The 60,682-nt window shown below is 32.2% G+C and overlaps 1 protein-coding gene across 1 annotated transcript; it reads right to left on the bottom strand.

Annotated features, from left to right (window-relative positions):
* Window positions 1-6,428: 6,428 nt before the first annotated feature.
* LOC134721551 (uncharacterized) lies at window positions 6,429-40,078 on the bottom strand. The gene is made up of 3 exons (XM_063584647.1): window positions 39,581-40,078; window positions 9,102-9,296; window positions 6,429-7,192 (listed from the first exon to the last, which is right to left on the bottom strand). The coding sequence occupies exons 1-3, from the start codon at window positions 40,023-40,025 to the stop codon at window positions 6,591-6,593; spliced, it is 1,242 nt and encodes a 413-aa protein (XP_063440717.1). The 5' UTR covers window positions 40,026-40,078; the 3' UTR covers window positions 6,429-6,590.
* Window positions 40,079-60,682: the final 20,604 nt, after the last annotated feature.

The raw sequence follows: 60,682 nt of genomic DNA, 5'->3' as shown, positions 1-60,682 counted from the left end.
AAATCTTTTCAACGATAACAATAATCGAATGACATCTACGAGAAAGGTTAAAACGGAAATTCCCTAAAACATATATATATATATATATACAACTCGTCTAAACATCAACCCAACAATGTTAGATCTGTAAATTTGCTTTCGCAAATTTTTGGTTCTTCCCTCGCCGGGATTCGAACCCATGCTACTGTGATATCGTGACACCAAATCGCCTGCACTGCAGCCGTCCCGCTAGACCACACGACCAGCTGGGCTCTCAAAAAAAGAGCTTTCGCTGGCCGTATGTTACCTTTCCACGTCAGTTTTAATCTAGCGGCGACAGTACATGATATATAAGGCATGAAGATGTTATATATATATATAACCTAATGGCAGAATTACAAGCTCAAACATGGATAACACATGTCATATTACAACCTTTTTCTTATGTAGAAAATGATGGATTAATACGGAAGCGTATTAGCACCACCTTTTGTTTTAATTTTCTTCCTATCTTTTTTAAAAATCTTTTTTAAAATTGGGAAATTTGGGAATAAGGAGGAGGGCCAGAAAAAAAAATTGTCATGTCCTAAAGTACCCATGATTTTTGATACCTTTCCTGAAATTCTCTCGTCATTGAATCTTAACAAAGAATTCTTCTTACAACACTTTACATACTTTCAACCACGCTCTGAAGGCCCGCGATTTTGCAGGTGTATTCTAGTATATTTGAAATTTAAATGACTTCAGTCTTTGAGTATCAGATATAAATTTAATGAGAATTATAGTACCAAAACGTTTGAAATAGTCTACCATTTTTACAAAAAAAATGTTTGACTGAATAGATACATTGTAAATAGTTTTTAGGTGCTGAGCTTCTGGTGATGATGAATATGTATACATATTTCCCTACCTCTGACTCCTTGTCAATGTTAAGTGCCATCTTTGTTACCAAAATGAGTAGCCTCAAGTATCAACAAGGAGACATGCCTATGTGCATATATTACAGTGAAATTGGTACCGTTAATGTTGATACTACTCATCAGCTTTGAAAAGGATCATATGTACATCTTGGATCAGAAATATTAAAATCAATGCATACATATTAAAGAAAATAATCCGAATTTACTTCAAAGTTTTATAATATCATTGTAAGATTTTTTTTGATTTTTTAGAATGCGGTCAGTTATGTCTTGCTTGTAGTGAAATGAATAATTTAAAAGACTGCCAACAATTTGTAACATGCGATAATGACCAGGTACAAAATTTGATATACAAGAATGCTTAACAATTGTTTGCACACATACACGAGAGCGCGAGAGTCATCAAACGAACACAATTTTAGAATATTAATAATTTCAAACCAGACTAATAGTAAGAAATGAAATCACAAAAATATGATTTTGTCAATCAACTTACCAATAAACACGTGTACATCCCTAATGTTTTTTTTTAATTTCGCCTATTTCACAAATTGAAAACAACACGTTTAATAATTTCTTGCGTCCGAAGTGCTTTTCTGGATTTACCTTTATCAGGAACGCTCAAAGGCAAACATTTGAAAACCTGTAGCATTTTGTGTTAAATCATTAGCATCAACAATCGGAGAGCATGCTATAAAAGGCCCATAATTGATTAGCTAAAACCTCAGGCCATAAGTATTGAGACAAGGTTGTAATTATGTTAATGTTGCAGACTTAGAACTCACACAATTACAAGATATTTGAAATGATCACTTTAAAACAAATAGATCTTTTCACTACATGGTTACTGGATGAAAATTCGAATTATTTTGTTCATTGTTGATTACTGTTCAGTGATTTGTAATTATAATTTTAATCTGTATAATCTTATTTGCAATTTAATCATAATTATTTCGTTTTGTTTATATGCGTTTTGCTTTGGTTTCAATATTTCATAAAATATTGGTTTGTTTTCATGCTGGTATATTTTGCATTCATTGTTTCTTCAAAAATAGATGTAGTGTGCCATTTACAATACAAATAGGATGTTTTATGCCCTTTGGTCGGGTGTTGTTTCTTTTGCACATTCCCGATTTCAATTATCCATTTAAAATAAACCTCCATCCTAAGCAATGATGTAGAGAGCAATTGCGACATATGACGTGTATATTGTGTATATTTAGACAAAAGCACAATTTGTGTCTGTCTGCAGATGTGGCCAATGTCTACATTTGCAGACCGTCTTTGTTTTTCAATTTAATAAACGTGGTTAGTATTGATAACATACAATTTTGTAAATGTTATATCATCGTTGAACTAACAGATCACATCTGACCCCAAAAAGCGCCTTATCCTATGTTATAACATTAACGGTACCAATTTTTCTGCACCAGATGCGAGTTTCGACAATACATGTCTCTTCAGTGATGCTCGTGGCCAAAATATGTAAAATCCAAAGCTTATGTAAAAGATGAAGAGCTATAATCCAAAAATTAAAAAAAGTATAGCCAAATTCGTGAAAGGAATCAGAGCTTTGTATGAGGGAGATAGGGACAAAAAATACCAGAGGGGCAGTCAAACTCATTGAGCGAAAACTAACAACGCTTTGGCTAAAATTAAAAAGAAAAACTGATAAACAATAGTACACATGGCACAACATCGAAAACTTAATAATAAGCAGCACGAACCCAACCAAAATCTAGGGGTGATCTCAGGTGCTTCTGCAGGTTAAGCATATCCTGCTCCACATGTGGCACCCGTCGTGTTTCTCATGTCATAACGAATCGGGTAAATAGTCTAATTATGTAGGTCACATTTATGAAAGTTATGATTGTTATTACGACGTAAGGAACAGTTTCGATATCTTTTGTGAAACGGTTATTCCATAACGGTAAAACAACTCGTGAATACGTCTGTAAAATTTACGAAGGGATGATTTCAAGACCACATTTTGGAACTCTTGAGTATAACTTTATTATAAAGTTTCCGGGCCATTTTTATTACTTTTGTACGAAATTCCGTAATTCCGTCATTCCGCAACAAAGCACTATACGGAGATTTTTCTAAACGCCTGCAGATATTGAGCTCATTTTTGGTATGTGAGTTAACCATGATATGATGAGTTACAGATCAAGTTTAAGTTTCATATCACTCCATCATTTTTTTTTTATGAAATTACGGGCTTTTGACTACGATAAATTGTTGTACAGCACAGTTATACAAAAAAAAATTCTTAACGACTTTAGATATTGGGCGGATTTTACGTATTTTAGTTAATCATAATGAAATACAGATCAAGTTTAAGTTTCGTTTTGTTTCTGCTACGGTTTTGGATTTTGATAAATTGTTGAAAGTTACAGTTATACAGACTTTTTTCCTATACGTCTCCAGATTTTGAGCTGATTTTTGATATGTGAGACTACCATCATGTTTGTGTCCACATGTGTTATTCAAATTGCAGATTTTGCAACTTTTTTGGTACGGGTCAACTTTGTTCTCTGTGCAGTTTATCGACATTGGGAATATTTTATCACAGGTTTGTCCAAAGGTTCAATGAAATTCGATACGAGTTCAAAGCAGGTAACATTTGTATATTTGATTCAAATTCGTCCATTGATTTTAGTGGAACTGCGTTAGATAGAAATCGACTTATGCACGTAACCGTATACATGAACGTAAATGATACTTGAGTGGGATTGATTTTAGAACATTCAAATACGAAATAAATGAGTTGGGTTTGTTTTGTATAATTCTTATATTAACTCAGTTTTTCAAACAGAAACAGACTTTCCGTAAGGAATTTTCAATTCGAAATAAATTAAATTATTTGTTGTTATTATACTTCAGTGTGTTTTTTCTATATAAAAAGTAATGAAATAGTTGTGCTATTTCATTCCACAGAACCATTTGCCAGTCAATAGTTTCAAAGACTATTGCCCCAGTGAATAGTTTAATAATCATCTTTCCCGTTCTTTTTCATGCTTATTTTTCAGTGGACGTTAATGATGTCATTGACTACTCTGCTTGGTTACGTATGCTTTACAACGTCAAACTCCCGCTAATATTGTAAACGGTGGAATCTGTTTGTGTTGATTGTAATTTCAATTATAAGAAGCAATTATAAAAAAGAAAAAAACAAATCTTCACGGGGAATTTTTTAAAGATCTAAAATATAGTTCCTTATTCTTAATATGGGTTCGCTCTCCGTATATTAAAAGTGATTTTGCGTTTGGTGTATTTTAGTTAGAATTTTTTATGAGCACATAAAGTTTAACATAAGTATTTCTAGTCTTAATTGAAATTAATGAAATATTTATTAATACAAAACGAATTATAAAAAAAGTATAGTTCATCATGTACATATAAAGTTATGTGACATTTTTGTTTTCTTCCAGATGATATATATACACTTTTAGAACATTAGTTATTTGGTATATATATATATAAAATACTTAATGGCTGTGTTGTTCAGTATAATAAAACACCTAATGACTGGGTGTGCAGGGAATAGCAAGTGTGTTGTCCCTTCGCATACCAACTATTGCTCTCGGGTTGCCTCGAGCAATAGTTGGTACCTCAGGGACAACAAACTTGCTATTACCCTCACACCCAGTCAGTAGGTGTATAATATTCATTTGCATAAGGTTGGTATATATTCGACACAGCTCCGATAATTATTTTTGCTTTTTCTTAGATTTGCTATCAACACAAATACCTAACTGAGCAAAACCAAACCAGATATGACACTGGCTGTACGTACCCTGAGGTAAATATGTCTACTCACATACCTGTTTAAATCTTTTAAATCTCATAAAGATTGGCTGTAATAGATAAACCTCGTCGTTGAATTTTTAATTGATAAGGGGGGCCGCTGGGGTTCTGTAACCCTCCCCCTTTTTTGCATAAAATTTAGATTTTAAAAATGTATACCTATTCATATTTTGCGTAGGTTAAAATGTTATATTTTGCCATTTTGATTGTGTTTTATGGTATGTAATGTAAAATGTGTATGCGTGGAATACCAAAGTGCCAAAGAGAGAAAATTGGTTGATAAAAACACAACCGGAAACACTAAGATGACAGACGAAGTAGTTATTAGAAATCTATTGATCTTATAAATATTTCCATTTATTTCCCCAACCTATTCACATATTTTCAAGCTTCAAATCCTCTTCCAGTTGTCAATGTTGCTTAAACATTCACTAAAACATACTTATTTATATAATTAAAATAAATCCAAAAAAAATACTAACTTTGCATCAGAAGTTTTAAAATTTTGTACGCCGACTGGTTACATTTACAAATCAATCGACTTGTAAATCAAAGATACTGAACTTGAACCATTAAAATGAGTCACCTGTGAGAAGACGCTTGTACAAAGGTACCAGGATTATATTTTTTTTAAATATAGTTACGGCCATAACCAGATAACTCCCATTCAGAAACTTTCTTTTGTGGTATGAAACCGTGTGGTAAAATTGAATATGAATAGTAACTTGCAATTTACTGATTTTTGCAAATGTTCTATTTTTATGTCAATGTTGGTTAAAAAAAATTGAAATATCTTGATCATCTGATGGTGTACCTATTAATGAAAGCACTATGAGTGCTGTCGGTCAGTTTATTGAAAAACAAGAATATAGTGAATGGAGTGTCCTGAATCTCTGACACAGATTGTTAACAATAAAATAATATTTAGATGAATAATATGAGAACATATATACTTTTTTTTTTACAATTCAAATTTCGGTTAATTTCATGAAAATTTAAGACACATCAAACTCAAGTCTTAAGAAGTCAAGACCCAAGGGACTCGCGCTATATTTCATTTGCCAAAGTTTTATTGTCCCAAACAAGAATATATATGGTTTAAATAGGGGTGGGGATCACAACCATTTACAAGATATTAAGAACATTCTCAAATTACAAGTGGTGGGGGGTTACCCAGGGGACTCACCCTCATTTAAATAGTTTAATGGTACTGTGATCATAACTGAAGACCAGGTGTGTTTATCACTTGCTGTTTTCAAGTTATACAGTAAGTGGACAAGAGTAAATTCCAACTCAAAATAATGCTCTATCATTTCAACTTAAATCAATATTTTCCCTAAAAAATATTGCCTAGATACAACATCACATATTTCAAATAAATATACCAATAAAGTTAATAAAAATCACTTCTTTGCTATATATATATATATATATATATGCAGTTTTTAGTTTAAGTTTTATAGAGTTTTAAAAATGTATAAAAAAATAACTTTCCTGTTTTTAGACCTGCCAATCAGGTTCTGGTTTTTACCCATTCAAATGGAATCTACCATTTACGATTTGTTAACAATGAAGTGTCAGGGTCTTTAAACACAAAGTGGCGACTTATGTCACATTTTTTTCACAGGAAAATGTGAGCAGTTGCATTAAAAATCATCTTGATTGAAGATATCCTCGTTTTGCAAGAGTGCCTTAAGTAGGAAAACATATGTTCATCAATCTTTTGACCTGAAACTTTTATTTACTACTGCAGACATAGACAACAACACTTGAAGAAGATCCAAAATAAAGTATTGTTCTTTGATTGGTAAAGAAGATGTTGATTAGGCAGGAAAAAGAAGATCAATGGTGTACATTAAGTTTTTGTCTAAATGAGAAATTTCACCAAGGTTCTAACTTATTGATATCTTTGACTTTTTCTGCAGGTTCATCTTCTATTGGCTTTCCTAACCATGTCCAGGTATTATCCTCCTTTGAATAGGGCTTACCACATGGCATATTAACATTCATATACAGATTTAATTTTTCATCAACTTGTTCAAAGAAGCCTGCTTTGTAACTGGAGTTATTCATGCCCTTGGTTATACCAGAACAAAAGTACTTGAAATTCAATGCTAACCACAAAGCAACTATGGTCGGAATACACAGTTTTTCATCTTGAATGTAAGGCATCTGAGAACTTTCAATAAGTACATCATTTTTACAATCATAGTAGTATATAACTAACATCTCTTTTGATATACCAATGCTTGGAATTAAATGGTTTACAAACTCAGGATGCAGTTTTTGTTGCAGAAATGAAAATACAATGGACTGTGCTATCATTTGCTCCTTATTAGATTTCAAATCTGTATTTTCAATTTTTACTTCTATTGAAGAACGGTTTCCTGACCCACCAGGTGAATCTGGTTCAATGGTTGCTATATTTATGCCAATCATGCCCATCATGAGATCAACAAAACCATGCCAAACTTCAGGACAACCTGTAAAACAAAACTTGAAAAGCAATCTACAGCAAACACCACCTATACTAACTTCCTTTAAGGTAGCACAATACAAAGATTTCATAACTCCAACAACTCCCAAGTTTTAAAATGCTGTAACTTTCTTAATATTGCTTGAAAATTTATAAATGTGGTAGTTATGGATAGCTAACAGATTACTCTCTCAAATTAATGCAATGTTAGTAGTATGCTACAATTATGTAATCAATTATAATGTTAACTGTGCCTTAAATATTTTTCATGAAATTTCCACTTTCAATTGAAATTAGCTTCTGCATAGGTATCCCTAGAGGGCTGATTTTGTTATATGTTGTTCCTATGGCCCTTATCTACAAAAGGTGTCTCAGATTTCAGATAGAATGTATAGAACAAATTTTACACATATTCAAACATTATCTTCTTTTATGTGGTTAGGATGTTTACACTAATTAGTGATTTATGAGAGAATGGCATACCATAGGGACATTTTGAGACACCCTTTTGAAGCCCATAATGTGTTGATTAAGATTACGTTACAATTTTCAGTATAGTTAAAGAGATGACAGAGCTAAATTCATTCAAGTGAACTGACCGATAATTTGCCACTAATTACATAATAATTGCATAATAAAAATATTGCATTCATTTAAAAGATTAATCTTTTATCTATCTATATATACCTCTTTTATTAATGTTTATGCATTCTAAAGAAAGTTACAGCATTTTAAAGGTTAGTGATTGTAGGGAAAAAATCTTTGTATTGTGACACTTTAAATTCTCCTATTTGTTTAACTAGTAGCATTTTTAAAAGCATTATGTTGTAATGCAAAACATTGCATATAAATAGTAAGCAAATCATATAAAAAGTTAACTTGCAGAAACATCATCAACTGCTTGAGGAATGTTTGTTGTCATTTGGTGAAGGTATAATTCTTTGGCTTGGAAATAAAACCATTTTTTTACAGTTTACATATACATATGTATCTATATATTTTGTGAAAAAAAAACAAGAACTTCAGTACACGTTTAAGAAGAATATATATATGTGCATGAATGCAGCAAAAAAATTGTGATGTAAATTTGACCAGGATATCAATGAGCATATGGGGGAATCATCATTAGTTTCATAAATGAAATGCAAAGGGGTTCGAAAGTTAAAGAGAAGAAATTCTTTTCTTCATAAGCACATGACAAGCCTCCAGGTAGCAGAAAATACAAAAATATTCTAAATATTTCAAAAGTAATAGCAATGCACAGGAACCATTTTGTCTCAAATAATTATACTACTTTCTGACTAATAGTTCTACACATGAAGCAAAAAGGTTGTCTACCTTCTGAAATTTCTTAGGTAATGAGCTAAAGCTGCTGCCTCATTATCCATATAGGCTCACTTTCTGCAACAGAAGTCACAGATGAAAAAAAAACAATGAAACATGTGTGCACTCTATATCAGGTAATCAACATCGGGTTAACAAAATGTTAGTTACACCATGACATAAATGCACTGCTTTAAAAATGTGCTCTGCCGAGTTAGCTGGATACGAAAAAAATATTGAACTTTGTGGTAAAATTTCAGAGCATTCAAAAAATTATTTCACAAGTTATTGTCCAAAAACTAGAAAAATGTTTGATTTGGGCCCCTTATTGCTATAAACAGTTGGAACCATCACCTCCAAAAGCAATCACAACCTTCCTTCTGTGGTATTGAACCTTTTGGTTAAATTTCATAGGGATCCATTCACTAAACTAAAGTTATTGTCAAGAAACCAATATGTCTTCCGACCACAATATGATAGCAATATACAAACGCATTTAAAAAAAAAAATATTATTGAGGTATTACATTGTACATGTAAATGTATCACTTAACTCTAAATAAAATATACGGTTACTAGAATAATCTCCAATACCTATGCTTGTGTCCCCATAGTCCCCGGTTAAAATTCCGTCACAACCACATGGACATCTTGCATATTTGCTGTACCCCTTGTCAATAAGATAATGTGATGAAACAGACAGTTTTGAAAACAGGTGATGAGCTAAAACAACTGCCCATTCTGCCTCTGTCAACTTCCGGTCTTCCTCTGCAAACGCCTTTTCAGCAGCTGAAAATAAAAGAAATGAATTTCAGTGTACATTAGTATGCATCACACAGTTCTTTCTAAAATTAATATTGCAAATGAATCAGCTGAATGCTAGTTATTGTACAATCTTGTCATATTCTATAATATTTTAAAAGATATCTCAGAAGTAATCACCTAAGGGAGCAATCATTAAACCCCCTGAAGTTAATTGGTTTTCCCTTATGACTAAAATAACAACAGGAAATGGCTTTTCAAGATGCCCACAAAGAGTACACTTTCAGACGCAGGTAAACATATTTTCAGGGTCTTAAACTAAGAATTGGTGTAAACTAGGAACTCATAATTGTTTTGCTTTCGGTAGAAAACAAATGTGATAGCTATTCAAAATATTCACAATTTAAGTCTTCTTCCAAAAAAGGAGCAATAAATGTAAATAATGTTATGTATTTGTCTTGTAAATTATATCTAATATTAAATTCAGTATGTTTATAATAATATTCTATAGAAAACTCAGTCTATTGTTACATCATTCTATTAATAACTTTATATAAATACAAGTTTGTTGTAGACAAACCTGTGAATCATTTATTTTTTATACTTTGTAGTAAATTTTATATGAACAAATAGTTGTGGTCATGCATGACGCTCAAACCCTATACAAGGCTGAAGGCCTGAGTTTACTGTATCTTTCATGTAATGGATTAATTGGGATACTAAGGATTCATCATTGGATGTTTGGAAATTTTTGGATATATACATATTTAGTGATATCACTTCTTGGACTTATAAACACAAGCTTAATTGAAAATAAAAGTACATCTTGGAATATAGCATCTTGGAAGAAAGGAATATTAATTATTCAAGTACATTCTTTTGATATTCAGGCCAGTCCTTACAATGTACATTATTCATAACTTGATAAATATTTGTTGTAAATTGTTTCGTTTTAAAATAAATATTAGAAATTAATCAGATTGTCTTTCTGTAGTATATTATTATAAAAACTTCACATACATGTAGCAGAAATTGGGGGCTTGTCTGGGATCACAAATATTTCACTTAGAATAAACAAAGTGATCAAAGTTTAAATTAATTGTTTCATATCACAACCATGAGTTTTTTCATATCACAACCATGAGTTTTTTCATATCACAACTAGTATGACTATAAGTTTATCTGCAAAGAACTTTATGGAGAATCCAAATAGGGAATTGCTGGTGGCACTGAAAAAGTCTGAATTGTTAGCGTTAGGCAAACATTTAGAATAAGAAGTTAAATGTTCAATGTTGAAATTTGAAGTTCGAAACATAAAAGTTACAAATTTGGTAGAGGAGGATAATGGATCAGGATGCTTTGGAACTAATTAAAATTTTCTGGGTTGATGCTTTAAAATCAAAAGAAATTGAAATGCAAATGCAAATGCTTCAAATGCAAATGAAACTAGAGGCTCATGAGAGCCTGGATCGCTCACCTGGCTTTGATAAGCTTATTTGAACATTTGTATGTTTTACCCATAGAGTCCTATGTTAAACAATGTCCCCCTGCTGACAGTCATCCATCTTCGCTAGCCAAGGATTACGATCCGGTGCCCCTCCTCTTCACCCTTGGCAGATTGAGTCAGAATTTATGAAAATTGCGTTGTGCCTTCTAGCGGATGATCGAAGTCATGCCTTCTCTGACTACATCATTACTGATCACTGAGAGCAATTGTATTTTTTGTGGCTTTAGATGTAACTATATTTAACAATCATGTCAGAGTAGTCCGGGAATATCGAAAATATCTCAATGTTCAATAAACTAATTAAAAATGGTAAAAGTGTCTCTTAAAAGTGAAATTCTATGTTGTGGGATAGGGATTCCTGGCACAATCAACACATGCTCGTTGCTGATAGATCTTGACATAATGAACATTTTTATCCCATGTCAGATTTGCTCTAAATGCTTTAGTTTTTGAGATATAAGCCAAAAACTGCATTTTACCCCTATGTTCTATTTTTAGCCATGCTGGCCATTTTTTTTGATGAAATGGCTAATAAAACACAAACTTTATTCTAGATACCCTAAGGATCATTCAGCTTAAATTTGGTTGTAATTGGTTCAGTAGTTTCAGAGGAGATGATCTTTGAAATAGTTGATGACGACGACGGATGACGACGACGGACGCCAAGTGATAGCAAAGGCTCACATGTCCTTTTAGGAAAGGTGAGCTAAAAATGAGGTCAAGGTCAGATGATTATTGCCAGACAGACATGCACAGTTTACAGTTACAAACATTCCATACACCAAATATAATTGACTGGATACCAATAGTATATGAGAAATAGACCAAAACACAAACAAGAGGCTCTCAAGAGCCTGAATCGCTCACCTTAAATTATTTGCTTAAATCTTTCATCAATGATTATTTTGGCTTTTCAATATAAATAAATATGCTTGAATCTGGTAATATCTTCTTCAAAAGCAAAAAAATGCATTTTACCCCTATATTCTATTTTAGCCATACAGGCTATGTTTCTTGATGTACAAGGAAATAAATATAAAATTTATACTAGATACTCTGAAACTCATTCAGCCTGAGTTTGGCTGAAATTTATTCAGCAGTTTCAAGGGAGAGGATTTTTTAAAAAGTAAGCTAACAAGTAAACAAATTGAGTAAAATATATTCAAAGGGCAATTACTCCTTAAAAGGTCAATGACAATTTTGGTATTATTGACTTATTTGTAGATCTTACTTTGCTGAACAGTTTTGCTGTTAACAGTTTCTCTTTATCTATAATAATATTCAAGATAATGACCAACCAGATGCTCCGCAGGGCGTAGCTTTATACGACCGCAGAGGTTGAACCCTGAACGGTTGGGGCAAGTATGGACACAACATTCAAGCTGGATTCCGCTCTAAATTTGGATTGTGATTAAATAGTTGACACAGCATAGGTTTCTGACACAGAATGAATGTATTCAAATGAACTTAATATTTTTGTTTTCTCTTAGAGCAATTCACTATGCTGTTGAATATTAATCCTCTCAAAAAAATGTTTGAAGAAATTTTCTTTTTATTTATGAAATTTCAAATGAGAAAAATTTAACCCAATTTTTTATTCACATCCCCCTTTCCCTTATTCCAAAACTAATTTCAATTAAAATATTCTAATGGAGTTTGCAACAATTACTACTCATTTAAATACATGATGTAAAAAAACTGCTTGTTATCACTGAATGGTAAAGATTATTTAAATTTATCAGTTGGTAGTAAAAAGTGAATATACATTGTATATTGTATATAACAAAGATTTAAGTTGATTCTGGACAAAGAAAGATAACTCCAATTAAAAAAAATTCTTGCAGATATTTCTTGCTTACTATACTGGACAAAGAAAGATAACTCTTAATTAAAAAAAAAATTGCTATTTCACAATATTGTGAAATTAGATATTTCTTGCCATTGCACAATACTGTGCAATTGAAAAGACTTGCTATTGCACAATACTTAATATAATAATTTTAGATCCTGATTTGGACCAACTTGAAAACTGGGCCCATAATCAAAAATCTAAGTACATGTTTAGATTCAGCATATCAAAGAGGCCCAAGAATTTATTTTTTGTTAAAATCAAACTTAGTTTAATTTTGGACCCTTTGCACTTTAATTTAGACCAATTTTAAAACTGGACCAAAAATTAAGAATCTACATACACAGTTAGATTTGGCATATTAAAGAACCCCAATTATTCAATTTTTGATGAAATCAAACAATGTTTAATTTTGGACCCCGTTTGGGCCAACTTGAAAACTGGGCCAATAATAAAAAATCTAAGTACATTTTTAGATTCAGCATATCAAAGAACCCCAAGGTTTCAATTTTTGTTAAAATCAAACTAAGTTTAATTTTGGACCCTTTGGACCTTAATGTAGACCAATTTGAAAACTGGACCAAAAATTAAGAATCTACATACCAATTAGATTCGGCATATTAAAGAACCCCAATTATTCAATTTTGATGAAATCAAACAAAGTTTAATTTTGGACCCTTTGGGCCCCTTTTTCCTTAATTGTTGGGACCAAAACTTCCAAAATCAATACCAACCTTCCTTTTATAGTCATAAACCTTGTGTTTAAATTTCATAGATTTCTATTCACTTATACTAACGCTATGGTGCGAAAACCAAGAAAAATGCTTATTTGGGTCCCTTTTTGGCCCCTAATTCCTAAACTGTTGGGACCTAAACTCCCAAAATCAATACCAACCTTCCTTTTGTGGTCATAAACATTGTGTTTAAATTTCATTGATTTCTATTTACTTTAACTAAAGTTATTGTGCGAAAACCAAGAATAATGCTTATTTGGGCCCTTTTTTGGCCCCTAATTCCTAAACTGTTGAAAATAAAACTCCCAAAATCAATCCCAACCTTTATTTTGTGGTTATAAACCTTGTGTCAAAATTTCATAGATTTCTATTAACTTAAACTAAAGTTATAGTGCGAAAACCAAGAAAATGCTTATTTGGGCCCTTTTTGGCCCCTAATTCCTAAAATGTTGGAACCAAAACTCCCAAAATCAATACCAGCCTTCCTTTTATGGTCATAAACCTTGTGTTAAAATTTCATAGATTTCTATTCACTTTTACTAAAGTTAGAGTGCGAAAACTAAAAGTATTCGGACGACGACGACGACGACGACGCCAACGTGATAGCAATATACGACGAAAATTTTTTCAAAATTTGCGGTCGTATAAAAACTACAAAATTTCCTTAAAATTACCAATTAAGTGGCAGCAACCCAACAATGGGTTGTTTGATTCCTCTGAAAATTTCAGGGCTGATAGATCTTGAACTAATGAACAAATTCACCTAAGTCAGATTTGCTCTAAATGCTTTAGTTTTTGAGATATAAGCAAAAAACTGCATTTTACCCAATGTTCTACTTTTAGCCATGACAGCCATCTTTTTTAAGGAAACAGAAAATAAAACACCAACTTTATTCTAGACACCCTAATGATCATTCACCTTAAGTTTTGTTGAAATTGGTTCAGTAGATTCAGAGGAGAAGATTTTTAAAAGTTAGCAAATATGATGAACAAATTGTGTAAAATTGTCATTAAAGGACAATAACTCCTTAAGAGGTCAATTGACAAATTTGGTATTATTGACTTATTTGTAGATCTTACTTTGCTGAACATTTTTGCTTTTTACAGTTTCTCTGTATCTATAATAATATTCAAGATAATGACCAAAAACTGTAAAATTTCCTTAAAATTACCTATTAAGTGGCAGCAACCCAACAATATATAGATCTTGAACTGATGAACAAATTCACCTAATCAGATTTGCTCTAAAAACTGCATTTTACCCCTATGTTCTATTTTTAGCCATAGCGGCCATGTTTTTTGACGAAATGGAAAATAAAACACAAACTTTATTCTAGATACCCTAAGGATCATTCAGCTAAAGTTTGGTTGAAATTGGTTCAGTAGTTTCAGAGAAGAAGATCTTTGAAATAGTTTACGACGACGACGGACGCAAACGGACGCCAAGTGATGGCAAAATCTCACATTTCCTTTTAGGGAAGGTGAGCTAAAAATTAACTTTGACCACTGAACCATCAAAATGAGGTTAAGGTCAGATGACACCTGTCAGTTGGAAATGTACACCTTACAATCATTCCATACACTAAATATAATTGACTGAATACTAATAGTATCTGCTTAAAAGACCAAAGCACAAAAATTTACTTTGACCACTGAACCATGAAAATGAGGTTTAGGTCAGATGACACCTGCCAGCTGGACATGTACAGCTTACAATCATTCCACACACCAAACATAGAAGACCTATTGCTTATAGTTTTTGAGATATGGACTAAACCCTGTAAACTTAACCTTGTTCACTGATCCATGAAATGAGGTTGAGGTCATGTAAAAACTGACTGACAGACATGTTTAGTTTTTGAAATACAAGCAAAAAACTGCATTTTAACCTATTTTCTATATTTAGCCATGGCGGCCATGTCTTTTTACCTGCTATTCGTTCAGTAGTTTCAGAGAAGAAAATTTTTGAAAGTGAACAAATATGATGAACAAATTGTGTAAAATTGTCTTTAAAGGCCAATAACTCCTTAAGGGGTCAATTTACAATTTTGGTTATTATAAATAACTTATTTGTAGATCTTACTTTGCTGAACATTTTTATTTTTGCTAATTACAGTTTATCTTTATCTATAATGATATTCAACAAAATAACCAAAAACTGCAAAATTTGCTTAAAATTATCAATTAATTGGCAGCAACCCCACAATGGGTTGTTCGATACGTCTAAAAATTTCAGGGCTGATAGATCTTGACCTATTGAACAACTTTACCTCCTGTCAGATTTGCTCTAAATGCTTTAGTTTTTGAGATATAACCCAAAAACTGCATTTTACCCCTATGTTCTATTTTTAGCCATGGCGGCCATGTTTTTTGACGAAACAGTAAATAAAACACAAACTTTAATCTAGATACCCCAAGGATCATTCAGCTGCAGTTTGGTTGGAATTGGTTCAGTAGTTTCAGAGGAGAAGATCTTTTAACTAGTTTACACTGGACGGACAGACGGACGGACGACGACGACGACGGAGGAAGCCAAGTGATGGCAAAAGCTCACATTTCCTTTTAGGAAAGGAGAGCTAAAAATGTATATAATATATTGCAAAAATACATGTAAATCTCAGGTTAATATTTTAATTAACCTTAAATGTTATAAAAACATCTATTGTTATTTGCATGTGGGAATAGAAGGAATACTGATTTGTAAAAAGTGGGAATAGAGGGAAGACACCGTAGGATGCAAATCTGTATATTTGATTTAACCCTGAATTAACAAATAGGAAACTAATTAAGGTCTGTTTTTATTTCAACAAGTGTGGACACAGACCAGCATGGATAGTATCCAGCATTCTGAGAGAATTGCATGGCAATACAATTAGTCCCCTACCAGTTGAAATTCGTTGTTCCCAAAAATAAAATTTAAACTTGATGTATAAATTGTCATGCTAAAACTATATACATTGTATGCCAAATTTCAAATAAATATATATATTGGAAGTCAAGCACGACTAAAAAAAAATGCAGAAAATTGATTAATTGTGTGATTTTTCTAGGTCTAAGGATCACAATAACTGCCAAATATCATCAGATTAGAAAAAATATTAAAAATGATGGTAAAACTGTAAACAAAATATCAAATCGAAATCTTTAATTACGACAAAAAAATAGTGGAAAATGTATTTCTGCATGAATTTTTTAAGTCCAAGGACCATAACTCTGCAAAAAAATCATCAGACCGGAACACAATTCACAAAAGATCTGTAACTTACTAGGGTTTAACCATATGCAAAATTTCAAGTCAATATCTTAAAGCATTTAAAAACAAAATGTGGAAAACTAATTATTTGAGTGAATTTTCTAAGTCCAGGACCATTACTCTGCAAAAAATCATCAGACTTGAACAAAATTCAAACTTGATCGATAACTTGTTATGGTTAAACTATATGGCAAATATGAAGTCAATTCCTTAAAACATGACAAAACAAAGTGCGGAAAACAGATTACTTATGTGATTTTTCTAAGTCCAAGGGCCATAACTCTGCAAAAAATCATCCGACCCGAACAAAATTAGAACTTGATCTGTAACTTGTCACGAATATACTATATACCAAATTTATATCAAAGCAATATCTTCAAGCATGACAAACCAGATGCTCCGCAGGGCGTAGCTTTATACGACCGCAGAGGTTGAACCCTGAACGGTTGGGGCAAGTATGGACATAACATTCAAGCTGGATTCAGCTCTAAATTTGGATTGTGATTAAATAGTTGACACAGCATAGGTTTCTGACACAGAATGAATGTGTTCTAATGAAATTAAAATTTTTGTTTTTTCTTAGAGCAATTCACTATGCTGTTGAATATTATTCCTCTCAAAAAAATGTTTGAAGAAATTTTCTTTTTATTTATGAAATTTCAAATGAGAAAATTGAACCCATTTTTTTTAATCACATCCCCCTTTCCCTTATTCCAAAATTAATCTCAATTAAAATTTCTAATGGAGTTTGCAACAATTACTACTCATTTAAATACATCATAAAATATTAAGATGTAAAAAAACTGCTTGTTATCACTGAATGGTAAAGATTATTTTTTAATTTATCAGTTGGTAGTAAAAAGTGAATATACATTGTATATTGTATATATAACAAAGATTTAAGTTGATTCTGGACAAAGAAAGATAACTCCAAATAAAAAAAATTCTTACAATTAGATATTTCTTGCTTACTATTCTGGACAAAGAAAGATAACTCTAATTAAAAACAAAATTGCTATTTCACAATATTTTGCAATACGATATTTCTTGCCATTGCGCAATACTGTGCAATTGAAAAGACTTGCTATTGCACAAAACTTAATATAATAATTTTAGATCCTGATTTGGACCAACTTGAAAACTGGGCCCATAATCAAAAATCTAAGTACATGTTTGGATTCAGCATATCAAAGAACCCCAAGATTTCAATTTTTGTTAAAATCAAACTAAGTTTAATTTTGGACCCTTTGGACTTTAATGTAGACCAATTTGAAAACAAGACCAAAAATGAGGAATCTACATACACAGTTAGATTTGGCATATCAAAGAACACCATTTATTCAATTTTTGATGAAATCAAACAAAGTTTAATTTTGGACCCCGATTTGGACCAACTTGAAAACTGGGCCGATAATCAAGAATCTAAGTACATTTTTAGATTCAGCATATCAAAGAACCCAACCGATTAATTTTTTGTCAAAATCAAACGAAGTTTAATTTTGGACCCTTTGGACCTTAATGTAGACCAATTTGAAAATGGGACCAAAAGTTAAAAATCTACATACACAGTAAGATTCGGCATATCAAAGAACCCCAATTATTCTATTTTGATGAAATCAAACAAAGTTTAATTTTGGACCTTTTGGGCCCCTTATTCCTAAACTGTTGGGACCAAAACTCCCAAAATATTACCAACCTTCCTTTTATGGTCATAAACCTTGTGTTTAAATTTCATAGATTTCTATTTACTTATACTAAAGTTATGGTGTGAAAACCAAGAAAATGTTTATTTGGGTCCCTTTTTGGCCCCTAATTCCTAAACTGTTGGGACCTAAACTCCAAAAATCAATACCAACCTTCCTTTTGTAGTCATAAACATTGTGTTTAAATTTCATTATTTTCTATTTACTTAAACTAAAGTTATTGTGCGAAAACCAAAAATAATGCTTATTTGGGCCCTTTTTTGGCCCCTAATTCCTACATTGTTGAAACCAAAACTCCCAAAATCAATCCCAACCTTTCTTTTGTGGTCATAAACCTTGTGTCAAAATTTCATAGATTTCTATTTACTTAAACTAAAGTTATAGTGCGAAAACCAAGAAAATGCTTATTTGGGCCCTTTTTGGCCCCTAATTCCTAAAATGTTGGGACCAAAACTCCCAAAATCAATACCAACCTTCCTTTTGAGGTCATAAACCTTGTGATAAAATTTTATAGATTTATATTCACTTTTACTAAAGTTAGAGTGCGAAAACTAAAAGTATTCGGACGACGACGACGACGACGACGACGACGACGACGACGACGACGACGACGCCAACGTGATAGCAATATACGACGAAATTTTTTTCAAAATTTGCGGTCGTATAAAAAGTGTTGAAAGCCAGATTTGCCGGACAGACGGACTGACGGACGGACAGACGGTACGACAGACAGACAGAGTGCAAACCTAAAGTCCCCTTCAACTTAGTTGGTAGGGGACTAATTACCAATTGTGTGTACATACAGCTGTCCCTCAGGGCAATGTGATAAAAGATACAATGGACTTGTGAAAATTTATCTGATTAGCACTTGTAAACAAAAATTGTGACAAATTTAAATGTCATTAAAAATAACGAATGTTGGTATATTTTATAAGGACATGTAAAATTCAATGATTTTAATGCTTATATTTTGACTTCTTTTAACAACTTATATTGACTGATGACTTTATCTACATGTATCTTCCAGAGAGTGCACCCTGTAATGAATATAAAGTCTGTAATATGTGCTTCTAACCTTTATTTATAAACATCATTCAAAATAGGTTATTTAGAAATTCATTGTAATCAGATGTAATCATGATTACTTTGCCAATGTAATCATTAATTTTATTACATAATGATTTTAATTAATTAAATTCATTGGATGAAATGTTGTCACATGACATTCTGTAAATTTTGATATTGTTTGATTAAACCCCTTATATTGACTTGCTTTCACTTTTACCTTCCATTGCAATATGTTTGACGTCACAATCAATTTGACTAAAAGTCATATTGACTTGCTTTTACTATTATTATCTAATACAACATGTACAGTCTTTTATATCGGCCGCTATGAGTTTCAATAGACCTAAACATTTAATATTGAACCTCTGCCTGCGGCTTCGCTCAATATTAATGTTTAGGTCTATTTAAACTCACATCGTCCTCTACAAAATACTATAATTGTAAATAATCAAATACTTTAAGAAATGGTGTAATCGTTAATTTAATTTAATTGTCAAATTGACAAAGTAATTGTAATCTAATCAAGTACATTGAAAGTATAAATCAGACCCATTTCTGATTATAATATTCAAGATAATAACCTACAACAAAAACAGCAAAATTTCCTTAAAATTCCCTCTTCAGTGGCAGCAATCCAATAATGGATTGTCCAATTGGTCTGAAAATTTCAGGGATGATAAATCTTGACCTATTGAACATTTTTACATCATGTCAGATTTGCTCTAAATGCTTTAGCTTTTGAGATACATGTATTGGCCAAAATCTGCATTTGAACACCATGTCCTATTTATAGCTATGGGGGCCATGTTTGGGAGTAATTGGCCCATTAGTTTTAGGAGAAGATCTTTGAAATAGTTTATGACAAACAGACAACGACAGACAACCGATATTTTTTTGTCTTAAAATTTCAGGGCTGATAGATCTTGACCTAATGAACATTTTTACCCCATGTCAGATTTGCTCTAAATGATTTAGTTTTTGAGATATAAGCCAAAAACTGCATTTTACCCCCATGTTCTATTTTTAGCCATGGCGGCCATGTTTTTTGAGAAAATGGAAAATAAAACACAAACTTTATTCTATATACCCTAAGGATCATTCAGCTAAAGTTTGGTTGTAATTGGTTCAGTAGTTTCAGAGAAGAAGATCTTTGAAATAGTTTACGACGACGACGACGGACGCCAAGTAATGGCAAAAGCTCACATTTCCTTTTAGGAAAGGTGAGCTAAAAATAAAATGACACAAGATATTATTATAAAATCTGTAGAACTGTGAAACTTTAAAAAAACATCAAATGTTGCACTCCTGACAATTCACAGGGCCTATATGCATATTGCAATCATTGAATAATCATTACTTCCTGGATTCATTTGGGGTATTTTTTATGTAGGTTTGTTTGAGTTAGTATTTGCTGTTAGGAAAAATAGAAATAATCCAGTATTAATTTTTTAATCAAGATCCTTGACTCCTGACAAGGCACCATTTAATTTCAACTAAAAAATCTACATGAAACCATCATTGCAATACTTAATCATATACATCTAAACAAGGCCAATATATGCAAGATATTGACAAAATAACATTTAACAGTGCATATTAAAAATTGAAATTTTGCTGGCTATTTAAAAATTTATGATTTTTAAAAGTGTCACAAATCAGTGTTGCACTCCTGACAATTTTAGCATCTATTTTATCAAAAACTTTTTTATTTTCAAAGATATTCACAAAATATTTTGCACAATTAAACTTCATATCTTTACACATATTTTGAAACATACCAATTAAAAAATATTCAAAAGGCTTTGTTGTAGGGCACTGAAAGTGCAGCTACCCTGCCAGTACCATTTTATTTTTAAACTGCCCATAACAAGCTATTATTTGAACTTGGAATTATTTTTAATTATGGAATTTGCATAATTTCTTGTGTTTTTTTTTTTTTAATAAATTCCATGTTTATTTGGTATTATGATCATTTGAGCGGTTCATAACATTTTCCATACCTTGTATTTTGGTTAGATAGTGTTGTGCACGGCACAGTACATTCTATTGAAAATATAATATTTTCTTAGTAATAAAAAGTGTTGTGCGCAGCACAGAACATTTCAATACAGAATATACATGGAATTTATAAAAAAATTCAATAATAAGAAATCAAGCAAATTCCATAATTAAAAATAATTCCAAGTTCAAATAATAGCCTGTTCCATACATTTTGTACAAAAATGATAACCTATGAAATGGAAATCGAAGAAAAATGCTATTTCTACTTTCAAATAATTGCATTTTGCAAATAGAACAATCAATAGTTGCTTATTGCCTACTTAAGTGTAGTGTAATACTTGTGTCAGGAGTGCAACAAATGTTGCTAAAACAAGACTCTATTGTAAATATCAAATATTCTATTACTATTTGACCGATTGACAAAATTTTTGCAGTTAAACATTCCTGTTCATACTTTTAAAAAAAAATACATTTTTACTTTATCTGGATTTCAATTTTTTAGCAGTATAAAAACTTATAGAAGCAACATGAGAATTTTAAGTCTTAGAAAATGCTAAAAAAATATTTATTTCAAGAGAAGTACATTTTTAAATCATTTTCAAGGCAAGATTATGAAGATTTATGTTGCTGTTATCTTTTGGGAATAAAAACACATTTAATTAATGAGTTTAAATTGGAGAAAACAGCTATGTAATTATATGTGTGTTCTAATGATTTTTGTGTGCATTGGCATTCAACAAAATGATCTAAAAAAAATATGTTTCAATTTTTTGCCTATTCCAGCTGGATTTAGTAACTAGAACATATATGCAATGAAATGTGATAAATAACAAGAGGCTCTCAAGAGCCTGAATCGCTCACCTTATTTTTTTTGCTTAAATCTTTCATCAATGATTATTTTGGCTTTTCAATTTATTTAAATGTTTTTCGAATCGTCCTATTTTCTTCAAAAGCAAAAAAAAAAATTTCATTTTCTCCTTTGTTCTATTTTAGCCATAGGAGCTATGTTTCTTGACATACAAGGAAATAAAATATAAAATTTATACTGATACTCTGAAACTCATTCAGCCTAAGTTTGGCTGAAATTGATACAGCAGTTTCAAAGGAGAAGATTTTTTAACTCATTCGCCCCCAAGAGATTTTTGGAAAATCAAGCATTTTCAAAAATTTGCAAACTTATGCAAATTATATGCAAATTAGTTGAACCCTGATGCTGCAACTGATGCTGATCTGTAAAACTAAGTATTGAGTTTTGGGGACGGACGGCATGGGAGGGAGGGGGTGGGAGTTGGTATATTTTCTGGCTGTATTGAAGCCACCCCAGCTGAAAAATGGTAATTCTCAGCCTATTTTCCGATTTTGAAATGACCTTGAGAGGTGAACATGGACACAAATGTTTTTTGGTCATTCAACTATTACCTTGTAGTAACTGCTAACCATCCATGCTGATTGGAAGTAAATTTGACTTGATTGTCTTGCTGGGGAATCATTATTGACAAGCCAGGTCTGCCAAAATGTCAATTTTTACACATTTCTGACTAAACAGTGCCCTAATTTTTACAGAACAGCTTTGTTGGGGCTATTTGCTACCTCTTTGTGTTCCTCAACTACCCATGCATGTATTAAGGGTAATAGTTAATACCTGTGGCCAATACCATTCACTGGGTGGTCATCAAAAGACACCCACCCCCACCTGATTTTGGCTACTTTTTACAGTTTTCCTATTTTTGACTCCTAGGAGGGCATTAAAGTTGTCATATTTTTTTAACAACACATCTGAAAACAGTTAATGGACTATGAATTACAAGATTGAACACCCTGCCATCAACACAGTTCAGCAGGGTCATTTCCTGATAAATTATGGAGGGCCATATTGACCATAACTGAATGACTGTTGCCATCACGACTACAGGCGGGATTGGGGGCTAAAGGGTTAAAGTAAGTCAACATGATGAACAAATTCTGAAAAATGTCTTTAAAGAGCAATTACTCCTTAAGGGGTCAATTGACAATTTTGGTCATATTGACTTATTTGTAGATCTTACTTTGCTTAACATTTTTGCTGTTTACAGTTTATCTGTATCTATAATAATATTTAAGATAACAACCAAAAACTGCAAAATTTCTTTAAAATCATCAATTCAGGGGCAATAAATGAAAAACCAGTTACCCAATTCCGCTAAAAATTTCAGGACAGGTAGACCTTGACCTAATTAATACTTTAACTTCTTGTCTTATTTGCTCTAAATGCTGGAGTTTTTGAGATATAAGCCAAAAACTGCATTTTACCCTGTGTTCTATTTTTAGCCATGACGGCCATGCTTTTTGACGAAATAAAAAATAAAACACAAACTTATATACCCTACTGATCATTCAGTTGAAGTTTGGTTGAATTTGGTTGAGTAGTTTCAGAGGAGAAGATTTTAAGTTAGCAAATATGATGAACAAATTGTGAAAAATTGACATTAAAGGACAATAACTCCTTAAGGGGTCAATTGACAATTTTGGTCATATTAACTTATTTGTAGATTTTACTTTGCTGATCATTTTTGCTGTTTACAGTTTTTCTTTATCTATAATAATATTTAAGATAATGACCAAAAACTGCAAAATTTCCTTAAAATTACCAATTAAGTGGCAGCAACCCAACAATGGGTTGTTTGATTCATCTGAAAATTTCAGGGCTGATAGATCTTGACCTAATGAACATTTTTACCCCCATGTCAGATTTGCTCTAAATGCTTTAGTTTTTGAGATATAAGCCAAAAACTGCATTTTACCCCTATGTTCTATTTTTAGCCATGGCGGCCATGTTTTTTGACAAAATGGAAAATAAAACACAAACTTTATTTTAAATACCCTAAGGATCATTCAGCTAAAGTTTGGTTGTAATTGGTTCAGTAGTTTCTGAGGAGAAGATCTTTGAAATAGTTTACGACGACGACGGACGCAAACGGACGCCAAGTGATGGTAAAATCTCACATTTCCTTTTAGGAAAGGTGAGCTAAAAATTAACTTTGACCACTGAACCATCAAAATGAGGTTAAGGTCAGATGACACCTGTCAGTTGGAAATGTACACCTTACAATCATTCCATAGACGCCAAGTGATGGCAAAAGCTCACATTTCCTTTTAGGAAAGGTGAGCTAATAATATTTCTATCACCTCATTTTTGTAATAAACTACTTTAAATTCTCATATTACATCTTCAAACTTGAGGTGGTCATCGAAAACCGCTGTGATTTGAAAATTAAAACAAAAATTTCTTTCTTAACTTCTCCAAAACCTATGCTGAATTTAAAATATGTATTGAGGCATGACTTGGACTACATCATATCAAATTTGTGCCACTTCGAATTTCGGGAGACGGAAATGTGCCACTTCGATGTGTCAAATTTCTGACGAAGCGTTCTCGATAGGTAAATTACGAGTAATCTCCCTTTGTTGACAGTACAATCTTTGTCAAAATTTTGATAAAACTTTGATTATTGTCATGTTTTAAGCACACTACCGGCTACGTGATGTGATATAATATAAATAAATCCATATTGGTAATGTTATATCTTTATCACATTATTTGTTGGCTTTTAATTCTTTTTTTTTTACATTCCCCTCCTTTTTTTAACAAATTTTATGATTTTCAACAACAAAACAACATGGATGGGACTCATTCTCAATTTTCTACTGTAAACATTGACTGATATGATAATTTTCAACAACAAATAAAAAGATTAAAGTAATTTCCTTAACTTTGTCATAATCATTTTCTGAATAAAGTCAGTTTATGATATCAAAAAGTTCATAAATTAATCATGAACTCTTTTAAAAATCATTGAATTTAAAAAAATATGTGAAACTTTAACTTCTCACTCAGCTCAGAGTTTGATATTAAAGGTGTAAAAAAAAGAAGTTTTAGAAAAAATGAACTCAAAATTAAAAATTGCATTTTTTAAAATCATTTGCAGAAAAAGATGATAACTTTTGACAAATAAAAAAAAAATTCCTTATAGATTTATAAAATTTAATCGTTCAGGTTACTGAAATAGTGCAGCTATTATATTTGAATGATTGCAAATAAAGTATATTATACAAAAGCTGATTAATATTAGGTCACAAATTTTAAAACAAGTAAAAATTTAAAATAATTTACACTTATCATTTGTTAATTAAATCTTATATGTATATGCAAATTGTTTTTTATGCATATGACATTACATGCGATGTGAAATACATTCCATGTGATGTGAAATGCAACTTACTACATGTGTTTACACTAATATTAAACAAGAGGCTCTCAAGAGCCGGAATCGCTCACCTGGTAAACAATGACCTTTAAACTAAATTAATATATTAATGTTTGTTGTAAATTGAGCTAAAACATATTAAGAAGTTTAATCATGGTTATTCAACATTCTCATCATCAGCATTCAACTAAGGATATCATGTTTACTTTAAAAAACAAATATTGTTGAAATCTGAGCAAGTGTAAACATTGGCCGGAAAATGGCAGCCATTTAAAAAATGGCCACTTCATCATCACCATCCAACTCAGGATACCATGTTTACAATATTAACCAAATATCATTCAAATCCGAGCAATTGTGAAAATTGGTGGGAAAATGGCTGCCCAAAACAAATTTTCACCATCACCATTCAACTCAGGATACCATGTTTACCTTTCACAGTAGCTTTCATCTTCATTTTCTTCTAATATTCAGAAAAAAATAGCAAAAACAGCATTTTGACCCCTATGTTCTATTTTTATTAATGGCGGACATGTTTTTCGACAAATCAAAAATCCAAGCATAAACTTTTTGCAGGATACCCTAATGTACAACCTTACCAAGTTTCATTTGATTTTGAAAAGTTGTTTCAGAGAAGAAGATTTTTGAAATAATAATATCAAAAATGGCCAAAAATGTCAAACAAGAGGCTCTCAAGAGCCTGAATCGCTCACCTTAAATTATTTGCTTAAGGGGATACCCAACACCTAAGAAAGATAACTCTTCCCATAATCTGTTTTATGATCTGTTTCACTGAAGCGTTTTTAAATCATATTGCAATATGCAAGAATTTTGAGACCCAGATCAACTGATTTTCGAGTGATATCCACGCCATCTTGAAATTATAATGTATCACACATGCATTCTGATTGGTTGCCTTTTGATGTGGCCGAGATACAGCAACAGCCATTGGCTAGATTAAGAAAAAGAATTGTGGATTTTCTCGTGCGAGGAGAAGCATCAAATGCCGGAAAAAATAATATGTGTATTTATAGTCCCGATCAACAGTTGGTAAATCGTGTACGCATTTAAATGATTATGATGCATATATATGAATTGCTAAAATTCAATATTTAAATAAATATTGTTAATACACGACCCTTTGCTTTGTTAATCAGCAATATACACGATTTATTTCAAGATTCAATGTTTATAAAATTGTATCTGTATGAGATATAAATAGAATAAACATATATATATGGAACGCAAACATAGGTGAACTATCAAAATTTTTTATGGAACGCCAAATAAACTTATAGGTATTACGTTTACCTGATAAATTCGAACTTTGCGAATACAGATGTCATTAGTCCAAATGAATATGAGTGAGATATAAATAGAAGTGTTATATATACTGAATACGTTTTCTCTGGTCTGATAAATATTGAATGAATTTCATATGCAACCTTTATGTAATTTCGTGTTTAACTGATATCAATTTAGACTCGTATTTTGTTTAAATTTAAATTTGTACGGGTGCTCTGTCATATTGATAAAGATAATCTTAAAAGTACCCCCCCCCCCCTAAAAGATAACAATTATAGATTACACGCATTAAATGACTCTGAAATGAAATAAATAATCAATATTCTCTGTAAAAATATATAAACATAAAAACACACTAGAACACGTAATTTATGATACTACGAAGCAATTACTACCTTTTTAGAAAGGTAAAACTTGTGAAGTTGTTGTTTTTGAGGATCACATGTTGCCAAGGGCAAACTGCTTCAGACGTTAACAGTGGACTGCTTTTCGTGAATACCATAATGCAGATCGAAAGCTATATATATCGATCTTCATTTTGGTAGCTTGTGAAGCAGTTCACACATTATTTTTCGGATAAAGACATACAAAAACTTGTTTGTAAACAACAGCCTCAGGGTGAAAAGTCCAAAAGAGATGAAGGTCAGTGTTTTTACATGGTCTCTAGTTATTTTTAACAACTGTGCACTTTAGATCAACAGGGTGAATGTGTCTTTTAAACCCTTGCAGCATGGCAAGCTTAAATAACTTCTGAGCAAAAACTGTTGCTCAGTGTCAGTGACACCCCCCCCCCCCCACAAAAAAAACAACAACAACATAAAAAAGGCCAGGCTGACCCATTATGGACAAAAACATGCCTCTTACTAATTGTGTAGATACTTGCAACTTATGAATTTAATAGTGTTTTAACCATGGCATGTGACAGTTCATGTTTACATTAAGGTTCAGGGCATTTTTTTTTGGACAGGGTCATGAAGATTTTTTATCATTTAGTTGCTGCACTGCAGGTTGATGAGTTATTGATTTTATTTGCTTCCATTAATACCTGTTCACATCCCACATATTTGCACATTAAATCCTGCCCACTGTTTTAGGCTTATAAAATGTGATTGCTTTTTATTTTACATGTTTTAATACATTTAAAATATTAAAAAGAAATTGTGGTTGATTGCCAAAGAGACAAGTCTTTACAAGAGATGGTGACCAAATGACACAGAAATTAACAACTATAGGTCACCATATGGATTTCAACAATGAGCAAAGCCCATATCGCATAGTCAGCTATTAAAGGCCCTGACAAAGACAAATGTAAAACAATTTCAAGCGAGAAAACTAATGGCCTAATTATTGTACAAATAAATTAAAGTAAAACTACTAAGTAACACAGCAACAAATGACAACCACTGAATGAAATGCTCCTGATGTGGTACAGGCACATACATACACCATGTGGCAGTGTTAAACATGTTAGTGGTATCCAGACCCTCCCCCTATCCTGGGACAGTGGTGTAACAGTACAACATAGGAACTAGCATGTTCATTTCTAGATGTATATACATGTAAATATGTAAAAAGACAATTTATATTATTTGCTGCCATGCACAAAATATGTCATACAATATGTACATGTATACATGGTATATAGATATGGATTTGCCTATATATACATGTACACGTATCTTGTTGATTGATTAAGATTTTGAATTCATAAATTTATACTTTGGCCTAAAAAAAATAAAAAATTATGTGTTTGGTTACTTTGCTATTTTTTTAATCAGGGTGAAAAAGTTCCCTTTCTATTAAAAATATTTTCCAGCTTGGTCATGTCCTTTTAGAGTTTAACCATTTGAATAAAGCTTTTTTAACATGTTGAACACTAATGAATTATATGATAACTCTAGTATGCATGTAATGATTTCCTTGAAATTTATATTTATCATGTTATTGTTGGCAGGGGCAGATCCACCCATTTTATAAGGGGGTCTAAATAATATTTGTCTCGATATAAATGCATTCATCGTCCAAAAAAAAAGGGGGGGGGGGGGGGGGGGGTCCAACTGCCTTTGCTGTCAATTACTCCAGTTACAAGTGTAAGAGATATATAAATTCATTTTTTTTTCTTGAAACATGTATCTAATTAGGACAGTTCACATGGGCTAATAACCGGCATTAGCATTTTCATAAATTTGTATTTATGATCTTCACATATATATATTAAGTACAAAATGGCTCATATTTACTTTTCACTACCTGTTGAACCTATTGTGTTTCATAGATAAATTTGTACTCTGTCCAGTCCAAAACCTCAGGTAAGCCTTAACAAAAGCATTTATTGCCTTGTGATTTTTCTTTCAAATAAATAATTATATAATGTTGGACAACCAAAAATATACTAGTATAATTGCATTGTAGTGTTCTCTCACCTAAACACAGGCTTGGAATTCAATATTTTCTGTAATAAAAGAATTATTCAGCAAACTTGAGGCCCCAGGGGGCAAAAAAAAGGGATAAATCACCTACCCCTGGGTAAAGTTAACCTGTTTATGGTTATGATTTTATCATTATAATGATCTCTTCTATGATAAACTATAAAAGTACTTAGAAGCAAAGCCAAATGAAGATTAAGATAGTCAGTTCTTTACTTTTATTAATGCATTTGTACATAAAACTGATGACTTCATAAACATAACTGCCTGATCTGAACACTTTAAACTGAAATATAAGTGTAACAGGTACCTTTGCAGGATTTTTGAAAGAGGATCAAATTGTAATGCAGAAATTTTTTTTGGTCTTTTTTTGCTAAAAACATAAAATAATTGTAAAATGCACTCATGTAATGTGTTTTTGTTTTTAAAGAGGGGGGGGGGGGGGGGGGGGGGGGGGCGTCCACCCATTACCACCTTAAATGGACCCAAGTTTGATATACATGGTACATGTAAAAAATCACCAGGGCACACCTTCTCATAATGATACATCAACATGCCACAGATGTAAGGTCTATGTCAACAGACCAAAATTTATGGCCTGGTGGTGTTTCTTGCGAAAAAATACAATAAGTTGACCTTGAGGTCAAATTCAAGGTCACATTCAGGTCATCAGGGTACAAGACACTTAAACTCAATATCTAAGACATGGTTCAAAAGATGAAAAAATTATGGCCCATATGTACTATCTGAGTGGAACTTGCTCTTATTTATTGAGGGTGGAGGTATATTTAAAAATTGAATAAAAAAAAAATCTGTAGGTTCAATTGTTTAAAATTTTTGCAAGAATAATAGACTTATATAGCACAACAAATGATTAGTTTTTTACAAAAAATAAACGACACATTTTTTTTTAATTGATATTTTTTTTCCTAAATATTTGACCAATCATAGTAATTTTTGGTCCCTAAGTCTCAGACCCCCCTATTTATCCTAGACTAAAATTTAAATTCAAAATAAAAAAAATACAAAAAAAACAGTACCAATCAATTAAAAATTGTCCTAGTTATCACTTTTAACTATGCTATTGTCAATTTAGGATAAATTAAAAAAAATAATAACATATATACCCCTATACCCATATTTCTGGAACTTCCAAATTTTGCTGAAATTTGCATGTAGCCCATGCCATATTTGGGTAACCATAACTTTTTTTCCGTTGGTTCAAATCTCTTAAATTTTTTACATAATGTTCAACTAGGAGTAATCTATCAATGATATAAAAAGAATTAAAATTAAACAACAGCTTTTTTTTGGGGTATAGTGTAGGGTACCCCCTTAAATCTTTCATCAATGATTATTTTGGCTTTTCAATTTATATAAATATTCTTGAATCTGGTCATATCTTCTTCAAAAGCAAATAATTGCATTTTACCCCTATGTTCTATTTTAGCCAAACAATGTACAAGGAAATATAAAATTTATACTAAATTTATACTCTGAAACTCATTCAGCCTGAGTTTGGCTGAAATTTATGCCGCAGTTTCAAAGGAGAAGTTGTTTTTTTAAGTAAGCTTACAAGTAAAAGAAATTGAGTTAAATATCTTCAAAGGGCAATAACTCCTTAAAAGGTCAATTGACAATTTTGGTATTATTGACTTATTTGTAGATCTTACTTTGCTTAACAATTCTGCTGCTTACAGTTTCTCTTTATCTATAATAATATTCAAGATAACGACCAAAAACTGCAAAATTTCCTTAAAATTACCAATTAAGTGGCAGCAACCCAACAATGGGTTGTTTGATTCCTCTGAAAATTTCAGGGCTGATAGATCTTGACCTTAAGAACAAATTCACCTATATCAGTTTTGCTCTAAATGCTTAATGTTTTGAGATATAAGCCAAAAACTGCATTTTACCCCCATGTTATATTTTTAGCCATGACGGCCATCTTTTTGTAGGAAACAGAAAATAAAACAAAAACTTTATTCAAGACACCCTAATGATCATTTACCTTAAGTTTGGTTGAAATTGGTTCAATAGTTTCAGAGAAGAAGATTTTTTAAAGTTAGCAAATATGATGAACAAATTGTGTAAATTTGTCATTAAAGGACAATAACTCCTTAAGGGGTCAATTGACAATTTTGGTCATATTTACTTATTTGTAGATCTTACTTTGCTAAACATTTTTGCTGTTTACAGTTTCTCTTTATCTATAATAATATTCAAGATAATGACCAAAAACTGCAAAATTTCCTTAAAATAACCAATTAAGTGGCAGCAACCCAACAATGGGTTGTTTGATTCCTTTGAAAATTTCAGGGCTGATAGATCTTGACCTGATGAACAAATTCATCCCGTCAGATTTGCTCTAAATGCTTTAGTTTTTGAGATATAAGCCAAAAACTGCATTTTACCCCTATGTTCTATTTTAAGCCATGGTGGCCATGTTTTTTAATGAAACAGAAAATAAAACATAAACTTTAAATCAAGATACCCTAAGGATCATTCAGCTTAAGTTTGGTTGGAATTGGTTCAATAGTTTCAGAGGAGAAGATCTTTGAAATAGTTTACACTGGACAGACAGACAGACGGACGGACGACGACAACGACAGACGCCAAGTGATGGCAAAAGCTCACATTTCCTTTTAGGAAAGGTGAGCTAAAAAGGGCACTAACTCAATTATCAGTTAACAGATTTTCAGGGAAATCTGCACTGAGGTAGCTCTCATTATGGTAAACACTTTCAACCTGACAGAATTTGCCTTAACCTAAGGATTTTTGAGATATTTGGGAAAACTGTTGTTTGACCCCTATGTTCTATTTTTAGTAATGGCGGCCATGTTTTTCGATGGATCAAAAATCGAAGCACACACTTTGTGCAGGATACCCTAAGGAACAATCATGCTAAGTTTCATTCAATTCCATTTAGTAGTTTCAGAGAAGAAGATGTTTAAAAAATTGTTAACGACGACAGACGACAACGGACCCCAAGTGATGAGAAAAGCTCACATTTCCTTTTAGGAAAGGTGAGCTAAAAAAAGATGATTAACAGGTAATATGAGTGAAATGTTAGAAAAGAAAACTTTAGAATCAAATTCATTGAAATCTATTTTGTTGAAAAATTATAATTTTTCCGAATGTATTCAGATGCTAAAAAATATTTTCTGGCTTGATCTGCAGCAAGTATGATGTGAAAACAAAATATCTTGCTTTGGATTGACTAAACAAGAGTGGACACACTGAAATGTCTCGCCTGTTCTAGTGTTCATAATATAATTTATGTTGAAAGTATAAAAAAGCATTGTATACCACAAGCATTACATTAAATTAACTGTACTTGAAATGAAGGTGAGATAAACCCTTTCAGACATAAATGTAGTTCATACACTCATTCCATACAACAAATCTAGTTTACCTATTGCTAAAAGTATCTCCGAATAAATCTCATAAAAAAAATAACCTTGACCAATGAACCATGAAAATTAGGTCAAGATCAACTAACATCTACTAAACAGACATGTACACACCTTACAATTATTCCCTACACCAAATATAGTTCTACTATCCCTATAGTATCTCAAAAAAGACCAAATCATTGATGATTTTACATTCACCAATGAACCATGAAAATGAGGTCAAGGTCAGATGATTATTGCAAGACAGACTTGTATACCCTAAAAACATTCTATTTACCAAATATAATCAACTTGATGCTTATAGTATCTGAGAAATAGACCAAATTGCAAAATTTAACTTTGACCAATGAACCATAAAAATGAGGTCAAGGTCAGATGATTATTGCCAGACAGACATGTACACCTTACAAACATTCCATACACCAAATACAATTGACTGGATGCTAATAGTATCTGAGAAATAGACCAAAACAAAAAAATTTAACTTTGACCACTGAACCATGAAAATGAGGTCAAGGTCAGATGACACCTGTCAGTTGGACATGTACACCTTACAATCATTCCATACACCAAATATAATTGACTAAATGCTAATAGTATCTGCAAAATAGACCAAAACACAAAAATTTAACTTTGACCAGTGAACCATGAAAGTTGTCAGGTAACCGTAAATATGATATATATATGATCTGTTTGACCTGCACTAGATATATTGTAAAGTACGGAACAGATACGGTAAATGAGGGAACATGATCCGTGCAACCACATAAGGAGACAGCCAGCATGAACGCTGCCTTTTTCCAAAAACTGCATTTGACCCTATGTTCTTTTTTTAGACATGGCAGCCATGTTTTTTGATGAACAAAACTTTAGATATAGTTCATAAACTCAATAACATAAGGAACATTCAGTTAAAAACAGTCAGAGCTCAGACATAAATAAGTCTGAATCTGCTTTTAACACATAGAGGTCTAAATTTGTAAGTTTTAAGATTTGTCTCCCTTTAATGCAAGACAAAATACGACTTTAATAAGTCAAATATTGTTAATCAAGAAATAATTGACCAGAATAAAAAATTGCAAATATCGACTCCTTGAGGTCGATAAGTTTCCAAAATTGGTTAACTTCAAGACCCACGCATATTTATAACCAGATGCTCCGCAGGGCATAGCTTTATACGACCGCAGAGGTTGAACCCTGAACAGTTGGGGCAAGTATGGACACAACATTCAAGCTGGATTCCGCTCTAAATTTGGATTGTGATTAAATAGTTGACACAGCATAGGTTTCTGACACAGAATGAATGTATTCAAATGAACTTAAAATTTTTGTTTTCTCTTAGAACAATTTACTATGCTGTTGAATATTAATCCTCTCAAAAAAATGTTTGAAGAAATTTTCTTTTTATTTATGAAATTTCAAATGAGAAAAATTGAACCCAATTTTTTAATCACATCCCCCTTTCCCTTATTCCAAAACTAATTTCAATTAAAATATTCTAATGGAGTTTGCAACAATTACTACTCATTTAAATACATCATAAAATATTAAGATGTAAAAAAACTGCTTGTTATCACTGAATGGTAAAGATTATTTAAATTTATCAGTTGGTAGTAAAAAGTGAATATACATTGTATATTGTATATAACAAAGATTTAAGTTGATTCTGGACAAAGAAAGATAACTCCAATTAAAAAAAAATCTTGCAGATATTTCTTGCTTACTATACTGGACAAAGAAAGATAACTCTTAATTAAAAAAAAAATTGCTATTTCACAATATTGTGAAATTAGATATTTCTTGCCATTGCACAATACTGTGCAATTGAAAAGACTTAAATTGCTATTGCACAATACTTAATATAATAATTTTAGATCCTGATTTGGACCAACTTGAAAACTGGGCCCATAATCAAAAATCTAAGTACATGTTTAGATTCAGCATATCAAAGAGGCCCAAGAATTTGATTTTTGTTAAAATCAAACTTAGTTTAATTTTGGACCCTTTGCACTTTAATTTAGACCAATTTTAAAACTGGACCAAAAATTAAGAATCTACATACACAGTTAGATTTGGCATATCAAAGAACCCAATTATTCAATTTTTGATTTCTATTTACTTTAACTAAAGTTATTGTGCGAAAACCAAGAATTATGCTTATTTGGGCCCTTTTTTGGCCCCTAATTCCTAAACTGTTGAAACCAAAACTCCCAAAATCAATCCCAACCTTTCTTTTGTGGTCATAAACCTTTTGTCAAAATTTCATAGATTTCTATTAACTTAAACTAAAGTTATAGTGCGAAAACCAAGAAAATGCTTATTTGGGCCCTTTTTGGCCCCTAATTCCTAAAATATTGGGACCAAAACTCCCAAAATCAATACCAGCCTTCCTTTTATGGTCATAAACCTTGTGTTAAAATTTCATAGATTTCTATTCACTTTTACTTACATGTAAGTTAGAGTGCGAAAACTAAAAGTATTCGGACGACGACGACGACGACGCCAACGTGATAGCAATATACGACGAAATTTTTTTTTAAATTTGCGGTCGTATAAAAAGGTCATGCAACTAAATGAAATAATGACATCATTGACTGACAATGCTTTGTCTTCTAAAGAAAAATATGAATGAGAGTCTAAAAAATCAGAGATAATGTTAATTAACCTTGCAATGCAACCACCTGGAACCACACTTAATGAGGTAAAACATCTGTGTTTAGTAATGATGTTCAATTAGATATATAATTAAATATAGATAGCTCAAGTCCTTGTGAACTCTCAGACAAGACGATGAAGTTTTTGCTGTCATAGGTGGTGTACCAAGTAAGATAGTCTTTTCATCAACATAAATAGACCTAAACAAGTCTGTCATTTTTTTACTTAGATAAGTCTTAATGAATACATGTTTTGACTTCTTTATGTCAAAAGCAGATTGAGACTTATTTATGTCTGAGCTCTGACTGTTATTAAAAGTTTCAAAGTATTTTGCCAAATAATAAATTTCAGAGCAGAAATTTTTTAAATGTTAGCAAATTGTGTTAAATTGTCTTTTATAAAGGGCAATAACTCTTTAAGAGATCAATTGACAATTTTGGTCATTTAACTTTTTTGTAGATCTATCTGACTTTGCTGAACATTTTTGCCATTTACACTTTCTCTCTATCTATCATAATATTCAAGATAATAATCTAAAACTGCAAAATTTCCTTAAAATTACCATTTTAGTGGCAGCAACCCAGCAATGAATTGTCCAATTATTTCTGAAAATTTCAGGGGTGATAGATCTTGACCTAATGAACATTTAAACTCATGTCAGATTTGCTCTAAATGCTTATAGTTTCTGAGATATGGGCCAAAATCTGCATTTGCCCCTATCATGCCTATGTTCTATTTATAGCCATGGCAGCCATGTTTGTCGACGGATCAAAATTTTGGATACAATTTATACACAAAATACCCTAAGAAACATTAAGTTAATATTTCAAAGTATTTGGCCCAGTAGTTTCAGAGCAGAAGATTTTTGAATGTTAGCAAATATGACAAAATTGTGTAAAATTGTTTTAAAAGGGCAATATCATATGAGGTTTTTTTTTGGCTTACAATGTATTATTGGAGAAATTACATGTCAATATGTTCCGGAATTCAAAATGTTGGCTTCCTTAGTTAAAACAGAAAGGGAGATAAAGAATTTTACACATCATGTCATCCAATCAAAATCATTGCATAAGAAAAATAAATATAACACGAACAAACCCAGGATGAACAGAACCCATGGGCAAACAAACCTACTACGAACAGAACCTAGGGTGAACATGTATATTAGAGCGATTCCATCTTTTTGTTACTTTTTTTGTTAACTTTGGTATACTGCTATTATCTGCAGGGTTCCAGGGGTGCGCACCCCCCTTTATTTTGGCTGATCAATGCATTTGTATCGGGACATATGTTTTGCACCCCCCACCCCTTTTGAAAATTCCTCCATCCACCCCCCGATGTCCTCGATGTTTCAAAACTTACTGTTTTTAAACAAGAAATATCAAAGTTTTTTCTAGAAAACAAATTTGTTTCGTGAAATTGTGAACAGCTTAAAACAAGAATGTGTCCATAGTACACGGATGCCCCACTTGCACTATCATTTTCTATGTTCAGTGGACCGTGAAATTGGGGTCAAAACTCTAATTTGGCATTAAAATTAGAAAGATCATATCATAGGGAACATGTGTACTAAGTTTCAAGTTGATTGGACTTCCAACTTCATCAAAAACTACCTTGACCAAAAACTTTAACCTGACACGGGACAGACGGACGAACTGACGGACGCACAGACCAGAAAACATAATGCCCCTCTACTATCGTAGGTGGGGCATAAAAATAAAAATCATATGCTATGCTCCTATTTAATACAGTGTATTTTGATGGTCTTAAGGACCAGTTCATGATCAGATCAGATTTAAGGAAGAATAGCTATAAAATTCATTGACATACATTGTACTCAGGCATGTTTGGGTATATCTCTTCCAGCTGTAGATGCATATGACAGGAATATTCATATTAATTGTGAATTTATGGTCATACATGTATGATTGAGGGACAGTAACCGGTCCCCGTAACCATAAAATTTTATGCAAAAGTCAGCACACTTTCACACAACTTTCATTGTTATGCCCCACCTACATTTGTATGATAGTCTGTCTTGTGTCAGGTTAAAGTTTTTGGTCAAGGTAGTTTTGAATGAAGTTGGTCCAATCAACTTGACACTTATTACACATGTTTCCTATGATCATGATATACGATCTTTCTAATACGAGACTTCACGGTTAATGACGCCATATTGGATAGGGGGCAGATTTTCTGGCTGGAGGGGGAAATGGTATGAAACTACGGGAAAAGCTATGTGTGTTTCCAAGCAACTGTTCAGTTTCCATGATGTTTTCCCCTATTTTTCATACCATTTTCACCCCCAGTATGAAAATTTGCCCCCTATCCAATATGGCGTCATTAACCGTGAGGTCCCGTATTTTAATGCCAAATTAGAGTTTTGACCCCAATTTTATGGTCCACTGGTTTACAAAATGATTTAAAGTCCGAGGGTGTTTTCCATTATGCGGTTTGTACCAGGTTTGAACCATTTACTGCGGACTATTTTGGTTCTTCTAGTTCGTCTCAACAGAAAATCCAATTGAACCAAACCTAGGGTTCGTCTTCCATTTCCGGTTCGACTGGTACAGTCGGTAGGAACCTCATAATGGAAAGCAGCCCGAGATTATGGTGTTTAGTATAACTTTTGGTAACTGCTTCAGTGTTCTCCCCAAGGCCTTAAAGCACCGCGGCCCCACGGTGCTATATTTCTGGGCCGCGGTGCTATTGGTCTTGCCGCGGTGCTATAATTTTTTACCAAGGTGCTATATTTTTCCGGACATTGTATTCGAAAAAGCGTTAAATCGGTAGGATTTTATCCGCGGTCTAAAATTCCGGGCGTTATTTGAGCTGCACAACAGGTGATCGATGAAACTTGTTGATTGGATTTAATCACTTGATTATCGCTTGTAACAGAATTCCTTTGTGTTTTAATTGATTTTGGATTAATTTATTACTGGAGATTATAATTTTATGGCTTCACTCACCACCCAAGCATTGACCAGTGACACTGGCAAATTTACCTTTGTACACAAACAGTGCCGACAGTTGTACACACCACGGGGAAGTGATACAATTACATAACGTTGTTGGATTAAGATGAATTATTGTTGGATTAAGAATATATTTTAAGGATCATACATATTTTGATTCTTTATGAAGCACGTGGTCAAAGCTTCACTTGACATCAATATGATACGATACCGAAAATGGGGAATCAAAACTCATAATGACTGGAGCCCAGCGGAAAAACCAACTAAAATTGTAAAATAAAGGGCGCGATAAGCCCCACACCAACATCCCTTGTTATTTAGAATGGTTATTAACTTTGTATAGACAGTGATTGACAGAAAACCAATCCCTGGTTAATTATTACCCAAGATAAGAAAGGTATCCATCCCTTCCTTCTTAGTTTTTATAATAATATAAATCTTTCAAGTATTTTTTTAAATTATTACCCAAGATGAAAAAGGTATCCTTTCCTTCCTTTCTTAGTTTTAATATAAACCTTTCCAGTGCCTTTCCAGTATTTTTTTATTGAAATTAAATAATAATAAAACTTCTTGTGAAATGAAATAATTTTATTTACTGGTTATTTATTTGCTTTAAATTGACTTTATGAAATTGTTTTAACTTTAGTTCTTAAGCCTAAATGTTTTATATAGAAAGTAAAGAATAATTAGATTTTAATCAGTGAGCACTTGCAAATTTGAAAACAATAGTAACTTTCCTTAGTGCTTGTCATATGTTATGTACATGTATTTTATCTTGTTTTATTATACTTGAATAAATAATATTAAATCTTTATTGCTTTTCAATTATTTAATCAGAATATGTCAAACTTAGAACAGGGTTAAGAAGAAAACAATTAAAAGAATGCAAAAACTAACCTTTCATAAGGGTATAACCATATTATGAATAAAACACCATAAAAAACTATGCGACGCGTCACAAAAGTCAACACTTTTATAGAACTTGTCACACGCTACCATGGTGCTATCCAAAAATCCTGGGGAGAACACTGCGCTTTTATCAGTTTATGCTAAAAGAATATTTTCAACAGATGTTCCTGAAAAAAAATATTTGATAAAAACAAAGAATTTCATATAGTAAGTTAGTAACTGGTCTTGGACCAGTAATGCCCATAGAATATTTTTATAAATCTTACCGCCAGTTTCTTCTGAAAGAAAATACAAAAGCTTTGATAATGCAATTTTTGCACCTTTTCTTTGAGGAAGGCAAGTCTCACTTTTTGGTTTCAGAAAACTACACAACAATTCTTCTCCGTAACAAAAGATACTGGACATGGAAAACAACATAACATGCTTTGGGCTCAATGTAGATGATGATGAAGAAGCTTCATCAGTGCACTTATATCGTTCTGTTTGGCAAAAAGCTTTTGAGAAGTTTTTTGGAGCCATTCCATTACAATGGGAAATTTTAAGCATACATAAAGAGAACTCGTTTCTTTTCTTTAAAGCCGAGACACTGTTGTTAAGTAACGCCATCAATGGTTCGTTCGAGTGGAATTCAACAAAAACAGGATCGTCTATTTGATCTGTTGATTTGCGACGTTTTTTGGCTCCAGAGCAGGACGGCACGTCAGAATCCATTGCTTCCAGTAAATCAGGGGAGATAAAGGGGTCCCGGTAAAGTGAGAAACGGAACAGAAACGAAACAGAGCGAAACGAAACGAAACATGGCGAAACGAAACGAAACACGACGAAACGAAACGAAACAGAGCGAAACGAAACGAAACGGAACGGAACATGGCGAAACGAAACGAAACACAACGAAACGGAACAAAATCTGTATTTTGAGGAACGACCCATAAAAAATCAATGCTAGTATAGAGAGCCCTTTTGATCTAAATCATCTAATTGTTTGCTCAAAAATCGTTAAAACGAACAATCACGCCCTGTTTCTTAGAGCCTGGATCTGTCTCCGATCTCCGATTTTTTTACAAGAGATCGGATTTAATCTGAATGTGTGCATATCTTGCCATAGGCGGATTCCGAGGGGGGGGTCCCCCCTTTTTCATGGGAAAAAATTCGGTGATTAGATAATCACGGAAGCATGACTGGAGTGTGCCCGCCTTCTGTTAGTCAGCCCCCCCTTTTATGAAAAGTTCTGGATCCGCCACGTACTGCGGCTTGCTGACTACGAAAACAACGCATTCCGTACCAGTCAAGTTCTATCTGTGCTTTATAGTCTCGAACATTGTTATAGTTAATAACAGTATGATTAATATCATTGTATATGCAATAATCTGTAATAGGTCATTTGTTGTTAATGCATTTAGTGCCAATTAATTTAAGGTATTTGTATTCATGAATGAAACATTTACATGTATGTATCGCAAGTGAAATAACCATGTAGCCAAAATACTTCAATGGTATGGATGGATGGATGGATGGTTGTTTAACGTCCAGTGGCAAGTCAGATGCATATTCAGGACGAGAACATGATAATGATAAATGAATATTAACCCCGCTTTGTACTAGACCGACACGCTAAGCCGGATTTTTAACGTGCTAGCTCACAAGGTAACAGTTCGCAGGAAGACATGTCACCTTACCCGGACACATTATTCTGACTCCGGGCCGACCAGTCTTTGCTCTAACTCCTTAATGCCGCGTGCTTGGCGGAGAAGCAGCAAATACCAATTTTCAAGTCTTTGGTGTGACCCGGTCGAGGGTCGAACCCACGACCTACCGCACTCGAGGCGAGCACGCTAACCATTACACCACCGAGGCGGTCCCAATGGTATGGACACTTTGACATATACCTTAAGGTCGGTATCTATATAGAAGGATCTGAATGTTCAGGATGGATGCATTCACCAGGGTGGAGTTATATGTTGCTATAACATGGTCAAATCTGACCTTGGACGTTGATTAAGGGGGCTGACCATGTTGCAACCTGAAGTCTCCTTTGAAAGTACATGTGACCTTTAAAATGTTTAAACCAAGAATCAAATCAGTTTATAATTTAAATAGTTTGCTTACAAGTGACCTAGTGACCCGAGGAAATTTTTAATTGTGACCTTGTGACATAATAAAAGTTGTAACTGGAGCACACCTTTTCTCCTTTTATTCATACAATATTTCATGTTCGACTCTTCATTTTCTACGTTCTCTTTTAAATAATAATCAAATGTACCAGGGTTATAGCTTTTTACTACGCCAGACACGCGTTTCGTCTATACAAGACTCATCAGTATCGCTCGAATTAAAATAATTGTAAGGCCAAATAGGGTAGAAAGTTGAAGAGCATTGAGGATCCAAAGTTCCAAAAAGTTAGGCCAAATACGGCTAAGGTAACTCACCGAAGTTTGTGTTTTTGGTAATCGCAGTTTATCTTGACAGACGTGTGTTACTATGATCTACTATAACTAGTATCTACAACATTTTCAAAAGGCAAGTTACGAAGTACATGCGGGATCTCCATAAAGTTGAGGTCAAGTGGAACGGTAGCAAATACTTAAAAGGTTAATTTGAATTGAAATTGAAACGAGATTGTATCTGGTTTGCAACAAGATAAAAGAAGGAAAATGTCATGGACTGCCATAATAAAAAAAAATCTCTTAAACTTAAAAAAAAGAAGTAGAAACGAATAAAAAAACAAGTATGATCCAGAGGACAATATGACTCGATTTATATTTCAAAAAAACATGTCATAATGAACATGTGTATAGTTTCGAGTTGACGTGAACACAACTCCATACAGTCTAGTCAAAATAGACCAAAAATGAGGCTAACCTTAAAAAAAATGCAACAGAATTGTTTTGGCCATTTTTCAATTCTGAAAGGCTTTCTTTGTAACATACTAAAAGTCTACCAAGTTATTCTGATGGGAAAATTGATTTTTGGGGTGAAAAATAGCAAAATTTATCAAAAATAGTGGAAAACTGGGAAAAGCTAATAGAATATTTGTTTTTGAAGATAATCATTTCAAATCAAAAATTTAACAACACTTTATAAAGCCTTTATGAAATGAAATAATAAAAAAAAAGATATTTTTTTAAAAAACATGAGATTTTAGGTGAAAACATCAGATTTTTGTGAAAATTGTGATGAAAATAATGTGAATTGACTTCAAAACAGACAAGAAAAATGTAAACATGGTAACAGAAGTGTATTGGTTATTTCCAAAAAGGACAAACACTTTATCTAAATCATTTTAAAATTAAACAGCAATATCTAATTTGGGTAAATGCTGACTTTGGGTAAAATATAGCAAAATTAGTCAAAAATCGTTAAAAACTGGGAAAAACTCCCATAAGTTTTTTTGTTGTTCTAAATCGTTCCAAATTTCAACTAAGGCAAATATAAATTTAATGTTGATAAGATCAAACAATAATCAATTAAAAAACAAAAAAGAAAAAAGTGATTTTGGGTGAAAAAAGGCAAAATTTGCTAAAAATCGTTAAAAACTGGAAAAATTTGATATTGATCATATTTTTTGAAATTCAATTTTGTCAACACTAGAAATCAATCTATCTAATTTATATGAAATGATATAATGTGTTAAAATTATATTCTTTTTACCAACAAGAATTTTTACACGAAAAGATAAAAGATGTGTGAACCATCAAGAGAGGGTAAAAAGGCTAATTCATGCAAGATGATACTCATGCAAATGGTGGGTCATTTTTTCTAAGTTAAATGATCATCAATGGAATATTCGGTGTTAGTAACGAAGAAGACTAAGATCCGGCTTTGCAATTGTCGTAGCCTAAAATTACCAAAGGACTTCCAGAATATGACCAGAAAACAGATACAGTTGTAAAAATGTTTTGTTTTTGTCAAAAATCGTATGAGTTGATTTATATGGCAATAAAAGTTTGAATTGAATTGAATGTAATAACTGATTGATGAATACTATTTCATTATGGATTTAAACAGCCATTAACGACAAGAGAACCCTGGTCTATTGTTGACTATAAACTATAGATGCCTTTCGAGGTTATGTGTCGATGAGTTGCTATCTCATTGACCTGCACCTTACATTGAAAACAAGAATGTGTCCATTATACACGGATGCCCAACCCGCACTATCATTTTCTATGTTCAGTGACCGTTTAATGATGCTCAAAACTCTAATTTGGCATTAAATTAGAAAGATATTATCATAGGGAACACGTGTACTAAGTTTCAAGTTGATTGGACTTCAACTTCATCAAAAACTACCTTGACCAAAAATTGTAACCTGACTGACCAAAAACTTTAACCTGACACGGGACAGACGGACGGACGGACGAATGGACGTACGACCAAAAAACATAATGCCCCTCTTCGTAGGTGGGGCATAAAAAGAAAGATTGAGTGAGTATAGTTTGGTCTGTGTATTTCACTTTCAGAGAAGGCAATATTAAAACTTGACCGTTTACTGTTGCAGTGTTTTTGTCCAATCAGAAGAATATAACACCTATCGACAGTTCATACATTACTCTTATTCCGTTTTATTTTTTAGATGATAGTAATGTTCAATTAACATGATAAAGGAATTTGGATGAAATTAAATATATGCAACTAAATTGATGAAATAACTGTATTTTGTAACAATCTTGTGTACTTTCATTTGCTTTATAACTATTTAGATCTGAGGGTCACTGATGAGTCTTATGAGGACGAAACGTGCGTCTGACACAAAATGAATGTGGTCAAAGATCTTATAATCTATTGTGCAATACTGTGCAATTGAAGATTTTTTCTGAAATATTAAAAAAATTGAAAAAAATTATGAACCCCTTAAAAAAATTGTAAACACCCCCACAGCTTATTGAAACCACCCTTGGAGCAATAACCCCAAAACTCGATCCCAACCTTTCCTTTGAAGTATGGAACTTTGTAGTACAATTTCAGAGAGATCCATACACTTAAACACAAGTTATTGTCTGGAAACTAGAACAATGCTAGTTTTGGGCCCCTTTTGGGCCCCTTATTTCAAAACGATTGGGACCATCATCCTAAATATCAATTCCAACTTTCCTTTGTGGTATTGGATCTTCTGTAAAAATTTCATAAAGATCTTTTAACCTAAACTTAACATAGGCGTGCCACCCCCCCCCCCCCCCCTTTTCGTGCGAAAAATTTGGTTGATTATATATAATTAATCACTGAGGCATGACTAAAGCGGGCCCCCCTTAGGTCAGTCAGCGCCCCCCCCCCCCCCCCCTTTATGAAAAGTTCTGGATCGGCCACTGGTTACTGTCCGGAAACCAATTAGTCCAAATAATCATGACGTCTTGAAAGGCTTTTTTATAAAAAAAAAATTTATAAAAAAGCCTTGCAAAACGTCATAATTATTTGGACTAGAAACCAATGTGACTTTGTACGATGACGACGCCGCAGACGACATCATACCATTATACCGTATCCCCCAAAAAATTTTGCAGTCGTATAAAGACCTCGTAAACTCTCATTCAAAGACAAAAGACGAAATGAAAAAAAATCCGTTCCTCAAAATACAGATTGTGTTCCGTTTCGTTGTGTTTCGTTTCTCAGTTTACTTGTTTCGTTTCGTTTCACTCTGTTTCGTTTCGTTTCGCCGTGTTTCGTTTCGTTTCGTCATGTTTCGTTTCGTTTCGTTTCGTCATGTTTCGTTTCGTTTCGCTCTGTTTCGTTTCTGTTCCGTTTCTCACTTTACCGGGACCCATCATTTATGTTGTACATTACAACAACAAATATGTGGATTGTACATTTACAACAAAAAGTGCATTGTACATTTACAACAAAAAAGTGCATTAATTGCACATTAAAAATAAAAATGTACATTGTACATTAACAACAAAAAGTAAATTATACACTTACAATAAACAAGTGAGAAATTAAGATAGTTGATTGGAAGATTTGCTGTGATAATTAGATATGAATGTTGCTAAGGCCAAATAAACTAGTATGTTTGGTTCCAGTCACATCTAAAAAAAGTTAGGGTAGGTAAGTAGGGAGCAACAAGTTAATACATAAATGTATTCCTCTAATAAATGTTAATGTCTAGTGTATACATTTGATAAAAAACAAATTTGGGTTACAAACTAAATCCGACGGGAACGCACTAACTATAATAGGAAAACAAAGGAACAACGGGAACACTGAAGTGCAACAAATATAAACGCAAGCATACATAAAACCGAAACATTTCATATTTCTGACTTAGCTAAGGCCAGTTTAAGACAAAATGGTGGGTTGAACCAGGTTTTTATGCCTAGCCTAACTTCCCGGTTATAAACTATGAGACAGAATTACAGTCCCAACACACGAAAGAAAACTCATCCCAGTGAAACGCACAATACATTATATAATAATAGCAAAACAACAATAAACATCTTCCATCAACGACATACACTACAGGATATCACAAACAGTGACATACGTACGTTACCAACATGCACTCCCAAATTTTATACAAATATTTTCACAATACCGGTCCAAATAAGTTTCATGACAACTATGGCATTGAAAGGCAATTTTATAATTATTTGGACTACAAACGATAAAACACAAGATATTATTTAAACGAAACGATAACAGAAACTTCAAAAGTTAATACATAAATGTATTCCTCTAATAAATGTTAATGTCTATAAACAAGTCATGTGGTACATCATGTAGATATGAATGTCTTAGTTATCTAAATATTCATAACGAACTATATGTTTATATTGTGTTGTAAATGCGTTTCAGCTTTGAACTAAACGACATGTAACTGGGATAAATTTTGGGAAACGAACCAGTCAGCATAGTCATATTATTTGCCAGAGTTGCTGCAACGAAACCTTACTTTGTAATAGAAACACAATGTGTAACATTCTTACTGTAGGTAATGAACACACTTATCCTAGTCAGAACAAAGTTGAGCACACACAAAAATGTCTAAAATCTGTTCAACGATAACAATAATCGAATGACATCTACGAGAAAGGTTAAAACGGAAATTCCCTAAAACATATATATATATATATATATATATATATAACCTAATGGCAGAATTCCAAGCTCAAACATGGATACCACATGTCATATTACAACCTTTTTCTTATGTAGAAAATGATGGATTAATACGGAAGCGTATTAGCACCACCTTTTGTTTTAATTTTCTTCCTATCTTTTTTAAAGATCTTTTTTAAAATTGGGAAATTTGGGAATAAGGAGGAGGGCCAGAAAAAAAAAATTGTCATGTCCTAAAGTACCCATGATTTTTGATACCTTTCCTGAAATTCTCCCGTCATTAAATCTTTACAAAGAATTCTTCTTACAACACTTTACATACTTTCAACCACGCTCTGAAGGCCCGCGATTTTGCAGGTGTATTCTAGTATATTTGAAATTTAAATGACTTCAGTCTTTGAGTATCGAATATAAATTTAATGAGAATTATAGTACCAAAACGTTTCAAATAGTCTACCATTTTTACAAAAAAAATGTTTGACTGAATAGATACATTGTAAATAGTTTTTAGGTGCTGAGCTTCTGGTGATGATGAATATGTATACATATTTCCCTACCTCTGACTCCTTGTCAATGTTAAGTGCCATCTTTGTTACCAAAATGAGTAGCCTCAAGTATCAACAAGGAGACATGCCTATGTGCATATATTACAGTGAAATTGGTACCGTTAATGTTGATACTACTCATCAGCTTTTAAAAGGATCATATGTACATCTTGGATCAGAAATATTAAAATCAATGCATACATATTAAAGAAAATAATCCGAACTTACTTCAAAGTTTTATAATATCATTGTAAGATTTTTTTTGATTTTTTAGAATGCGGTCAGTTATGTCTTGCTTGTAGTGAAATGAATAATTTAAAAGACTGCCAACAATTTGTAACATGCGATAATGACCAGGTACAAAATTTGATATACAAGAATGCTTAACAATTGTTTGCACACATACACGAGAGCGCGAGAGTCATCAAACGAACACAATTTTAGAATATTAATATTTTCAAACCAGACTAATAGTAAGAAATGAAATCACAAAAATATGATTTTGTCAATCAACTTACCAATAAACACGTGTACATCCCTAATGTTTTTTTTTAATTTCGCCTATTTCACAAATTGAAAACAACACGTTTAATAATTTCTTGCGTCCGAAGTGCTTTTCTGGATTTACCTTTATCAGGAACGCTCAAAGGCAAACATTTGAAAACCTGTAGCATTTTGTTTTAAATCATTAGCATCAACAATCGGAGAGCATGCTATAAAAGGCCCATAATTGATTAGCTAAAACCTCAGGCCATAAGTATTGAGACAAGGTTGTAATTATGTTAATGTTGCAGACTTAGAACTCACACAATTACAAGATATTTGAAATGATCACTTTAAAACAAATAGATCTTTTCACTACATGGTTACTGGATGAAAATTCGAATTATTTTGTTCATTGTTGATTACTGTTCAGTGATTTGTAATTATAATTTTAATCTGTATAATCTTATTTGCAATTTAATCATAATTATTTCGTTTTGTTTATATGCGTTTTGCTTTGGTTTCAATATTTCATAAAATATTGGTTTGTTTTCATGCTTGTATATTTTGCATTCATTGTTTCTTCCAAAATAGATGTAGTGTGCCATTTACAATACAAATAGGATGTTTTATGCCCTTTGGTCGGGTGTTGTTTCTTTTGCACATTCCCGATTTCAATTATCCATTTAAAATAAACCTCCATCCTAAGCAATGATGTAGAGAGCAATTGCGACATATGACGTGTATATTGTGTATATTTAGACAAAAGCACAATTTGTGTCTGTCTGCAGATGTGGCCAATGTCTACATTTGCAGACCGTCTTTGTTTTTCAATTTAATAAACGTGGTTAGTATTGATAACATACAATTTTGTAAATGTTATATCATCGTTGAACTAACAGATCACATCTGACCCCAAAAAGCGCCTTATCCTATGTTATAACATTGACGGTACCAATTGTTCTGCACCAGATGCAAATTTCGACAATACATGTCTCTTCAGTGATGCTCGTGGCCAAAATATGTAAAATCCAAAGCTTATGTAAAAGATGAAGAGCTATAATCCAAAATTAAAAAAAGTATAGCCAAATTCGTGAAAGGAATCAGAGCTTTGTATGAGGGAGATAGGGACAAAAAATACCAGAGGGGCAGTCAAACTCATTGAGCGAAAACTAACAACGCTTTGGCTAAAATTAAAAAGAAAAACTGATAAACAATAGTACACATGGCACAACATCGAAAACTTAATAATAAGCAGCACGAACCCAACCAAAATCTAGGGGTGATCTCAGGTGCTTCTGCAGGTTAAGCAGATCCTGCTCCACATGTGGCACCCGTCGTGTTTCTCATGTCATAACGAATCGGGTAAATAGTCTAATTATGTAGGTCACATTTATGAAAGGGGAGGGGATTGTTATTACGACGTAAGGAACAGTTTCGATATCTTTTGTGAAACGGTTATTCCATAACGGTAAAACAACTCGTGAATACGTCTGTAAAATTTACGAAGGGATGATTTCAAGTCCACATTTTGGAACTCTTGTGTATAACTTTATTATAAAGTTTCCGGGCCATTTTTATTACTTTTGTACGAAATTCCGTAATTCCGTCATTCCACAACAAAGCACTATACGGAGATTTTTCTAAACGCCTGCAGATATTGAGCTCATTTTTGGTATGTGAGTTAACCATGATATGATGAGTTACAGATCAAGTTTAAGTTTCATATCACTCCATCATTTTTTTATGAAATTACGGGCTTTTGACTACGACAAATTGTTGTACAGCACAGTTATACAAAAAAAAAAATTCTTAACGACTTTAGATATTAGGCGGATTTTACGTATTTTAGTTAATCATGATGAAATACAGATCAAGTTTAAGTTTCGTTTTGTTTCTGCTACGGTTTTGGATTTTGATAAATTGTTGAAAGTTACAGTTATACAGACTTTTTTCCTATACGTCTCCAGATTTTGAGCTGATTTTTGATATGTGAGACTACCATTATGTTTGTGTCCACATGTGTTATTCAAATTGCAGATTTTGCAACTTTTTGGTACGGGTCATTTGTGCAATTTGACCATCTAGTTTTCTGATAGTCAACTTTGTTCTCTGTGCAGTTTATCGACATTGGGAATACTTTATCACAGGTTTGTTCAAGGTTCAATGAAATTCGATACGAGTTCAAAGCAGGTAACATTTGTATATTTGATTCAAATTCGTCCATTGATTTTAGTGGAACTGCGTAAGATAGAAATCGACTTATGCACGTATCCGTATACATGAACGTAAATGATACTTGAGTGGGATTGATTTTAGAACATTCAAATACGAAATAAATGAGTTGGGTTTGTTTTGTATGATTCTTATATTAACTCAGTTTTCAAACAGAAACAGACTTTCCGTAAGGAATTTTCAATTCGAAATAAATTAAAATATTTGTTGTTATTATACTTCAGTGTGTTTTTTCTATATAAAAAGTAATGAAATAGTTGTGCTATTTCATTCCACAGAACCATTTGCCAGTCAATAGTTTCAAAGACTATTGCCCCAGTGAATAGTTGTGCTATTTCATTCCACAGAACCATTTGCCAGTCAATAGTTTCAAAGACTATTGCCCCAGTGAATAGTTTAATAATCATCTTTCCCGTTCTTTTTCATGCTTATTTTTCAGTGGACGTTAATGATGTCATTGACTACTCTGCTTGGTTACGTATGCTTTACAACGTCAAACTCCCGCTAATATTGTAAACGGTGGAATCTGTTTGTGTTGATTGTAATTTCAATTACAAGAAGCAATTATAAAAAAGAAAAAAAGAAATCTTCACGGGTAATTTTTTAAAGATCTAAAATATAGTTCCTTATTCTTAATATGGGTTCGCTCTCCGTATATTAAAAGTGATTTTGCGTTTGGTGTATTTTAGTTAGAATTTTTAATGAGCACATAAAGTTTAACATAAGTATTTCTAGTCTTAATTGAAATTAATGAAATATTTATTAATACAAAACGAATTATAAAAAAGTATAGTTCATCATGTACATATAAAGTTATGTGACATTTTTGTTTTCTTCCAGATGATATATATACACTTTTAGAACATCAGTTATTTGGTATATATATATATATAAAATACTTAATGGCTGTGTTGTTCAGTATAATAAAACACCTAATGACTGGGTGTGCAGGGAATAGCAAGTGTGTTGTCCCTTCGCATACCAACTATTGCTCTCGGGTTGCCTCGAGCAATAGTTGGTACCTCAGGGACAACAAACTTGCTATTACCCTCACACACAGTCAATAGGTGTATAATATTCATTTGCATAAGGTTGGTATATATTCGACACAGCACCGATAATTATTTTTGCTTTTTCTTAGATTTGCTATCAACACAAATACCTAACTGAGCAAAACCAAACCAGATATGACACTGGCTGTACGTACCCTGAGGTAAATATGTCTACTCACATACCTGTTTAAATCTTTTAAATCTCATAAAGATTGGCTGTAATAGATAAACCTCGTCGTTGAATTTTTAATTGATAAGGGGGGCCGCTGGGGTTCTGTAACCCTCCCCCTTTTTTGCATAAAATTTAGATTTAAAAATGTATACCTATTCATATTTTGCGTAGGTTCAAATGTTATATTTTGCCATTTTGATTGTGTTTTATGGTATGTAATGTAAAATGTGTATGCGTGGAATACCAAAGTGCCAAAGAGAGAAAATTGGTTGATAAAAACACAACCGGAAACACTAAGATGACAGACGAAGTAGTTATTAGAAATCTATTGATCTTATAAATATTTCCATTTATTTCCCCAACCTATTCACATATTTTCAAGCTTCAAATCCTCTTCCAGTTGTCAATGTTGCTTAAACATTCACTAAAACATACTCATTTATATAATTAAAATAAATCAAAAAAAAATACTAAATTTGCATCAGAAGTTTTAAAATTTTGTACGCCGACTGGTTACATTTACAAATCAATCGACTTTTCTAGTGTATACATTTGATAAAAAACAAATTTGGGTTACAAACTAAATCCGACGGGAACGCACTAACTATAATAGGAAAACAAAGGAACAACGGGAACACTGAAGTGCAACAAATATAAACGCAAGCATACATAAAACCGAAACATTTCATATTTCTGACTTAGCTAAGGCCAGTTTAAGACAAAATGGTGGGTTGAACCAGGTTTTTATGCCTAGCCTAACTTCCCGGTTATAAACTATGAGGCAGAATTACAGTCCCAACACACGAAAGAAAACTCATCCCAGTGAAACGCACAATACATTATATAATAATAGCAAAACAACAATAAACATCTTCCATCAACGACATACACTACAGGATATCACAAACAGTGACATACGTACGTTACCAACATGCACTCCCAAATTTTATACAAATATTTTCACAATACCGGTCCAAATAAGTTTCATGACAACTATGGCATTGAAAGGCAATTTTATAATTATTTGGACTACAAACGATAAAACACAAGATATTATTTAAACGAAACGATAACAGAAACTTCAAAAGTTAATACATAAATGTATTCCTCTAATAAATGTTAATGTCTATAAACAAGTCATGTGGTACATCATGTAGATATGAATGTCTTAGTTATCTAAATATTCATAACGAACTATATGTTTATATTGTGTTGTTAATGCGTTTCAGCTTTGCACTAAACGACATGTAACTGGGATAAATTTTGGGAAACGAACCAGTCAGCATAGTCATATTATTTGCCAGAGTTGCTGCAACGAAACCTTACTTTGTAATAGAAAGACAATGTGTAACATTCTTACTGTAGGTAATGAACACACTTATCCTAGTCAGAACAAAGTTGAGCACACACAAAAATGTCTAAAATCTGTTCGTGCCTTTCTGTTATTTAGGAGCTGTTGTTGATTTTGTCTGTCATATTTGATTTCCATAACTGTTTAACTAATTTTTTTCGTTTGAATTGTTTCACATTTTGTCACATAAGGTCTTTTTATAGCTTGCTATACAGTATGCATTTTGCTCATTGATAAACGCCATAAATAGACATATACTTGCGTCAATTGTGTTACTTGAAATTAGGGGGATGTTTGTATCTTTGGTAATGATACTACATATAATAAATGTAAAAATCTACTTCTATAGAATTTGTGATACACAAGTGACGTTGTATTTACTACAAATGAAATACCCCATTTGTTATTTGTTGAAATAAAAACAAAATGATCACTAATCATGTATTTTTGTTTTTTGCAAAATGTAAAGTTGTTGGATACATTAATCGATTATTGGATAATAAGGAATTTAATGATGAAATTTAATACATTTTTTTAGAAATTTGAGCGTTGACTATTGGTGAGGAATGTATTAGTAATTTTCTTTTTATTATTTCAATGTTAAATTTTTAATCTTTAAAACTGTTACTTAACTGATATCGAATGGTTTTTTAAACAAATATGCATTTGACAGAAATCACACGATAATGATATCAACATTTCAATATCTTTTAATGTGTCATTTATAAACTAGATAATGTATAAGTATAATTCGAGCACTTTATTTTTCATGCAAAAATTTGACTAAGAAACACACTTTGCAGTGTTTTGCCTATTTGGAATCATTTTGTCAGTAAATGCAGTTTCTTAATCATAGTTACATTTATTGTTGAAGATCCCACTCAGAGTTGTCTTTCATGAAGCGGAATTGCAGATCCAGCAAGTTGTAAAACAACCACACAATGCCTCGAAAATGAAGTAAGGTATAATTGATTGAAAACACAAATATTCATTACTAATCTAAATGTATATTATGGCATTTTAACATCTTTTATATTAAAAGTTTTTGATATTATGCAATTTATTTCATCTTCTGACATGAAGGTCATCTAAGCTTAATATATGAATAGTGTACTTATATTCACCATTTTATTTCAAACATTTTCTTGATAGAAAAAAAGTAAAATCACAAAAATACTGAACTCCGAGAAATTAAAACGGGAAGTACCTTATCAAATGACAATATCAAATGGTAAAACACTTCAAACGAATGGACAACAATTGTCATATTCCTGACTTGGTACAGGCATTTTCAAATGTAGAAAATGATTGATTGAACTTGGTTTTATAGCGCGTAACCTTGCACTTGTATGACAGTCTCATTAAATTTGATAATATTTAAAACGATGCATGAACAAATCAAACATAATAGGTATAATAGTCAAAATATCACTGTATCTCAAAACAATCATTTATTTATTTATTTTTCAAAAAAGCATCTATCAAATTTAAAAACCACATTCATTGCTTTGCGTGTTTGACGTCAGAAAATGTAAACGTCACATATGAAGAAATATAATTATTTTGTCGTTCAGAGTATTTTCAAAAACAGATTGAGATTAAAAATTATCCAGTAGTTCTTTAGAATCCCCATGTGGTTATACCACTACGCGAGTAAAATATAATGTTGTCGTTCAAAGCATTTTCAAATTTATAAGAAAACAAAAAAATAGTGACACATAATAGAACAATAAAAACATAATGGCATATAATAGAACAATAACATAATGACATATAATAAAAAAAAATAACATAATCACAAATAATAAAACAATAACAAAATGACATATAATAGAACAATAACATAATGGCGGAATCTTTAAAAGTACAGAGTCACGTCATATGATCCAAAGAAACATAAAATGACGAACATACAAAACACACACGCAAAAATGAAAAGATAATACAAACACATTGAAGGAATGTATAAGTACCGAGCCACCGAAAACAGAATTAACAGTAAAACTAATATTAATAATGGAACGAATAAAGGCAACAGTAGTATACCGCTATTCAAAAGACATATTAAGAACAATATAACACGTTGTTTAGATGATAAACAACGTTAAGACCCAGAATCTATACACCACGGACATCAAATATTATTTGTGAAGTTGATACGGACTATTTATCAACAATTCTAGTTACTTCCGATAAACCGTTTTAGAAAGGGTCGAGACGTTCTTTGACATACCTTGTCTGGTCATATGGTGTCGTTTTACGAGTCCTGAGTAGGAACTAAAAGCTGCAAAAAATTGATACCCAGTTTCAACTACAAAATATACTTTTTGATCAACAAACAAAGTACAGAGATACATGAGACAACAGAAGTATACCGCTGTTCGAAATTCATTAATCGATTAAGAAAAAAGCTTATCCGGGTTACAAAATAAAACTGAAGGGAACACATCAAATATAAGAGGAGAACTAAGAAACAAGAGAAACACAACATCAAAATGTAACACACACAGAAACTAACTATAATATAAGAAAGCCATTTTCCTTACTTGGTACAGGACAAATTAAGAAAAAAATATTGGGTTGAACATGATTTTGTGGCTAGTCAAACCTCCCGCCTTAATGGCAATGTTAAATATAACATTAAAATGACAACATAACATGACAGGACTACAATAAAGATAAATGGGATAACATATAGGACGGAATAAGACACGAATAACAGTTACCAAAAGGTATTTGCGATATATTATTCTGAATTGGAAATTTCCATTACTTTTACGAATTATAAGACGTAAATAATTCGTACAGTATATCAACCCGGTAGTTTTTACATATATTCTTTTCCAAATAATCTCTCTTAAATATGAGACTATTTTCTTTATAGGTCTGTTACCTTCACAAATACAGAACAAATTTTAAACAGGAAAGATATGATGTAGGGTGCAAGCATTCAGCGGTAGGTTATCATGGCATACGATAATATGAAATGGTGGTATTAAGGAAGAACACAACTAATTCATGGTCCCATTACTTTCTATGTTAATTTCCTCCATTTCAACCAGGCATACCTCTTTCATTTTAAGTTCAAATAAGGTGGCAATCATTGCATGTCAAAGCAACACTTCATGGTGTCTTCTACTGAAAAAAATCAACATACCTTTAATGGCATATAAGAAAGAACTGGTTCCCAGAACTTCAGATGTACCAAAAAAGGTACTTCAGATCTGACAAAACAGACAAAGTGTACCCTCTTTTTAAAATTTTATGCAGTTTTTGTAATATTAAAAATTAAAAGTCCAAAAGTGTGTTACAATGATCACCAGTCCTTTAGCTCCATTTGATGCCAAAAAAACATAATACCCTAGATATTTTGAAAGTTATACTCATGCGTAGGAACTATTTTAAATCTGTACTACTTTCTGGTATGTGCTATCAGGCCGGGCCCGAATTAGTGGTGTTACACCTTAAAGCAAAGGCAAGTGAAAAAAACCAATTGCCAAATTCAGAGGACATAACTGCTAATAGATAAACATGATAAATTAATATGAAAAGTTAAAATTCCGTGTTGTCAATTGTAAGAAGAAAATAGTTTGAGAAGCACAATGTAATTCTTATAAAAAAAATCATTTCATTTCATTTTGTGATAATTTCAGACAAGCAAGATATTTCTATATTTCAACAGTTTTAGACATTATAACAAAAGTCTTTTTATTTAAATGGATTTCTTTCATTTAATGCATTTCAACCTTCTCCTGTCTGAATTCCGAGTACAATTACTTATACACTCATTACAACACACAAGTATAACAAGATGTATGCGAGCTTTTCGCGAGCTGCTACACCTGTTTCGATCCGAGTACAAATACAGATGATATTTAAAAACATTAAACAGTTATTTTCGATTTGAAATCCTTGAGGCCCGTGTAGTAATACGATACAGTAATCACACATTCAGCTGAATACGGGTTCGCAAAAAGGAATCTCGAATGGTTAACAAAAATACACAACTGAAGATAACAAGTAATTTCAACAGTAAAAACAAAAAAGAAAACGTTCTCCAAATTTAAACATGAGTGTACGAGTTGTCCTACGCTTGAGACTCGACATTCACTAAACATGCATGCTGAAATTGACATGGTTGTTTTTGTTACACAATTATACATATTCAAATTTTGAAATCGATAGCTGTCATCGTAGAAAAGACTGATTTTTATGTGTGTATGTTATCAGATAATTGTTGTGATTCTTATTGCTTTTAAGAAATATTCAAAAAGAAAAGGAACGTATAAAACTACATGTATTCGTAATTTCTCAATTAATACGTCATTAGAATACAACTGCAATACACATTCTGAGGTCACGCAGTTTCATACAATATTCAGCGATATTTTAAGCGATATTTGTATAGTTTACAGATACAGCATAGCGATATATGGAGGGCTGTATCTGTATAGTAGAACACCACATTGCAGGATAAAAATAAACCTACCAGTGACTCCAACAATAAAGGTAGTTGATATGAAAATGATGCCGATAAAAATACTTTTGTAAACGATATATATTACATACGACATTTACTGTCCACCTTCTCGAAAGTAAAGATTGACTAACATTTTAATACAAAACAAAAATAATAGAAACGACATTGTAAAACACAAAACTATCTTGCGTCCGAACCACTGCCAAGTATAAACCTGCACAATAAATGCCCAGTCAAAACCAGATATGGGCATGCATAAATACCGAGTTATGTCAAACGTGATAAGACCAAAAGAAATACAATAACCAAGAAGACAAAAATACCGAAAACTGTAAATGTTAAGCAAAGTCAAAGACAAACAATTTCAGCACCCAGATTCTATAGGCCATTGTTTTTATTTGTGAAGTAGACACTGCACATTTATCCACTGAGTATCTGGTATTTTCCGTTGTTTTTGTTTAGAAAAACGAAACCTTCTTTCACAAAACACTGTATCATTGTTTTTGCATAAAACACCGGTGACGTTTAACAAGTTCTGAGTAGCAGCAAGAAACTATTATTTATCGTAAATGTTGAAAAATATAAATCTCAAACGTGAGTGCATTTAGTATATTGCTAAGTTTACTAAGGTGAGAATAAATTATTAATTTCAAAATTCAAATCGTCTTGTTTGTCTTTTATTCTTATCTGTGCTGACCACTGTTGTCAAATCCAATTTTATAGAATAAAACACATTTTTAAAGAATTTATTGATGTATAAACTCGCCTAATTCACTCACAAACAAATAAATGTCCGAGGGACTTTTATGATATGTTTGTGAATGACTTGGTACAGTTTATACACCAATAAATTCCTTTAAAAAGCGTTTAATTCGTATAATTCATAAAAATTGGAGATAAGGAATTTATTTTTCCACACTCGTAACATCTATTACACGTTCATTGTATATTTGTGTCATTGAATGTACTCAATAATTTTGCCAATCTGAAAAAAAATAAGCGACAAAAACTCTTATTATCCTTATAACGAATGTTTAGTGTTGTCTAATTAATTTAACGATAAACGTGAAGTGAACAATAATTTTGTTAAAGTCAATCCGGATTGTGTCATTATCGCTGCCTTCTAGTGTACACTGGTTACGAAAAGACGTTCGTCGTCTATCAAAAAATAAACGACGTCAATAAGTTTTCTCAACGAATCATATGAACGAATTCCCTAATATTCAAAATCTATTAAGAATAATACCAAAATATGATGTTAATGTTTTAATCATTTTTTCATGACACGTTTTGTTTTTATGTTTCATGTGGTATTGTGATGTAAAGTCTGGATCGAAATACTTTCAGAGAAAAACCTAGATTTTATATTTTCAAGAGTTTCTTAGATGAGTTATTTTAGAATCAAGATGTAGTTAATTCCAAAATGTTTGTGAACAGTGTCCCGTATTTGTGTAATTGTTTTTTCACTGCAAACAAAATGTTGGTTATTTTAAGGGATGATTCTTTTGTTGAACATGCAGATGAGCAGCGGCAGTGTATCGTTGTTTAAGGAGACTTTGTGAAGTTCATGTATCAAATTCAAACAAGAGTAGTTTTCCGATGTGTTGCTCATTTAAAATCTAAATGCAGACATGAAGAACTTTTGACTACATTTTATCATTTTCAAATCTGGAAAAAAAATTGTCACTTAATGTTAGTAACCCACATATCCATTTGGTGAATGTAATTGTATTGTCGTTACATAACATTTACAGTGAACTCAAGCAAAACCACGTCAGCAAAACAATTACGAATTTAACAAATTTACACCTTTAGTTATGTTATTTTAGTCTATTCAAGCTGATTAAGTTGTAAGAATTACAGACGCGGTAACATATAAGGCGGTACAATATTTGTTATTTCAGTTTCAATCTTCACATTTATCGTGGTGGTAAGAAACTGTAATTTAAGGATTTGGTTAAAGTAGGTTTTTCTGTTACTTTATGTAACCAGAAAAGATGAATACTTATATATAAGTATCATTCTTAGCTATAGACATCAGAAGAAAAAATTAAATTCACAAAAAAATGGATTTAAAGGAAATTTCAAAACGGAAAGTATCTAATCAAATGTAAAAATCAATAGCTCAAAAACATCAAACAAAAGGATTATAACTGTCATAAGCATGATAAGTGACTTGGTACAGACATTTTCTTATGTAGAAAACGGTGGATTAACCTGGTTTTATAGATAGCTAAACCTCTCTTTTTTTATAACAGTCGCATCAAATTCCCTTATATTGACAACGATGCGTGATCAAAACAAACAGATATAAAAGGTACACATTTCATATATATATCATCAGTCATTATTGTGCGATAATCCTTATCACTAAATGAAACATACAAACATGTAAACAAAAAGCACACAATGGCATACAGACCAAGTGAAGAATTTATTAAAATACAAACTGTTTTCCTGTGTGAATGGTTTTACGCTAGTAATTTTTGGGCCCTTTATAGCTTGCTGTTCGGTATGAACCAAAGACCGTTTTTTTTTTACCTATAATGGTTTACTTTTATAAATTGTGACTTGGTTCGAGAGTTGTGTCATTAACACTTATGCCACATCTTCTTACATCTATAAAATAAATCGCCTTTTACTCGATGAATTCCTAAACCTAGAATTGCTACATACTAGTATCTATATACATGTATAAAATAAAATCCTGTCAATCGAAAACTTTGTTTAACCTACTTTTGAAAGCCTTTGAAATATGTTATTCTAAATATGGAGGGTTATTAGACTAATAAGTTTATTCAAAACAGTTATATAGAAAAAAAACTCTCAGATAAAGATAGAAATAGTTTAGAAGGACTAGTAACACCTGTAGAAATTACAGAAAAAAGTGTTTAAAATGAAACTTTAAAAAGCTCATGGTTACAATTATATTTATACTGCACTCGTTCTATTTGAGCAGTCAAAATGCGTTGACTGTATATTTCTATGTCATATACAGTCACTGACCAGATATCACTTTTCCTCATGAGTATTTAAATAGAAATTGCCCAAATTGTAATTAATTATTCATGCTACCTATTCAACCTGCTCTTGTTTTCAATGTATACAACGACTCAACCTTTTTTCTTTTTTTAGAAAAAAAATATTTCACTTTAATCATCATGTTTTATGCTTATTGTTGATCTTTAAGTTCATTCTCAAACAATTCCTTCACCATCGATAAAGGGTTTCATCAGGAAATGTCAATTTCATTGTTTGGTATATTTCTCCACCTGCATGATATGAGGCCTTTTTATAAAAGAGGACGGTTTCCCAATATTTAAATAAAATAATAAAGTTCACACATTAAACAACAATTGAAAATGTTTTTTTAGATTGCAGTATAAAGACAATAATAGTGCATTGACTTGACATATCAACGATATAAGGATTCGGCACGAAACGGGGAAAATGCTCGGCATAGCCTCGCTTTCCCCGTTTCTAAGCCTCATCCTTATATCGTTGATATGTCAAGTCAATGCACTATTATTGTCTATGTACACGTCCACTTGTATTTGCAGTATTTGAATTTTATCTATCTGACGAGTTACGCTTTTTTCAACTATTTTAATAGTTCGTTCTTATTTTGTACTGTTACACCACTTTCCCAGGTTATTGGAAGGTTAAATCACACTTGTATGTTTAACCTCGCCATATATTATATGTTTGTGTCTGTCCCAAGTCAGGAGCCTGTAATGCAGTGGTTGTCGGTTTTTTTAACATAAATTAGGCCGTTAGTCTTCTCGTTTGAATTGTATAACATACTAGTAGTCATTTCAGGGCCATTAAAAACTGATTATACGGTATGGGTTTTGCTCATTGTTGAAGACCGTACGCTGATCTATAGTTGTTATTTTTGTAGCAATTTGTTCTCTTGTAGGGAGTTGCTCATTGGCAATCATACCACATCTTTTTTTTTATATTTAATGTAGAATTCTATAGAAGATTTTTGCCCCATATT

The sequence above is a fragment of the Mytilus trossulus genome, chromosome 6, assembly GCF_036588685.1.
Source record: "Mytilus trossulus isolate FHL-02 chromosome 6, PNRI_Mtr1.1.1.hap1, whole genome shotgun sequence".
NCBI classification, from domain to species: domain Eukaryota; kingdom Metazoa; phylum Mollusca; class Bivalvia; order Mytilida; family Mytilidae; genus Mytilus; species Mytilus trossulus.
The sequence above is the reverse complement of the archived record's forward strand: the minus strand, read 5'-3'. Positions and strand labels throughout refer to the sequence as shown.

Excerpts from the sequence above, each read along its gene's own strand:
- LOC134721551 (XM_063584647.1), bottom strand. The coding sequence starts at position 40,025 with ATGGATTCTGACGTGCCGTCCTGCTCTGGAGCCAAAAAACGTCGCAAA. Across the intron at positions 9,297-39,580 it reads TCTTTCAGAAGAAACTGGCG|CTGCTGAAAAGGCGTTTGCA; the intron begins GTAAGATTTATA and ends TTTTATTTTCAG. Across the intron at positions 7,193-9,101 it reads CTATGGGGACACAAGCATAG|GTTGTCCTGAAGTTTGGCAT; the intron begins GTATTGGAGATT and ends TTTGTTTTACAG.